The following is a 58,368-nucleotide window of genomic DNA, read 5'->3' on the forward strand; positions in this document are numbered from 1 at the left end:
GTGTTAAACCCCGGTCCAGTGGAGCCTCTTCCCCTCTCAGCAGGACCTGTGGCAGTCACCGTGACCCCAGGGGACGCTTTGCACCCCCCACCCCAGTGAGTTTTGCAGTGCCTCTCTCGCCTGCATGGCTCCGTGCTGTCACCACGGGTGGCGCCTCTCGGGCCCCTTTCTGTCAGGCGTGCGGGAAGGGCTGCGGTGGCCTGGGGTTTCCTGTGACACCGCTTTCCACCTCTCGGGCCCCTTTCCGTCAGGCGTGCGGGAAGGGCTGCGGTGGCCTGGGGTTTCCTGTGACACCGCTTTCTGTAGGAGAGGATGACGCCTAACCAGAGCCCAGAGGAAGCGGTGTCACAGGAGAACCCCCCGCCACCCCGCTGCCCGCCGCTGGGGGCAGGAAGCTCCGCCGCTCGCCTCTCCGGGAGGCAGGACGGATGTGCCCACGGGCCCGGCCCTTCCTGAGGGGCTGCCGGCGCCCCCCGCCCCGCCACCAACCGCCCCTGCCACGGCAACCGTCGCACGCGCGCTGGCCCGCGCCAGCAGAGAACAAAAGCCCGCGCAAACGTCTCTCGCTTCCCTCAGCCAATCAGAGCCAGCTCCTGCCGGCGGGCACGGCGCGGGGGCGGGGGGGCGCACACCTCCTTTCCTCAGCCTGCGCGGCCCCTGGCGGACGGGCATCCCGTGCGCCTGCGCGGACCGGCGGCGGCGGCCCCTCCCTGACTACATTTCCCAAGATGCAGTCGGCCGCGGTCCCCACGCCTCCTTCCGGCGTGCCATGCGCAGGCGCGGTGGGGTGTCCCGTATTGGTGGCGAGGGCCTCGTGCGATGATGACGCTCTAGGGCAAGGAGGAGGCGATAAGGCCGGGGAGGTGGCGGCGGCAGCGGTTGCCGCAGGAGGGGGGCGGCGCGGGGCGGCGGGCAGCACCTCGCGGGCGCCGGGGCGGGCGCCGGCCGTTGCCAGGTGAGTGCCCGGGGTGGGGGGGGGCCCGTCGCGTTCAGTTCCTCACCGGAGGGGCTGCGCGGCCTGGCCGCCGCCCGCGGGGCTGGGGGTCCCGGCCCGGGTGTCCGCCCGCTCGGTGGGGCGGCGAAGGGGGAGCCCCCGCAGCAGGAAGGGCGCCTCGTTCCCTCCCGCCGCTCCCCGGAGAGGGTTGCGGGGCGGTGGTCGGGGCCGCGGTTGACCTCGGCGCGGGTGGGTGGCCGGGGTGTTGGGGGAAGGCCGGCGGTGGGCGCTGCCCTCGGCCGGGGCCGGGTTTTGTCGGTGCGGCGGGGAGCGGGCCCTGCGGGCGGTTGGCCGGGGGCAGAAGCGAGGCGGGCTTGTGGTCAGGGTGTTTGCTGAGGGGCACGAAGGAGCAATTGCAGTGCTCGGCTGGAGGAGGCTTTAGTCTAGTGAAGCACTCGTAAGTGGGTCAAGAGCACTGTAAGTGGGTCTTGTTTGTAGCTTTCTGTACACTTGTTGCTTCTCGGGACAGGGAAATCTGCTGCTGCTCCTTAAATTTTTTTTTACGGAGGTGATAATAACTCCTCTGCTCGCACAGTATGGGAACCTTGCCTTGCCCACTGAATAGTCTGTATGTGTTTCTATGTATGTATCTGTAAACACTGGAGTTATCAACAGTAGATAATGTAAATATTCGTCACTAGTGTAACCACAGCTTGGATGTTCCCAAGTGACAGTTAAATAAACTTCTTAAATTTTTTTTTTCTGAGAGAACCGACTATTCATCTCCTGTTTGCTTAGGATGAGCAAGAGAGATGTTGAAACATATGTAATCGACTAGAAGACAAAGAAGATATGACAGCTGTTGTCCTTTCTGAGCTTTTCAGGCAGTGTTGGTTTCTTTTTGTGTCTGTCTTAGCCTTACAAATCAGTTGATTTAGTGGCTTTAGTAGGTGTGTGTGTTGGCATTTGTTTAATAATACCATTAACGTTAAATTATAACTTTTTTGACATATAGGCTTTGTCACTTTGTGTATGTAAACTATCATGTGCACCTGCCACATAGCAGAAAAGCTTTTAGATACTACTTCTTATTTAAAGATACATTTTGTTCTTAGTGCAACATTGAAGTTCTTCAGGCAGTTGAATTGTCTCCTGTATTGCAGCTGTGTTGTGTATTTTTAAAATGAACCAGATTTTATAAAATTGGTCAGATCGTGTGGGCAAACCCTTCTGGGCATAATCTGGTTTTCAAGAGTTGAAGTCTTAATGTGTAATTTAAACTCTTGTTTTCACTCACTTGCTGTAGTTGGTGCAAGGGAGTATTAAATTCCTGGTTCCGTCCTGGCTGTGGTCTTCACAGATCTGTTCTGGAAGTCAGTGAAGAGCTCTGTACTGCGCAGTCTTCCCTCTCGGTACTGTTGTAAAAATCCTCAGCTTTCAGAGGCCTTTTTGTAGTATTTCAGTAGCGAGGTGCTTGCTTTCTACAGAACCTTAATGAGACTACTTCAAATTTGGTGGTAGCTGCTTTAACAGAGGAAAATATGTTTATGAGTGACAGAAGTAGATGTTGTGTCATGGAATTATGGGCACAGTGCGGTCATAAAACACAGCCTGTTTTCCTTGTTATCCTCCGCTGTGAGCTAATATTGTTTATACAAGAAAGGAAGTGATTGTGTTTGGGATTTGTTTTTCCTTTTCGTGTAGGGGTACTGGCCAGTTCCAGTTATGAAGATTTTATGTTGTGGCTCTTCTGTTATAACTTGTTATATGTAAACTTCAGCTGTACTGGGACACTGATGTGTCTTAGTAGGCAACCTGAAAGAAGTTCACTGTTGTGTTGGAAGTGTAAGATTATTTGATAAAATATGGAAATGATTCCCTTGCCTGAGGTGACAACCAAATATGGTTAAATAAGCCTGTGGATAAGCTTGTTGGCAGCTTCATGGTGAAAGCTGTAGAGAATAGTTGCTAATGTGGAAAACTGAATCAGAATTAGTGATGGAGGAGTTTAAAAGCATCCTAACCCAATCTGGGTTTTCAAAATGATGCTTTCTGAGTGTAAATCTGATACACTCTTCCCATTCACACTAGATTATTTTTTTGTATTTTTGCCATACTACTTAAGCAAAACCTTTCATGGTGAAAATTTCTTCAACAGATTCTCTATTATATGTATGTTCTCAAACATAAATCTAAAATGTGATGAGTATAGGAGCTTAAATTGTATCAGGTCTTCAAGAGACCCAGACACAAACAAAGGGCTCCCTCTTCCCCCCGCCCTGTCTTTGCATTGATGGAGTTGTATCAGTGCTGTTGAACTGGTGGCGTTACTGCTAGTTTGCTCAAGTGTCTACGGAGCGTGCTTTTGGCAATTGTGGGTGAGATTCAGACTTGAAGCCTGACTCCTGGATACAGGATAAAAAGGCTGGAGTTTGAAAAGCCTGTGCTTGCTCTAGGCAAGAGTTTCTGTTGATTTTTCATGAAGAAAAATTAATGGGAATTGGCAGGGCATGTAATGCCAGTGATGTTAATGCTTGGATCTCTGCTGATACCTTATGTCTTCAGTTGTGCGTTCGAGGAGCTGTGTCAAGCATTCACATACAAAAGATCCTCAATATTAGGCACTAAATTCTTTGCAAGTTTTACAGGTTTCTGATTGTGTAACCGTATTGTCCAAGACACTCTGCAAAGAAGCAAGGCTTGCTTTTGTCAGTGGAGATGCTGTCTGTGCGTGAGGAAAATCTTGACAAGGAAACTTCAGGAGGTCGTTGGATTGTTATGCCATCAGCAATTTGAATGCTTAAATAGAAGTAGTTCTGAAATGGAAATAGCAGTGTTGAGTATTTATGATTTGAAAGTGTGTCTGAGTCATTCAGCAAATTTTCTGGCAGACGGTGTTGGTAGATTTGAAAAGATGTTGCACAAGATAATGGTAGTATGAAAAAGTATTTGGGACAATGTTTAAGGGGAAGACTATTACTTTAAACTGTATTGTTCTCTGATAAAACTTGTTTTAAATGCCTTATCCTTTCTACAAGACATTACATTTCAGCTGGTTGTGCTTAATGTAATGATCGGCTGCCTTTGCTTTTTAAAGCAATATGTTTGTCAAGACAAGTTCAAAAAGAAACTAGTTTTCAGAAATTAAGAATATGGAGACAAACAAGATACTAGTTCTGCTTCTTCAGAAAACAAATTTCTGAAAACATTTTTAACTTTCACTTATTTATTTGAATATGCTCCTACTGCCAGAACACTTTTCTTTTGAAGTAGGATGCTGCAGCTCAGTATGTAAACTAATAAGCAGGAGGTGAGTTGTTTCCACATAGTTTCCCCTTGCATTGCTTTGAAAAGAGCAACCTCCTGCCTTCTGTGTGGCAATAGCTAGGAGTGAGAGATTCAGACTTTTATCATCAGGTAACTGTAAAACTGAGCTGGACTTTAACTTGCCCAGTGATTACATATGTTTTCTGGAAAGTTTGTCTCAATGGTTTGACATAAAAATAAAATCCTTATCTTAGCTCAGTTTGAAGATGAACCTCAAGGTTTCCTTTCAGGACACAGTTGACAATCTTTTTGTATACAGAAGACTGCTCACCACATGGTCATGTGGCAGCTGGTGTGGTGATAAGCAACTCCTCTCAGGAAAGGAGATACTGCTGCTGTCTGATTTGAGAAGTTGCAAAGAACTTGAAGTGAGGAGGTGTTGGCAAAATTAAGGTGCTCAGAATTTTGAAGAGGAAATATTATATGTTTAATACCAATTTGCCTTCTAATTTAACATGATTTTCAATTATGACTTCTTTGGAATTTTCAGAACCTCACGGAAATATCTCTGTCCTTCCCTGTTTTTTGTTAAATGACATCTGTTTGAGTTATGATATGGCCAGAGTAGGAAGAAAATTATTTTAGTAGCTTAATGGTCTCTTGAGCAGATGAAATATGTTGTAGGGATGATGGATATAAAATAAAATTAGATGGCAGTTGTATTTGTTGTTGCATGTAGCCACGATTACTCTTGTATTCTAGAGCTACAGATCTCTGCTGCTCTGTTAGTGGAGGAGAGAGTCCCTGTTTCTGGCCATATAGAATTGTTTGGTTGTCTGGGAACTGTATGTGTGTTGACGAATGTTTTGGGACTTCTCAGGTTGCCTTGTGGTTAAATTGCTTGCAGAAAGGTGTCTTCAAATGTATAGATAGATATAAAGTTCACAGGCCATGTAGTTGTCAGTGTAGAAAAATTTGCATTTTGGTTCAGATGGATTTCAGTAGCTGTGAAAATGCAATGGAGTCTGCCGGGATGTGCCAGCTGCTGCAGCTCTCTGTGAACAGGACTAATTAAGCCCTTGTGAGAACAGAAAATAGTCAGGCACTATTTACAGGAAGAAAGTGTTTGGAACAGGCAGAGCTATAATCATTGGCTCTAAGGTACCTTTAGACAGCAGTATGCAAGAGAGTAGACAATTTACTTGCAGAATGGGTTGAAAGTCAAGTCTGAATACTTAAAATGGGTGTTGCAGTGTTCTGCCAGCATATCCAAGTACATTGCAAACTTCTGTTGGGACCTGCTCCTGGAAAGGCTACTTCCTTTTTTTAGCCCTGTCTTATTGTCTTCTTTCTGGCAATGTTTTATCTCAAACTGGTTAGCATTCATGTTTCTTCATCTAATGCTGAAAAACAAACTTATACTAGATATAGGTGTCATAATGTTACAACGTTGACAGCATTTGAATAGGTCAGGTAAAAGTCTAGCTGTCTTTGCCAACATGAATGATTGTTTTTCTAAACGTAGCTGTGATCATCTGCATATATTCAAAGATAAGGTGCGGCTAGGCTGACGTCATAAGTACACTAAAGCCATTTTTCATATCTGTTAATCCAATTTTCCTCCTTCTCAACCAATTTAAACGCTCTCTTCCCCAACCTGTTTGGTTCCATCTGCTTAGAGGATTGCAGAGACTGCCGTTCCTTGTTTGGGTCTAGAGGATGACAATTTCTATGTACAGATTTTGTTAGGGCATCACTGGGTGTGTTAAGCAGTTCTCCTACAGCTCTTAGGTAAGGGTTGTTTTGTTGGTAAGAACCTTTAGTGGGCTTCTCTCTGTTTTAATGACAGCATTCTTGTGAGGTTCCTGTTTTAACTCCTTACTGATGGATATGTTTATTGCTTGACTACTATGATTTTCTCAAAACGTTGTCATAAGTGTGTTTTACTAAATGGGATGCTTTTGGATATTTGAATAAATAGGCTGTTCTTCTGGAGGGAACATGCCACAGACCTTCTTGTTGTATGAAATATTTTCTTCACATAATTCTACAGACTTTATTAAAGGCACTTATTTGTGCTCTTTTGATTTCATGTGCAAACTACTTGGCGGGTGATACTAGGTTTTGGGACCTGTTACCATGATAAGGACTTCAAGCTAACATATGTCTATACGTTGTTTCTGAGTTTTTGTAAAATGCAGAACTTCTGATGAAAATGGAATCATTGAATTGAGGCAGTAAAAGCTGCTTTCTGAGAGCAAATACCACCTCTGGCTTCTTAGATTAAATCTGAAGGATAAAATTCCTTTAGCTAATCTTTAACTTCTGCTTGTACTAGAGATACTCCTCTCTGTCTCCCATTCTGCAGTGGGAGATGTTTTAAAAAGCCATGCAATGCAAAGATAAGTATAGCTAAGACTGGCTATACTCAGTCCTGAGAGTATTGGGAAGCTTTTACACACAGGGAAAGGGATTTTAACGTTTGGAACAAGGAAGTGGATGGCTAGTAGGACTTGAGATGAAGAGCCACTGAACATGCATTTCAGCTTCTCTCAGCTGGCAGTTTAGGTATGCTTTTGTTATGAAGAACACTGCACTGCATTTCCTAGTGGGTTGCTCCTGAGATTTAGTGTTTGCCATTCCCTGGTGTAAACTGAAGGACGTACTTTTTCTGTTTTCCTTCCTAATGCTTTAATTTATGTCTTGGTCCCTGTGGCTGGTGGAATTTGTGGGCATGTGTTACTTAGACAAACGCTAGTGCTGTGGAGATAAGTTAGCGGTGGTGGGATCTAGTACTTCCTGACGTTATGGGATGATGCAACCAATTTGTTTGTGAAGAACACTGTGCTTTGCAAATTGCGTTAGCTTGAGCAATTATTTGTGTGCCTATGTATTCCCTAGAACAGCATATAGTATTGCAAGGCTGATAACAGCGATGCTCTGCTGTTCTCAGTCTTTTAGGCAAATAGGTTTTTTGTTTTAATGGAACATGACTGTAGAAAAAAAAGGAAGAGCCTATTCATAATTCTTATTAAAGTAGCTATGTGACAAAGTGCCAGCTATTGGCTTTCTGCCTGCTGTACCTTCAGTGGGGAACAGAATGGATTATTTTCTGAGGTGGGTGTCCTGGGATTTGAGAAAAGCATAACAAAGTCAACAAAAGCTTTACTTAGTGGTTTTCTGACCTTTTTATAGTTCAAGTGAAGAGGAGGATGCTGAAGAAAGGCTGTGTCCTGATGATCTTAATGTCCATGGTTAAGTGCAACTGATCTTTGACTTCCTGCTCTGTGACTTTTTAATAATTGGCAACCACATGAATTCTGCAGCATTACAGAAATAGTTCAATAATGGATGTGTTACAAAAATCCTTTCCTTTTAGCAAGCTTCGTTAATGCAGTGAAGGAAGTTGCTAGGTAGCTTAGGCTTGTTTTGTAAGATATTTCTTAAGGGGCAATTTTAAAAAAAAAAAAGTTGATGAAGAAGAAGAATACTAAATTTGTCTGACCACCTGATAATTATGAATTACTCATTTCACCCCTATGAAGGATATAAAGGAATAGTTTTTGGTGGTGTGTTTTTGTTCTCTTTTTATGTCATCCTCCAGAAGCACAGAGCATAATTTGCCAAAACCTCCTTTTCTTTTTATTAGGATTTTTCATAGGTGTTCTGGCATTCTTGTGTCAACTAGGACTGTAGAGAAGGAAGATCAGTAATAAAATATTAAAATTTTCTGGGTTACAAAAACCCAATGTTTGATTCAGTAGAAGGTAACTTGCTGCTAAAATAATCGAGGAGATATGTATTGGTTTTAGCTACTGTATCTGTAAAGCTCTTCTAATTTGGCCTTGATCCTATACTCTGGAGTTTAATGGTAGGATATTTCCTGTCTTCCGCCATGAAGGCAAACTCAGAATTTCAAGTTAAGCTGGTCCTTGATAGAGAGTGGGAGAGGCTGACCAAATTTCTCAGCACTTGCATAAATATTTCTGTCCAAAACATCTAACTAGTGCATGATGCTGTTGAAAATGCCAGTTACGTCAACTGATTTGGAAGGACTCCAGTATACAGGTCAGTGTGGGGAAAAGGACACAAGACTGTCAGAGATGATACCAAAAAGTCTCAAATACACAGATAAGGTCAGGGTTGATATAACAGTACAGTTTTGCATGACTGCGGGTAGCCTGGGTCCGCTTTGGGTTTTGAGCAGCAGAGTCTTAAAATGCTATTGGAAAAGTGGTACAAGATGCTCTCAAAAGGACGTTAGTTTTTCATTCTTCCATGTAAGCCCTTTCCAGCTGACTTTTTCTGTATCAGTTAACTGGTTCAAATACCCCCTTGTTACACATCACAGTAAAGTCATTGTGAAAAACAAAGCGTGATCACAGAACCCATGACTGTTTTCCTCTGAAAACTCATGTCTTGGCTCTTTTTCAATAGTTCATTATTATGTAAGTGCCTGAGGGCTTATCTGCCTGCAAGACTCACATGAATGTTTTGTGCAGTCTAAGGTCATCCTTGAAAAGGTACAGTTCCACATTCCTGTTCTTTTAGCAGTAAGTGTGATGTGTCCAGCAGTTCTTGTAGTACCACTTGAAATCTTACTACCTTTTGAGAGGCTTTATCCTATGTAGAGATTATTATTATTATTATTATCATCCCTTAAAACATGGTGCTCCCTTCTTGGAGATCTTGTTCTGAGGTAACCGAATATTTGAACACTTTCTCAATTCAAGCCAAAGGGACTCCTGAATTGGGTGGTAATCTAAGTTATGTTTTTGTAATAAATGAACAGTTTATAAGCTTATTATTTGTTACAACATTCAAAGTCACAGTTAACAGTGGTGGTATTTGGGGTTGACCAAAGCATAGTTGCATAATTCCTATTGTAGAATGACATTTAGTCATACTAATGATGAAGTAATTGAGAATTACTGGCACTTAAAATTAATTACTAGGCAGACATAAAAAGGAAAGGTGTAGAACGTATGCATTACTGCTGCTTGCATCGGAGACTGCTTCTTCAGGGTATGTGACAGGTGATAGACCTGTATCAGCACATTGTGCTGATGGTGATCCAGTCGCTAATCAAACATGCAGGATGTGTACACTAAAACTGCTTCTCTTCAGTGATTGTCCAACTGTCTTTATTCGTTTTTGAACTTTTGATTGTGCTGAAAATCTTGGATCATCTGGTAAGTTGTCTAGAGAATTAGTTATACTAGGAGGCAAGTGGTCTGTTAGAGAAAACCAATTCTGCTTTCTGTTAGGAATAGTGAATAAGGAAGTCATACAACTGGAAGGCTTTAAACTGTTGGGTATGAGACTTCATATGGAAATATTACCAGCACTTATTGTACCTAATGTAATAAGTGTAATGTTTGAGCCAGCTTCTCTGTCTTGTGTGCTACTTGTGGTATGGATGAAGTAGGTTGTGTAACTTACAAACCTTCCCTCCTCTGCTGGAGTGCAATGAATGTCAGTTTGAAGCTGGCATGTGAGTGCTGTATGCTTTACAACTCCAGTGACACAAGATCCTAAGATAAACTCAGCCTTCAGTTAGTGAAATTTTTAGGCTCTAACAACATGCCATGAAGTAAAGCAGAGAAACTGGAAATGGATTACAGGAAAAGTCTTCTGCATTCCTTGCTGTTTTCATGCTGTAATATTTATGTCATAGAGGATATGGGATTTCAAACTCCCATGTGGACCAAAAGCAACATTGTATATGGCTTGACAAAAGTCCTTTCTGACTAACTTTAAGTGACCTGAGGCAGATTAACATGTGGATTAATGTATCTGACAGTAATAAAACAGTTTTAACAAGTACTGAGGCAAAGATTGTTTGGCAGAGAGTTTGAATAAAATATGGTAACTGGAGTTATACTGAACATTTTATGGAGAATGATGTTAAAAAATTCTTACTTTCCTGGGTTTTGTGCTGATGCATCTTTATACAATTTAGTTGTAACTATGTGGAGTTTTAAATCAAAGTTATCTTGGTGAGCAAGCCTGCAAAAATAGAAGGATTCTAATTTAAATGGATTGCGTGCATTTTGTCATCTACTGTAAATGTTTAATATCTGCTGTATAGCATGTGTATTCTAAGGATTTTTTTCCCCTATCTGTGTAAATTTATTATCTAATTTTAAGCTATCTTGGAGAAACAGCCTTCATGTTGATTTTACATCCTTCTTGTAGGAATCTTGGACTGTAACCTTCCCCAAGCTTGAATACAAACATCAAGAACCAGTGACAAGTTTGAGGTGAGAGAAATTGATCTAAGGTTCCTCATAGATAGTACAGCTATTTGTCAGAGGGCAGTAACAAATTAAGGATTAGGAATATTGGGTGGTTTTGGTAAATGTATTTTAGTGGTTAACTGCTGTGTGTTACTCCACAGGGAAGGTACAAGATCTGTTTCATTGTTCTAAGTTGTATTTCTCAGTCTTGAGGCATACAAGAAATGTGTACGTTTCTGAAACGAGGTGACACTAATGTGACAAGCTTAGCTTCCAAATTGGAGTTGATAGTTGAGGTGAGTGCTAGGTACATACATGAGAGTATAAACCAGTCAGAGACAGGACTTGAACTAGTCATTCTTTTCCCCTTCAGGAGGTAAACTGTAGCAGTGCGTCAGGTATTTGGTAGGGTTGGTTTTTTCTTTTTTCCCTTTTTCTTCAGATTTGTGTTATGGGTGGGTTTTTTTGTGGCTGGTTTTTTTATTTGTCTTTTGTTTTTCCTTTAAATTTATGCTCTTACTGTTCTGACTTTGGCAATGGAAATCAATGACATCAGATTGCTGTGTGACAGTTTAAACACTATTCATGGAAAAAGGTAAAAATCATAGTGGTTAACAGATTTTATCTAATCTGTATGTAAGAATCAAAATTGGGGCACACTGAGTGTTTTGATTTCCTTGAGTCTCTGGAAAAAGGCAAGTCATTCCATTGAAACTTGGAGTTCCAAAATAGCTATAACATAAACCAGGCTGGGTCAAACTAGAAATCCTTCTGGCTCAGGATCCTACTTTCATCATGGAGCTGCTGCTTAAGCTTCTGCCCCATGAGATTCTCAGACCACCCTCTTGTGTGTAACCCAAGTTGGCTGCATGATATCCACCCAGTCTGCCTCCAAGACATGCTACAGAAACATCTTTACATTCTCATGCTCCACTTACTCTGTTTTCTTGCTCTTGTATCCCACTCATGCACAAAGTGACACAGCCTCCTGCCTGAAATGGAGAGACCAAGAAGCTTTGAGCTGGCTTGTGCCTAGCAGTTTCTGTTTCATTGGGGAGAAGTTGATGGGTAGCGTGAGAGTGGTGCTATGGGCGTGTTCCTGGTACAGTTCACTTGATGTGTCCTCCTGCTGCAGTATGAAATCCTGACGTGCATATGCCAAATGTGCCAGGTTGCAGCACGTCTTACTGAGGCTTCGACTGTACTTTGTCCCTCACCTTTCTATTTATACCCTTTGAGTCTGAAGCCCAGCCAAGTTGCAGGACCACCTACCAGTCCCAGCCACACTGGCCATTCAGGGGAGAAGGAAGAAACTTGGCACATGAGACTCTGGCAGCTATGGGGTTTTTCTGTTCGCTTGTCCTCTTATATAAGTCTCTGGCCAGAACATCTCAGGGTAGTGCCTACTGGCTTCTTGCATGCCTTTGGGGAGTTATTGATATTGTTAGGGTGCTTTGCCTGGTGTCCCTGAGAAATTTTCTATTTAAACCCTCATCCTTTCTTCTGTGGGGTTTTTACTTTTTTATCTCATGGTTGTTTGACTTCTTCCCTGTTTTGTTTTGGTTCATTAGGCCCCTTGCTGTCCTTCTGTCCTGGTTCTGGCAAGGATAGAGTTAATTTCACAAGGAGCCCGGCCAGGGGGCTATTCCATACCGTGTGACGTCATGCTCACCATAAAAGGGGGGCTAGTTGGGCAGGAGCGGGGGGCGGCGAGGTTTCGGCCTGGTTCTGGGACAGGCTGAGTGTCCAGTTGGTTGTTGGATGGTAAATTGTTCTCTGTTGTCACCCATTGTGAATATCTGTTATCAGTGCTGCTGTTGATTGTTTTCCCTCTCCCTTGCTGTCCCAGTAACCTGCCCTTACCCCAGCCCTCGAGGCTTTGCCGTTGTTTTTCCGTTCTCCTCCCCATCCTGCCGGGGGAGGGGGGAGCGAGGGGCGCGTGGTGCTCAGCTGCCAGCTGGGGCTAAACCACGTCACCTTCCTCAGAGAGGACTCCAAGGTTTTAGTAAGGATGCCCATCCCGTAAGGAAGAAAATGGCTTCTAAGCATGAATATGCAAATGATACATGATAGGTATGCACTGGTATTTAGAGGCTTCTAGAGCTAGAGGTGGCTTCATGTCCTTAACACCCTTTGATGGATTTATCCCATGCGTTTGTCCAGTTTCCCTGTGAATCCTCATCCTGAAGCAAGGAGTTTGAAGTTTACCTATTTGCTGTGTCAAGAACAGCTTCTTTTTGTGTTTGAAGTTGCCATCTGCTAATTATGTGACCTTATCTTGGCTGACAGACAATGCTTGGTGTTTTCACTTTTCTTGTTGTTTTGGGTGGTGGTGCTGTTGTTATAGACATGAAGATTGGGAAACCTTGTGCTGTGTTGACATCTTACTGCAATTTTGAGTGGTCAGCTCTGGTTTTAAATAGGATTTGCTTTGCAATAGCAAAGAAAGTTTTTTCTCAAATAATTTAGTAAATGTGTAAAATGTGATGTAAAACATCTGAACCATTACTGATTAACTAGCACATGATAAAAATAGATATCAGGTTTTGTATTTCATAAACGCAAGGCTTGTGTCACTTCATACTCTGTTTCGTTAATTACAGCTGCTTGCTTGTCTACATAGGTCAGGGCTTACCTGGTTATCTGGGCAGGTAATTTGTCCTCCAGGATTTTACTTCTATTCTGACATACTAAAATCACAGCACTGATTATTGACTTTTCTTAGGACTTACAAATCTGTCAGTATCTACTTTCTGAAAGCATGCATGCCACTGCTGTGCCGTCAATACTGGAAGAACCTTTTATGCTTTTCATAATAGTGTACCTGGGGATTTTAGAAGTGTATAAAGCAGTGTTTATGCTCTGTTTACATCTGACCCCCCTCTATAGATTTATTGGCCAGGTTGCCAAGTACATCTTTGGCATACAGATTAGTGGTTGACTCCTACATGTAGCACTCGGTCTCTACTGAGAAACTTGGCCTGCATTTTTCTCAGTATTGATGGTAGCTGTCTGTGCACATCAGATGAATCTGAAGAGTTGTGTTGCCTCTGTCACAGCCACAAACACAGTAGTTAGTCTTTGCATCAAAATTATACTAGATAGCTTATTTTTCTTATAGAAAGAGAACAAGCTTATACTAGAATGAGATCACTTACTTGCTAATTCCATTGACAGTAGGTGTTGTGTTGGCATAAGGTATTTTTTCTTCTTTCCAGGATAGTTTATCTGAATAGTTCTATATATATTAATACCCGTTACAGATGCTGTTGGGGTAGGGTAAGAGTACCTTCAATGAGTATTTAAAAACTAGGACAAATAACTATTCAGTAGTTTGCTGACCCAATTCTTGCTGTCTGCTTGTGTTCCTCCTGTCTGGGCCCTTGTCCAGGAAACCAACCCAAATTCCTACCCTTCCTACTCTTAAGAGCATGGATGCTTATCAACTTGGCCAAGTTTCCTTCCTCCTCTTAGGGTTTCTTAAAGAAATTGAGTGTCTTGTATGACAAACAGAAAGTGCAGGCAATGACTGCTTAGCTCACTGGTTTTTGTGTTCGGGTGCTGTTGTAGGAGTGTATATACACATATGAAAGGCCCTTTGGTACAAAACAACATTGACCAGATCACCCTGGTGCGAAGAGTTCCCTCTAGGTAAAGAATGTATTACAGGTTCAGACCTTGCATTTGATTGCTTTTCCTGGGGCTGTTTCAGGCTTTGTTATTATGTTGTAATTTTCCTGTAACACTTTAAAGACTAACAATGCTCTTCAGAGTTGCAAAATGGGAGAAGGAGTGGAGGACTCCATGTTACTGCATTCTTGTTTATGGGCAAAGAGGAAGCACCCCTTGTGTGCATATATATATATGAAAAAAAAAATGTGTGTTTAAGTAAAGCCAAGAATTTATTGTTAGTATAATGGAAATCTTAACAGTCTGACTCAAAAATCATTAGCCTAGATTTAATTCTTAAAGAAAAATTAAGAAGAATATTGCATTAGAGTACTTACATGCAGGAAAGTGTTGCCAAATGCAGCTAAAATTGTAACACATGCTTTTTGATTTCTGTCCCTTCTTCTGGAGTTACTTACATCCTTCCCATTGCTCCTCTGGGTCAGCAGCTTTTGACTGCTGGAGAGGATAACAGGAGGTTGTCTGCCTTGGGAGTCATTTGTTGGGCGGAGTATGATGTTAGAATCATAGAATCATAGAATGGTTTGGGTTGGAAGGCACCTCAGAGATCATCTAGTTCCAACCCCCCTGCCTTGGGCAGGGACACCCTCCACCAGACCAGGTTGCCGAAAGCCCCATCCAACCTGGCCTTAAACACTTCCAGGGAGGGGGCATCCACAACCTCTCTGGGCAACCTGTTCCAGTGCCTCACCACCCTCACAGGGAAGAATTTCTTCCTAATATCTAATCTAAATCTAGCCTCATGCAGCTTAAGGCCATCACCCCTTGTCCTGTCACTACACTCCCTGATAAACAGTCCCTCACCATCTTTCCTGTAGGCCCCTTCAGGTACTGGTAAGCTGCAATTAGATCTCCCCGGAGCCGCCTTTTCTCCAGGCTGAACAATCCCAACTCTCTCAGCCTGTCCTCACAGGAGAGGTGCTCCAGACCTCTGATCAACTTCATGGCCCTCCTCTGGACTCTCTCCAACAGCTCCATGTCTCTCCTGTACTGGGGCCCGCACAGCTGGATGCAGTGCTCCAGGTGGGGTCTCACAAGAGCGGAGTAGAGGGGCAGGATCACCTCCCTTGACCTGCTGGTCCCACTTCTTTTGATGCAGCCCAGGACACGGTTGGCTTTCTGGGCTGCAAGCGCACACTGCCGGCTCATGTTGAGCTTCTCATCAATCAATACCCCCAAGTCCTTCTCCTCAGGGCTGCTTTCAATCCATTCCTCGCCCAGCCTGTAGCTGTGCTTGAAATTGTGCCGACCCATGTGCAGGACCTTGCACTTGGCCTTGTTGAACTTTATGCAGTTCACATGGGCCCACCTCTCCAGCCTGTCAAGGTCCCTCTGGATGGCATCCCTTCCCTCTAGTGTGTTGACCACACCACACAGCTTGGTGTTGTTGGCAAACTTGCTTGAGGGTGCACTCGATCCCACTGTCCATGTCGCTGACAACGATGTTAAACAGTGCCAGTCCCAGTACTGACCTCTGAGGAATGCCACTCGTCACCGTTCTCCACTTGGACATTGAGCCGCTGACCACAACTCTTTGAGTGTGACCATCCAGCCAATTCCTTATCCACCAAGTGGTTCATCCATTGAATCCATGTCTATCCAATTTAGAGACAAGGATGTTGTGCGGGACAGTGTCAAATGCCTTGCACAAGTCCAGGTGGATGACATCAGTTGCTCTTCCCTTATCCACCAACGCTGTAACCCTGTTGTAGAAGGCCACCAAATTTGTCAGGTGTGATTTGCCCTTAGTGAAGCCATATTGGCTGTCACCAATCACCTCTTAATTTTCCATGTGCCTGAGCACAGTCTCCAGGACGATCTGCTCCATGATCTTGCCAGGCACAGAGGTGAGACTGACCAGCCTGTAGTTCCTCAGGTCTTCCTTTTTACCCTTCTTAAAAATGGGGGTTATGTTTCTCCTTTTCCAGTTGGTGGGAACTTCACCGGACTGCCAGGACTTCTCAAATATAATGGAGAGTGGCCTGGTCAGTTCCCTCAGGACCCATGGATGCATGTCATCAGATCTCATGGACTTGTGCACCTTATGTTGATGTTGCATGTTTCTTCCTCCCTCTAGGATCCACTTGAGGTTTTTTGTATGTTTGCTGACATGCTTTTACACCTCTTTTCTTTCTTCCTTGATCTACAGCTCCAGATTATGTCTGAATTTACTATATCTGGTACCCTTTATGTATGTTAGTCACTATATCTTTGTTATCCCTAAAGCTAGATTTGTCCAGCTCCAGGTCTGCATTTTTTTTTGTAACTGACCATTAGTGAGTTTTTTCTAGCTGCGAGGTTCCTGGTGGCAAGCCTGTGCCCCATTTCTTATCCCACACCTGTACTCCTCTGCACCACATCCTGTCTTTCCACTTCTCAGGGCCTCTGTTGTCATATTAGGCCTGTATTTCTTGACATCATTGTAATTACCCCTTTCTGTGAAGGATAACTGGAGGTTATATCACACCAAGGTAAACAAAAGTAAAATAAATTAGCCATAGACATCTAGTCAATTAGAGAAGCTGCTGTCACTACTAAACAGAGTAAAAGGCAGGTCAAGAAAAGTTCAGCCAGAGCAAACCTGACAAGCCTTGGTCTTGAGACCTTGTGGCTCAATATGGAGCTTATGGCCTGCTGCTAGCAATGGTAGTGCCGTGTTACAGGACTGCACAGTTACGATTCCCTCCGTTTGATGTCTGCAAATTGCTGCCTATCACTCACAAGTCCAGGAAGGGTGTTGCAAACTCTCCTGTGACTCCAGGCTCCTGAGCAGGGCTGAGTAAAGGATCCTGGAGGCATCCTCTCTTTTCTACCTTCTCTTGCCTTGCAGTGACCCGTGTAGGTCTGAGGGCAGCCAGTAGCGTTTTATTGTGATATGTAGCCACTGTTATGTGAAGCATTTGCACTAAGTAAGTCTTGTGTTTTCTTCTATGAATTTTGTCATTACAGTGTTTTGGTTTAACCCCAGCTGGTAACTAAGCACCACACAGCCACTCGCTCATACCCATCCCCCCTACACCCCGAGTGGGATGGGGAGAGGAATGGAAAAAACCTCATGAGTTAAGATAGACAGTTTATTAGGATAATAACTATAAAACAAGTGATGCACAAATGCAATTGCTCGCCACATGCAGAAAATCCCCTGATGCCCAGTATGTTTCCGAGCAACGATCCCGGCTCGCTTTCCCAGTTACATGCGGAGCATGACATTCTGTAGCAGGGAATGTCCCTTTGGCCAGTCTGGGTCAGCTGTCCTGGCTGTGCTCTCCCAGCTTCTGGTGCACCTGGCAGGGCGTGGGAAGCTGAAAAATCCTTGACTTAGTGTAGACACTACAACTGCCTCCCAACAATTGAAAACATCAGTGTGTTATCAATGTTATTCTCATCCTAAATTCAAAACACAGCATTATTTCAGTTACTAGAAAGAAAATTAATTTTATCCTAGCCGAAACCAGGACATACAGTAAATGCTGTATTCTAGCTATGATAAAAGTGACCTGGATGTCTGACTCCAGCTTTTTCTGTTTTATGTGAAATTACAGCTTTATTCCTGTTTTGTAATAAGGTATTTTTATAAGTGTAAATATTGTGTCTATTTCCTTTGAGGAATTTTTTGCTTAATCTCCTGTTGTCAGGATCTTCTGTTGTGAGTTATCTACTGTAAATAGTTTGACTTACAAAATAATCTTTATTTTCCTTTAATGGTGGTGATTATCATTCTTCCAATGTTACAGCCAGTCCTCATTTTACTAAACAAGCAGTGTAGCCTTGTTAGCAAAGGGTGTATTGCAGATATGTGCTTCAAAGTAGGGACAGTATATTTTTCACTGGAAGTATATGTAAGTGAAGTGCTCCTCATTGCCACAGCTTGCACACAGCATTTTTTTTTAAGATTATTCCAATGTGTGGTTGGGGGGCTTTTTGGGGTTTGGGTTTTTTGGGGTTTTTTTTGGTGTTGGAAGAGGCATGTATCGCCACCTGTATGGCTATCTGAATGCATCAAGAAGTGATATTAAGTAATGCAAAACATCTAACGTGTGTATTCCTAAAATCCTTCCTGGTTACTTAAAAATTAACTTGAAGCATGTTTATGGTCTTAAACTGTTTCAAACTTAAAATTTATACTAGCATAGTTGTGCTGATTAGACTGTAGGCTGCAGCTATACTAGCAAGAACCTCTGTAGGGAACACAGTTGTACTAGCAAAAATTGTTATGCCAAGATGGTAAAACAAACCACAGCAAGATGACTCTTTGCGCGAGTGTCTTGGTCTAGGTCCTGTAGATGTGTTTTGAGTTTTAGCTACATCCCTACTTAAAGGGCTTGCATGTTTATGGATAACAACTTTGTTTCTTAGAATTTTAGCAGTAATCTCACAGAGTATCATAAGTAGACTGTGGGTGTTTTGCCTTCTCTCCTTAGTTTTAGGGCAGTAGAAAGTAAAAGATTAACTTAATGTTTCTGCTTTTGAATTATGTCAGTGATGTACTGTGATACCAGTGTCCTTGGTCTTGTTTCAGAATTTGAGATGATTTCGAACAATCTTACCAGGAAAGAAATTTATATCTGAAAGAGTGGCACTAAATGATAGAGGAGGCTAAAAGTTCATTTCAGCTTATTTCTTAACTCTCAACAATAATTATCTTAACCAAATTATTCTCTCGCTGTTGTGTTAAGGAAGTTAAGATACGTAATTAATAAGTAGCTTTACCTGGTCTTGTCTAGACCTGCAGCCATTTGACTAAATCTGCTTCTGACTGACATAAATTAGGTGCAATCTAGTTACAGTAGATCTGTCTTTTGCTTGAGTTTTGGTGGTTAAGTATCTGAAAAGGAGCCTGCACTGCTTTTTTTATCTTAGAGTGATAGAATGCTGTGGGTGTGGATGTTGGTTATTCCTACAATGCTCTTGTAACATTTTTGCTACAGAAAAGTAGCAAATTTTTAAAGTTGTTTGACTTGTGGCAAAACAACATTATGGTTTTCGAGGAGACGAATATATGCTGGTTTCACCTGAAAAATTGCCATTGTTGAACATAAGAAAAGGAGTATGTTTTCTTATTTTTTACAAATATGGGAATGCAAACATATTTTGTAGTCTAAACCTGCCACCCACAAAGTAAAACACAGCTGAGCAAGCTCACAACCTCATGAATAAAGCTTATTGAGATTATCAACAAAACTGGAGAGTAGGTTCTTCCAGAAACTGGGAAGAGTGTGATGGTCAGCTTTTTGCAACCAAGCTTCCGAGATCCTGACCGCTGTATTAAAATAGGTAATCTTGGTAAGGTATCTGGTTTGCTATGCCAGGTGTGGTCTGCAGCTGGTCAACAGGTCATAATGAAGGCTGTGGTATGTACATGTATGACAGTTAAAGATTTGGTACCTTTGGACATACAACTGTCAGTCCTTAACAGGTTAGGAAAATACTGCCTATAAAATACATAAAGAATTAAAATCTTGGGGGGGTGGTCCTACCCTTTCTGTCATGTTGTCCACACTGCATCTCTGACAGTGTATTGGGCCAATTGAGTTTGATAGAAAACAGTTACCTCCTTCTCCACCCTGGGTTAAAGTTTTTCCAGGCTGCCACCTGGAAGGAATAGGTTGTGACAAATGTCAGAGCGCCTCTGGGGGAAGCAGCAATGAGAAGTGGGGCTGTTTGATGCCCACCCAGGGAAGAGTGGGCCTGCCCCCTCTTGGCACCATCCAGTTCTTAAATCTGCACAGTGATGGCATCTAAGAAAAGAGATGTTCAAGCAACCCAGGAAGAAGCACTGAAGGCAACTGTCTTAAATGCTTTCTTGCTTGAAGTTTGCAGCCTAAAATGTGTATATTTCTCTTTGGTTTTAAAAGCAAAGTGATAGTATATGTCTTTGTACAGTTGCTCCAGGCATTGAAGCTTTTTCTTGAGTTGTAAAAGATCTTACTTCAGTTTCTAGAGAGATTCAAACCCACACTTCCTGGGAGGAGAGTGTTGTACCTGCCGGGGTAGAGGAATGTTTGCTCTCTGGGTTGCTGCTGTTGATCTTGGTGCCATTTACATTCTTGCGCAAAGATCCTCTGTGTAGAGGAGTTGAATGAATGTTACTTCAGTTTGTGTCTAGCTCTGGATTTTAGTGCCTGCTCCAAATACTTTAGTTTCTTTATCTTCACCCAACAATTCTGTGAATTGGATCTCTTTGAGGCAGTAGTTAAAAGGATGTCTTCTGAATTTTCACTTAAGAGGAAAGTAATGTCTAATTTCAGTCTTTCACTTTTAGACAGTCTGTGATCCAAAGTGTTACTAACAAAACCCAACTGCATCTTTTTGTTGTTGGCAACCATGTAGTAAGTTGGTGTGGGTTAGTAACATGCCATAGAAATAAAATTATAAAAGGGCACAAAGATGGAATGCTTCTCACTTGGAAAAACTGAGCCATTTAATGGAAAAAAAAAAAGGGGAAAAAAAAGAAAAGGAAAAAGAAAAAAGGAAAGAAGGAAAAGGAAAAGAAGAACCAAATGCAAGTTTCCAGGTCTGGGCTGTGGATTTTGTGAAACGCAATGTGAAATGAACTTGAACTTTTGTTCCTCATTTTGTACTGCTGTTGTGGCAATTCTCTTGGTTTTGGTTTATTGAAGAGTAAAACTAATTTACAGCAGTCATCCAGTCTGTAACAACCGGACATTGTGTGCTGGGGGTGGGCCAACCTCTGACATAACACTTAACCCAGTTACAAAACTGGGGTCCAATTTGCAGTACAAATTGGACAAATGTAACAATGTAATGGGATCCTCTGAAATGGAAGCATTTCGTTAATGTAGGCAAGCTGCTGGCTTGTTCCCTTTCTTTGGATCCAAATGCTTCAGAATGTGCCTCTTGTTTGCCTCTGCAGCATGCTGTGAAATAGCTTCGGCTGAAGTGTCCAGTGACAGTTTACAAGTTACAAAGACAGCTTTTTGGCCACTGACCCTCGGCAGGAGTCTAATCTTTGTTTTGTAGATGTCTCTTTATCTGGGGAAACTACATCTAAGAGAAGAGGGCCTGGATTGCTTCCTCATTGTTCCTCATTGTTAAAGATGACCTCCAAAGAATTTTTACAGCCTGATTCATACTTTTCCTTTAGGGTACATTGAAAAAACAAGGTTTTCTGTGATTTTCTTCCTTCCCCTGATCATACATATCCTTGTTTGCTTTGTTTTTGACTGTAGTTTTGGAGAATATTTGAAATGTGGCTGTGGATGTTTAACTCCTTAATTGAAAAAGACAGCTCAATCATTGAAAGACTTTAAGGGGGGGGGGGGAAGATGAAAATACCTTATTTCAACTTATACTCTTGAATCTTTCGTTATTACTGTTTTGTTAACTTTTTAGTTGTGGCCTTCTAACTTAGGGACAATTCACAAATCTGCTTAAAATGTATGGATTTCTCATCTCTTCTGCTTTGTTTTATGCATAATGAAAAAAGCAGCTGAGCAGTGGATATCCCATATAGTTAATAATTGACCCAACATGGGTTAGCTAGGCCACATGTATGTGCGATACTCAACAGCATTCTTAATTTGTGTGACACAGTGCTTGCTGTCCAACTTCCTCTTCCTCTTTCCCTTACGCAAACTATATACGCCTGCCTTGTATTGGTGCTGGTGCTTGCCTAATTTCCCTGGTAAATAGACCAGGGTGTCACATATGCAGTAAGTCAAAGATGACCACCTCCCCCCCTAAAAAAAATCCCAAAGCATAAAACCCAACATCTTGCCAACAGCTTGCTGTTGATGAACTCAACTGAGCATCAGTTCTGGTACTAGGGAATAAGGGAGCCAGATGGGTGATAGGATGATGCCAGTGTCATCTGAGAATAATTTAAGCTTTTGTGTGATGTTACTGAATATTGTTGGTGTTACTATATCATTTGGGAGGGACTACTTGTGACAGAACCTCCCTACTGGAAGATAGTAGTAGAAATACAACATGCCAAGAAAGCTACATTTTGGTTAATATACCTTATTTCAGTCAAGGTAGCCAGAATCAACTATTTTATAGGCAAAAAATCCCCTCCATCACTCTGTGTAAGCTGTGTTCTTATCACAATCAGTCTGCCCATGGGTTGTATCGGAAGTGCTTTGCCATTTGTACCTGTGCTAACAGCTCCGGAAATGGACTTGTGCCTATTTTGTCACTAAGGCCTAGTCTAAACAACTTTGGATTTGGTAAATTCATTCAACCCATAGGTGGTTGACTGTTCAATGAGCTTTGTCATTTTGCTGGCATGGATGTAGCTAGCCAGCTAGTGATGCTGTTGTAGCTGTGATGGTACACAGATGCTGGCAAGGCAAAGTTTGCAGATTGAGATAGTATCTCTTTCAAGACTTTTCAGGCACTCAAGCCCTTCGTTAAACAATAATGAATGTTCTGAGAAATGATGTAGCCTGAAATTTTCATGATGACCTTTTGTTCTTTTGATAACTAAGGTCTGTTAGGGAGAATGAGCTAATCTTATGAAGATTCATCCAGTGTGTATACATTGCTTATGCTAGTTTAATGGAGGCTTTGAAGAGGATTATCAAGGAAAGAGCATACAGTGGATACCATTGCCCTCCTTGAACAGGAAAGTTTCTATCAGAAAGGCTGTTGGATCAATGAGAGGGGATGGGAGGGTGATGTAATTTTCATTTTTCTTCCAAATACCAGCCACAGACAGAATGAAATACCTTTGAAGGGATCATTCTTGTGCTGCTTATAGGAGAACCATACTGAGAAGAGTTGAATGCTGGAGAGATTGCTTTGCTTAGGGGTAATGGGAGGTAGTCTGACTATCCAGGACTGTGTTTTATCCTAAAAAGGGAGTAACAGATCTCTGAAATTTAACTACTAACACTACCCTTAGGGTGCTTTCTTTGTTTTGCTACCATGTGGCATTGTTTAGCTTAGGGAGAAAATGCATCCTCATGGCAGGGGAATTCTGGGAGGTTAGAAGGGCTATATCACTTATCCTGGGGAATATCCAGGAAGGTTGTGCAAAGAATAGTAGCATCATCCTGTGGTGCTTACGTTTGTGTAACTACTCCTTCCTTGTCATCTTGAGCAGTGAAGCAGTATCCTAAATATGCTGTAATTGTGGATGTTGACTCCTCTGACATTGCACAATTGCAGTGAACTGCTGAAATAGTATTGCCTTCCTATTCTGTTTTTGGAAAGATGATGAGTGTCTGTCTACAGGCTGAAACTGGTACTGACTCTCCTTGCTGTGGGGTTGACTTCTGAACTGAGCTGGAGTGAGCAGCTGGGAGTGATGACCATGTAGATTGGGTGGTGGCAGCAGCGTATTAAGTTGACTAATGAAGTGCTATGTTTTGTGTTTATAGGCTGTTTAGAACTGTGATAATATTAAAAGTTTTCTGTATTAGAAGGTTTTTTGTATAAAAAAACCCAAAACAAACACTGTAGATGCTTCTCAGCTGATTCTAAACACAGCAGGAACTCACTGATTGATGTAGATGCTAATATTATGCTTATTATATATGCAATCATTAAGTAGATTTTTGTTATACATGGCAACTTCCTCTTTAAATGGAAGCTAATTTTAATGAAACCTTTTAGTTTGTATGCTACGAAAAAGTTAAAGGATTTTATATATGATGTATAATCTCAGTGAAACACAAAACAGTCTCTTCTAAGACTTCAAGTGTTCTATAGCTTTCCATTTTCTAGTTTTTTGTTTTCATGAACTGCCTAGTTTTAGAGACAGAGTGGGGCAGTAAGTCTCTTCACAATGTTTCAACCATCATCTTCTGGCTAGATGCTACTGACCATACTTAGACTTCCTATTTTCTTAGGAAAAGGTCACCCTAGTCATTCAAACCCTTCTCTGAACTGTGGAGTCATAGAAACTTTATAATAGAAAGGAAAGACCATCTATGCCTGTCCCGTTCATAATCTCAGACTGCTTTCTTTCACTTGCGAACAAATAGTTCTGGCTATTAGCACTTTGCCGTTGGCAACTCCATGTTGCATTTAGGCATGTTTTTGGCTTTTGCAGTAGATTTTTCAAAAGGGTTAAAAACCAGTAGCTATGCTTTTGGACTATCTTTTGGCTGCTTACCTTTGCAGGCTCAGTAGGGGCAAGCATATGTAGCACTGAAAGGATTCTGCATGAAGGGCAACATGGAAACATCTTAGTTCATTGAGTAATTCCACTGTAATTTCAAGAAACAATGACTTTATTTTTGCAGAGCTCTAAAGTTCAACTCCTCTGCTGAATGCTAATCTCACTCACTGGAGGTGAAATGTGTCTTTTATTTTTAACCGTAGTGATTGCTTGGCAGTGAGTGCTAGTGAAGTAAATCTTCAAGGACTGATTTAAGAAGTCTCTTGGCATTCTTGTATCTTCTTGTATTAGAAGAACCTTTTGCAAGCATCTTGGCCAAATGTGGTTAAGCCTGTTGCTGATTATTACTGTGTCTCTTTGAGTGTTACTCCCACAATGTCATAGAGGTGATGTAAGGACGTGCTCTTAGGCAATATGGCAGGTAATGCAGCACACAATGGCAATTCTATTGCTTACAGCTTGTAGAAAGAAAAACTAGTAAAACTTGCTGGTTAAATGTCTAATGCAAATTAAACAATCTGTGAAACTAACTGTGGCTGTTTCAACTAACTACCTGTTTGAAATGTGTGGAATATCAGGTAAGGGTGTGTGCGTGTGTATTTGTAACTGTTGTTTACAAACAGCTACTCTGCTTACTTGCAATTTTTTTGTTTTAGCTACAGCTTCAAATTGTTAGTGTACTGTACTGAAATTAGTCTCTCCTAAGTTGCCTTTTAAATTAAGACACCCAGTAAGTTTCATTTTAAACTGCAGTTCCTTGCATACTTCTTTCTTTCTTCCCTAGATCAGTTTTGCCAAATGGCAATGTGACAATGTCTTCATGTTTCTCTCACAAAAATAGAATTGTGATTTGATTGTTTGAAATACAACAAAACCAGTGAAGATTTCAGTTGTTCTGTGGCTTTCTAAATATTTGCTCTTGGTCTTAAAATCCACTTGCTCAACTTCTTCATTGGGCTTCATGTGTAATGTTGTTAAACCTTGGCTTAATTCTCATGGGACAACGATAGTCCTGTGGCTCTTGTGTTTACCAAGTAAACAGCTGTGGCTATTTTAAATGTTACTTCTCAGATGGAGGTTGCTGACCCTGTAGTGCAGTTAGCAGGAAGGTGGGCATGCCATCTGCTCTGCTGTCATATTGTAAACTTTCCTTCTTGGGTGATTAAAGCAGCGTGCCATCCTGAACTTGGACAACTGAGGTACAATTTAGTTCTGCAAAGTATGTTACCTGCTCATTAGCAGCTCGCTCCTCTGGGGATTGCCAGGCAGCTGAGGGGATATAATATTACAAACTGCTGCAGCAAAATTAACTATGGCACATTTGTCAGAGCTGAGAATTATCTTGCACTGACCATATATAAATGAGATTAGTCCCTGTAAGGAAGGAGTGCATTATTTATTGGCTTTTTGGAGGTGACATTTTATCAGAAGATTGCCAATATCAATCCCCCATTTTATATTTTTAATTTGCCATCCTACATTATGATGAAGTTCAGCATCTTTTATTGGGCACTAAAATTCCAATCTAATTATGCACCCTGGCAAGTTAAAACTTATTAGATGGGTTATCTTAATGTTATGTGTTAGTCACATCCAAGTACTTAGATGTTACAGTAATAGAATGACACCAAATGATTAGTACAAAACAAATAGATTCTCATTCAAAGTGATTCTGAAGCCTCAGCTGAGCGCTAATTCAGTCTGATGGCTTCTGGCACTCTGAAATCAAAGTGCTCTGGTTGTTGTGCTTCCCAAGGCAACCAGTGGCAAACAGGTATCTCTTCACCGGCTATTGAAGTGACCACCACACAGTGATGTATGACATAAATAGGTAACCAATCATCCTCTTGGTTGAGGGCTCAGATTAACAGGTTGTTGTTAGGTAATTTTCTGCAAATTTAATCTTTAGCATCTTGAGTTAAATTTACCCCAAATCTTTTTTGCAGTGTTATAAGTGTAAAATATAGTTGCTTTTCTGAGTAGAAAGGATGGGTTTATAGTTTCCTGGGGGGGATTATCTGATTCTGATTGCTGGGATGGAATGAACGGTGTTTAAATCTGTCTGGTCTAATTCCTTATACGAGTACAGGTACAGACCCATTGCAAGCAGTAATTGTGAACATGTTAATTGAAGCAAGGGAAGCACAGTCACTGTGTGTACTACTACCCTCCTTGTGGTCTGTCTAAAGTTAGTTGCTGCTTGAGCTCTGCTTGCTTGCTACTACCACCTGAGCAGCTGTACCAGTTCTTGGTGTCCTAGTTTTGGTGAAACCTAGCCCAGACGATTGAGCTTCATACCCACAAAAAGCTGATAATTACAGAGTGCCTGTGATAACTAGTTTATTTGTAAATAGTATTAACAGCCCAGTGTTACAAATAAAAATCTATAAAATCATCGCCGTGCTTTTGTGAATTTAGTTTTATGGAGCTCAATTTCTATAATTGTCAAAGTTGTGTTTAACTTGTGATAGGACACAAAAGTATTAGTGGTCACAAGATGAGAATTCATCGTCCAGCATGTAGAAGTCTATATAATTGATCCTGGGGGAGTTTGAGCACATACAAAAGCAGTTGTCATAGCTGTTTGGTAGTTTTTAAGCATGCTCTTCTTCCAACCAACTCTTACACTCATCTTTTTAACTTCAGTTTATGTAAACTGTTTGTCTTTCAGAGCCAACACATAATCAGCCAAACCGAACCAAGAGGAGGCAGAATATTTGAGAAGGCTCCCAGCATCTCATGAATGAACTAACGGAACTCGATAATGCTGGTTCTCCAGAGCCAGGTCTACGGCTCAGAAAAGGACACATGTCTGACACTGCAACAACACAGGCAGCCTTTGAAGAGGACAGCTCTGAGCAGAGGCTTCTTTTAGTGAAGCCACCTCTGTCTTCTGACCAGGAAAATGTAAGTTATATGATTATCTGTTAGGTTTGCTAGCAAAAATGAGTTTTCATTTAAGTGCTTCAGTGCTTGAAATAAGTTCCAGAAATGTGAACTGTGAGCCTGCAGCCTCTTTATGCCTGCTAAATAATTGTAATAAAACCAGAAAGTTGCCAGAAAATATTAAGTTGACTAGATGGGAACTTGGGTGACAAGATGGGGCATAAGTGTAAGTTTACCAGCTTTATATTTTTTATTCCCTCCTCCAAGAAATGGGATTTGTACTGGTTTGCTCTCTGGTGAGACTCTGCTCATATCAAAACATTTTTATTCTGTAAATTCCAGTTAATTATAAGTGAAAGGAAAAGATATATTGACTCTGGTTGAATGTAATCTGAACCTTGACTAATTGCTGTTGTCTTAGAGATTAGGACAGAAAAATCTGTTTGTGAGCATTCTTGTTGGAAGAATGGCTGTACTAGATTAGACCAAACTTCCACAGTGCATGATGTCCTATCTCAAACAGTAGTCAGTAACAGACTCATAAGGAAGAAGAGTACAAGGATGGGGAAGCATTCTCCCAGCCTTTAGAAATTGGTGGCTCACAGATTTCCTGAGCCAGTGGCAATGTTTTTGAATTTTTTGGTGCGTGAGCCTTTGTGAATTTTAGCAGCCACAACATCCTGTGGAAGGGTGTCCCACAGCTTAATTAGATGTTGTATGCAGGTAATATCTCCAAGCTTTGGACAAAATACCTTCTGGTTAGAGAGTTTCAGAATTGTAATTAATGCTTCTCCCAGGATATATACAGATGGGTATCAGCACAGTTAAGTGGAATAGGCATTCAGCTTAAGCTCATTATTAAATTTATCACGGCTTAATGATTTTACTATATCGGCTCAGTTACAGGAACTGTGTGGTTTTAGCCAGCAGCAAAAACATGCTGATGCTACTTACTGTAGCCTTCAATGCAGGAGAGTTGGGCTGTTGCTGTAATTGCATTTGCCACAGATTCTGGGTGTGTGCATGGACGGTTGTCATGGCTCAGCTGACATAAGAATCTGTATTAGGCTGTCTTGTCTTAATTAGTTTGAGCTGTTACTGAATTTAGTTTCAAGTGTCCTTGTTCTGATTTCTCATTACAGGTATTTGTAGCTAATAAGCCAAGCCAATGCACTGTAAGTTGTACACTGCTAAAACTTCTATAGGACATTCTCAGTATCATGGTAACAGAAAATACCCAGAGTCTTTTTGCTTAATATGGAAGCTCATAAAGCATGTGTATAAGGTGCAAAGTGTTAGCCAGTAGCTGAATTTGCTAAGGTTAGAAAAAAGAAAAGTTGAGGTTTACTAGCAGATATTTTGAACATACATGTATTTATCTGACAGTGTGTTTGGGATTATCTTTTCTGAAGGCTGTTTTCATTCTTGTCTCTGAATTTCCTGGTTGAATAATGTGAGTTACCTGCTCTCTGCAGATGGAATAGCCCAAAGTAAAAGCCCGTAACTGATTATGGCCTATAATTCTTTCTGTACGTTTGCTTAGCTAAATAGAAGTTATTTGGAGGAGTTAGTGTTTAATTTTAGAATTTTGGAAATAAAATAGTTAAAGTACTCTCATTCTCTCTTCTGTTTTTTCAGGCACTCTTAGCATGTGTTAGTTGTTCTTCTGTTTGTTTGTTTGCTTTCATTCTTATGACAAAAGTGTTTCTTTGCTTTGGCTCGATACAAATATTTAGACTTTTTGTATTTGATGCCTTTTCTCTTTCCCAGTCTCCTAAAATGCTGCCACAGAAATTTGTTTTTGCCATTTGGGCCTTGCTGTTCTGTCTTGAACTGTATCACTTTCTGTCTTATATGGCCTCCTGCTTTCTTGACTTTTTTCAGCCTAAACTTTTATTCCTGTCTTCTGTGATTTCTTGTTTTTAATACTGTGATAGCTTTACATTCTTTTTCTTCTTAAAAGGTTGAATAACTGATGCTTCAGATGGAGCATCCCAAAACACTCTGCTGTCAAAAGTACCAATATTAGCTTGTCAAATGGCCTTTATTATGTGACATACTGCAGTGTTCTAAATAATCTGGAAAAAACATTACACTGTATATCTTCTTCTGTCTTGTATAAGCCTCAGCACAGCTGTTACTCAAATGCCAGCTAGGATTCACTTTTTTGTTCTACTGTACATTCTAGCTGTGTGCAACTGCCTCAGTAGAGATGACTTACTATTCAAAAGCATGATTTTCCTCTGCTTTTGAAGAGACTCTTGTTTAGATAACAGTAATATAAGGTTATTGTTCTTCTGTAGATTGCAATAGTACTCAGGCACACAAGCTAAACATAGCCTTATGAAAGGACTCAAGTAGTGCCTGCTACGTTAGTGTTATAATGGCTAAATGCAACCATGTTGATGCTCACACTAACAATCAAGAAATTCTTATGTGGGAGAAGGAAAGTGGATGAGAACTATATAGTGTCTTAATGGTAGAACAACCATGGTCATTTAATGTGCTTTTAAATGCTTCTACTTGAATATCATAATTTAGATGTATTCTAATAGATATGATACTTCCCCAAAATTTATTGGGCCTAAGACTTGAGGTATTAGTGTAAAAATGTGTGTATCTTTATCCTGTGATAATATTGCATTGTTTACTTGTTGCCTCCTATTACACTATTTATATGATTGCAGCTCCTTTAATTATATAAAATCTGCCTCAAGCTCTCCTATACGAGATTCTTTTCCCTCTGCCTACTTGTATATCCACTTTCTGCTCTACTTGGAGGAGGAAGCAGTCTGAGATCTTAAGAGGTAGTAGTTATTTTTGATGAATTATTTTAATAGCCTTTTCTAAGGAGGTGTGTGGAAGCATACCATTATTCAGAATTATTTTCCATCTCCCTCACAGCTTTCGCTGTATACTATGTATTTCTAATTTTGATGGGCCAAAACATGTGCAGATAAGGCATTTTTCAGCAGGTGCTTCCCTTCTAGCCTTTGGGACAATCTTTTCTCATCTCCTAGTGTTTCTGTGTCTCAAGTACCTTTATTTCCAGAAGTGATAGTTCCTAAAGAAATCTCTTACTGTGACTTTAAGCTGACACAATCAAATGCATGTGACTTCTTATAACCTGATGAATGGGCTCCTTATGCAGCTTGACTCTTTCCTTTTTTACTTTAACCTGTCAGTGAAAGGAGGTAAACAAAAGAACCATTTTCTTTGCCTTTATTCCAATCATTGGGCTTTAATGGTCCTGAATGATGATTCCTTTCATGCAGTTGAGCTGTGTGGCACTGAAACCCATGAAGTGGAGACCTGTTGCTCTGAAGTGTTTGATAACATACAGTAAGGGTTTGGGAGGAGGTATGCGTAATTCTCAAGTCGTCTGAATGGACAGAAGAAATCTGGGCAAATACTCATCTGGATTGCTTCTCAGGGAGCGTGGGTTTTGACTTCAAGTGGAACTGGCTTGACCTCTAACAATTTTCATGATACCTGCATGTGGCTACAGGAATCTTTCTGGAGCATAAATACCGAAGTGACTTAAAGGGGGGAGACAGAAGGTTGTACCAGATTTTCAGGTACAAAAGAAAAGTTTTAGAATAATTGGAAGACAAGCAAATGACTCAAGGCTTTTAACTTGAATCATAGAACTTACTCAGAGCCTTTTCTGTTACAGAAGCGTGTATGTATTATCTACAAAACCAGACTACAAAGATAGTTTTGGTATTGACAGAAGGGTGTGTGTAAATTCATGGAATTGTAGACTTGTATTTATGGTGCATGCTGTCTGAGTGAAAAAGATTTATGTGAAGTCTTGAAGGCCAAAGGTAGACATTTGAGCCTTAAGAATAGTCTTTCTGGAGCTGATAATTGTAAATTTTGATTGTCTTAAATTTTTTCCTTTATATATCTACTTGCAAGTTTCTTGCTCAGTTTGAAACCATTTAGCTTTATTTTGAACCTAGCACTTTACTTTTGGTACTTGGAGTTATGCTTAAAAGCTCAGCATTTGCTTCTGTATTTGCCTTCTTCCTGCATTGCATTATAGGTTTTGTTGGTAGAGATTGTCTTCTGAGTGTATATGGGAGAGGCCTGGCATAACAGAATTTGAGGTCCCACCAAAACACATTTGCTTTAAAGCAGATTATGTTCAAAATTTGTTGTTCTGTAGACTTCTTCATCACCTCTTCCTTTCCTCCATTTTTGCAACTCTTGGGAAAGAATGTTATTTCCTTGAAAGCATGTGAATTGGCATTTTGCTTCACATCAAAATATCTTAATATCTGAATTTCTCCCTCACTTGCTGTTCTAAGCACTGGAAGTAATGCATATTTTACTCAGACTGCTAGTCACTGAAGTAAGTGCTTGAATCTAGTATCTTTCCCAACAGATATGTGGGGTTTTTTGTACAGCAGAGCATTGTTGGATACACAGAACAGAGTATCTCCAAGTATTCCCACTTAGACATATCACATCTTCGGACTTTTTAGGGAGATGGTTTCTGGGCTCCACAGGCTTGAGTTGGATGCTGATGCATCCTTCACTGACTGCTGTTGTGTCTGGTTTATTAACAGGCTTTTAGACCTTGAATGTCTGCAGAAAAGACAGAAACTGGTGACCTGGTCAACCAGAAGTAGGCAGTATTTCACCCAAAAAGCCGGTAACGTGGGAAATGGCCATGTCTGTGTCTGCCCTGTCTCCCAGAAAACTCTCATGTGATTAACACAAAAGTTGTAATAGGTTATGGCTTGTTGAACTGCAGCTGGGTTCAACTGTCTTCTATTAGTCTGGAGAGTCTTAGCTCTTTGAGAGGGGAAGCTGAATTTGCTGCCTGCCAGCTAGTTTTGTAACCATTGCTTGCTGTGCTGTGTGTTGAAAATAGGAGAGGGAGGGAGTGGTTTTGTTTATAATTCACTGGCAGAACTGTTTCCCTGGGCAAGGGTTAGATTCCACAGTTTTTGCCTTTGTTCTCCTGGAGATTGTATCTGCCTGATTTGGGCAGCAATGGGGGATGTGACAGCCTTTCACAGTGATAGAAGAGAAAATAGTGTTGTACTGGTGGGTTAACTTGCATCTTCCTCCACCTGTTTTAGATTGATTGACTCTGCTCTTAAGTTCTGCAGTACGCTTTCAGTCTATCTTTGTTTATTTTTTTAACAGAACATTTTTTCCCTAAGCCCAGCATGCTTGTTTTCTTTTTCTTCTGTCAGGATTAACAATGACAGAGGAGCAGAAAATGGCACATGAGAATCTTCTGTAGGATCATAGGATATCCTGAATTGGAAGGCACCCATGAGGATCATGGAGTCCAACTCCTGGCTCCACACAGGACCAGCCGAATTAGAGCATATGACTGAGAGCGTTATCCAGACGCTTCTTGAACTCACTCAAGCTTGGTGCTGTGACCACTTCCCTGGGGAGCCTGTTCCAGTGCCCAACCACCCTCTCAGTGAAGAACCTTTTCCTGATACCCAACCTAAACCTCCCCCATTGCAGCTTCATTCCGTTCCCTCGGGTTCTATCACTGGTTACCAGAGGGAGATCAGTGCCTGCCCCTTCACTCCCCCTCGTGAGGAAGCTGTAGGCCGCGATGAGGTCTCCCCTCAGTCTCCTCTTTTCTAGGCTGAACAAACCAAGGGACTTCAGCCTCTCTTCATATGTCTTCCCCTCTAGACCCTTCACCATCTTTGTTGCCCACCTTTGGACACTCTCCAATAGTTTTGTCCTTTTTGTACTGTGGTGCCCAAAACTGCACGCAGTACTCAAGGTGAGGCCGCACCAGCGCAGTGTAGAGTGGGACAATCACTTCCCTAGACTGGCTAGCAATGCCATGCTTGATGCACCCCAGGATATGGTTGGCATTTTGTAGTAGAAGCAATTTTGACAGATTTTTTTCCCTAAAGTGTACTGATGAGCACATATGGACATTGAGATTTTTGGTCCTTGTCAAGCACTGGACATTGACAGAAAATCGGTAGTTGCTACTGCTTAGGGACTCAACAAACCCTTTTCATCTGAAGATATTTTATAAGGGAGCTAGTTCTAATGAGGGTGCATTAGCAAGGTTGCTGAAGCCAAAATGTGACTTTGCCCTAGAACTGTTTGCTGAACGAATGTTAAATGTTAGTGCTTGTTTTTAATGAGTGCTAGCAAGCAGTCATCCATGACCAGTTGTATAAAACTATTTCCAAGTGCTATATTAAGTGGACTGTAGCTTTTATAAGAAGGTGACCTACAAAAGAAAAATACTAAACTCCAGGAACCTTCAAGTACTTAACATTTTGACCAATAGGCTGAAAGGGTCTTTGGCACAGCGCTAATGAAAGACTTTTTTTGGTCGTGTGACAGCACGAACAGCTTTGCACACCCTGTTTGGAGGATGAATGTAGTTCGCCTTTTGAAAACTGTGGCGTGTGTATGTTTACAAGCCTGTCAGATTAAGAGAGAATGTAAACTCTAAATGACAAAGCTGTTATTTTAAAATAACTTGGTATGTGCAAAAGTTAGGGGAGATCAGAGGAAGTTGTAAGGTGCTGTGCTTATCCAGTTAATTACTTACAATCCAAAGAACATAAGCTGATGAAATTCTGAAAAATGTGCAACAGGCTTTTAGGAGAAAGAGCATGGCACCACCTATCACTGCTTTCCCCTTATGAAAGATGGGTTGATAAAAGGTCAGTTGACAGAATGGGCACAGAGGAGTTGCTGAAAAAAGCAATCTGGCTAGCTGAAAAGGATGTTACAGGACTGCCATTAGAAAAATAGCATCTTTATAATATAGCCTTAAACATATCTTGGCCATTATGCTGAATGCTCTCGAGTTACTGAATCTGGCACACTGCCCCAAGAAACATTAAATGACTTGAATGTCATGTTAAACACTATTAATCATTCATCTGATGAGATCAAGATAAACGAGCAAAAGCTCTAAGTCATGTCTAGACTTTGTGACTTCAGTTTAATATTGGGGATAACAGCGGTATTGTAAACGCAGCAACATATGTTTTCTAACTTGTGTTTTAAGAAGAGAATTGTGTATAAGTACTGAGTCATATAATATCCTGCAGCTCGGTGTTAATCAAGACATTTGCTTTTTCAGAACTACCTTGCCTGTATTACAGTGATGTGTTCATACCGAGGCAGAGTTCTGTCAGGACACAGATCAAGACAAGAGTGGGGAAGCATCTGGCAGGACCTGAAGGAAGATACAAGAACATTAGAACAGATTCAGACTGCATCATGCTTTGGAAATTCCTGTGATGGTTGCTTTAGGGCACTGGTGGCATCTTGATAGTGAATTGGCATCACAAACAGTTGAGCTTTTGAAACATGAGACTTCATTAACTCCAGAGCTTAATGACATATAGGTATGTGCGTGGTCAGTTAGGCCCTCGAGTAACTGTCCAAAAAGGAACCCTAACACAGAAGAGTTTTGCCCTTTCTGGGGTTTAGGAGACTTGTATTGCAGTTACAGGTGTTACTGTGTACTGAAACAGGTGTACTGAAAACTGTCAAATTTCTGAAAGTCCAGTCCTGAAAACAGCTGGAAGAATACAGCAGCCTATTGAAGTGATCATTAGTTTAAATTCCCTTAATCGATGCCTAGCTAGGTTCTTAGGCTCCTTTCTAACTGATGAACACTACAAAAAGGGGGACTGGGAGTCATTTGGCATCTACTGATACATGTTGAAAAGAAACTTGGCCTTGCACATGATCCACAGAAAGTATTCTGTAGTGGATCTCAGTAAAATGGGAGCTGATGCTCCCTTTGTTTCTGTTGCACTAGCTTGAGCTCCTTAAATCCCTTGGTTACCTGAACCAAGTTTATTATCTAATGGGAAGCTCACCTAGCAAAACGGTAGTAATTTTTGCCAGATTAGTACTGGATCAGCTAATGAACCCAAGGATCAGAGGGGTGCCAGAAGCAGTGTAAAGGAAGATGAGGGTGAGGGAGAAGAGGGCTGCTTCTGACAGAGTAAGCTTCTTAGGTTGCTTCATTCAAGTCTGACTTATGTTTCAGTCTACACACTCTAATGAACACAGATTGATGATGTTTTGTAGCAAATTGCAGTCTGAAGTGATGAACAAGAGCTTGTTTGTCACCTGTGCAAGTAGTAGTCATGTGCAAACTCTCAAACTTTCTAGAAATCTTTGAACTGACATCAAGAAACTACAGACTTCTAAGAAACTACACTTTTATCACTCCAGAGAACACAACTTTCTCAAAAGCGGGAAAAGGGTTTATGGAATCTTTTTCTACTGTTGTGACTTGACTTCTGACAGGTTTTTCCATAGTAAGGGCACTAATAAACTGTATGTCTGTTAACAGATTTGAGAGTGATAGTATAAAAGCTGTTAATAGATGTGAGAAGGATAAGTTGTTGTAGTAGATGAGAGAAGTATATTGCATTTAGTAGAGCAGGTTTTACTGATGTAACAGGGTCTTTGCTATGAGATATGACTTTTTTGGACTGTATGCAGGCAACAAATTCTTGTACTAAATGTAAACTTTTTTAAAGTTTTGTGCCATTTCTATAAGAGAGTGAGATTTTAATATTAAAATTAACTTATTTAATGATGGACACTGTGCTCTGAGTCTTGCTTTTGGCATTAAAACCTTTTCTATCCCTACCAAAGCACACTCTGAAATTCTTTTTTAGAAGATGATCTGTCCCTGGAAGCGTGTTGCCTGGAGCTCTGTACAAAGTGGTATAATTAGGTCTGATTTCTACCTCTTTCTTTTACCTTGTCTATCACTTACCACAAAAGAATCTGGAAAACTTCCCAAAATAAAGTGAATACGGATAAACCAGTAAAACTATTTTCTTCTGGCCATTGTCACTTGTCCTTCAAGTTCAGTTTATTCTTTGGTACCATTATTCAACTCGGGATGCATTTATACTTCTGTTGTACAATTTCCATCTCGTCAGGTATCTGTACTATGTTTGTTGGTAGCTTTAACACTTTATGAATTTGCAAAGGGGGTAGGATTAAAATTGGAAGGATTGTTTGTATTTCGATAGAATTAAGTGTCCAGATGCTCCAGAGTATAAGTATACAGAAGCCGTGATTTCTGATTAGTATGAAAGACTGATTCTATGCATTGCTGCATATGTGCAGCAGAAGAATGACTGTGGCAGCTGATGATTGCCACAAGTTTGCTTGTTACAAGTGAATGAGGATTTTTATTTCAAGATACTCTAAAATGTTCTAAAGACTTCATAGAATTATTTAGTCAAAATTTGAGACTTCCTTTACAAGAAATTGAGTAAATTAGATGATGTAAAAGAACATCTGAAACAGCAGAGTGAAAATCCTTTTGGCCAATGATCTAGAAAGTACAAAGACAAAAATTATTCTGAAAGCACTTGGTTCAGGATATACTATACTGCATTAAAAGTGGGAGTATCAGAGTTTTGTTCTGCATTGTCATTTCTTGCATGGTCTTAGGCAAGTGAGATTATTTGCCTAATCTGTTCCCCATTTTAAAATGTGATTCTGTGGGCAGAACTTAGAAATAGTTGAAAACAGGTCCTAAAGCATATGCTTGCTTATGTTGTTATGTTCTAGAAGTATTCTTGAACTTCTGATATGAACAGCCAAAGACTAGAGAATATATGAATCCTAAGATATGAAAACTTGATGGGGTGGAGATTTTTACAACAATGTGTCTTCTGAACAGAAAAGTAGCATTTTTTTCCTTCAGTCGGTGTCTGAAGAATTGAAGATTGATAGACTCCTCCAAGTTTCCAAATGAAAAACTAGCGTTGGTGTTGCGCCCCAACTATAGCTTTCCAGCTTCCAAGAAGCACAGTTTACTGTTCTTTCTAATGGGACGTTACGGGAAGGAGTCGAGAGAGGACAGATGTTCCAGAACAGACCTAATTTTGCCTCCTTAGCAAGAAAAAGACTAAGAAGCTGGGCTTTAGTTTTTTTCCTTGAATGCTAATTTTGCAGTTTAATGGCAGGAAGGAGATAGTAAAATCAATTCCATTTTCTGGCAGTAATCTGGACTGTATATATGATATGAATTTTTTTATCGCTGAAAGAAGCTCAGTAATGATTTGTGTGTAGGCACATTGCCAAAATGCAAAGATTTTGGACTAGTTCGTAAATAGCTGTGCTCTTCGAGCTTTACAGTCTGCTCAAATTTAAACCTTCCCAGCATTCTAGAAATGGGAAGTATGTGGAGAGGGGGAAATGAATGTTTTTTGGCTTTGAGTCACTAGGCAGACTGCAATGAATACAGGCTTTGATTCTGTCAGGGACCTTTTTTCCTTCAGTCCACCCAGTTTGGTAAATTGAGGATTACTAACTTGTTCACCCCATTCCAGCTGGTCATTGTGTGGTGCTGGGGGAGGGAATTCTATGGTAGGTAAAAGGCATAGCAGTGCTTCTTGCATCAAGTACGTTGGAACTTAAATACCAGCCTTGCTTTTCTGTAGGGTGTGTTCTTGGAAACTGAATATTTCTTTGATTTGTAAGATTGTGCAGACTGTCATCTGTCATGAACATCTTATCCAGATCCCCATGGCAAGGGAATTGGACTTGATGACCTTTAAAGGTCCCTTCCAACCCAAACCATTCTATCTTTCTATGACCTTGAGTTAATTATTTATAATATTGAAAACTGAGAATCATAACCAGAGAGATCCATTAGTAGGAAAAGCAGTAAAATTGGCAGTGTGGGAAATAATGTCAGTGAATGTTGAGTCAGAATGAAACAAAATTTATTTTTTATTAACACACTTTCTGGTCCAACAGGACATGTGCCTATTTTAGAAGGATATTAAACCTATTTACGTCTCAATGTTGCCTGATGCCTTTCTCAATAGAATTAATGGGATAATCTAGTCAGTGAGAATGTATTTAATACTGTCTTATACTGCTGTAGGATCTGCCTAGAGCTGATCAATATTTATATCGATCATCTGCTATAAAATATGAAATCGTTGCCCAGACTTGCTCAGAGGGTGTTGACTGGAATAATAAATGAAGGCGAGTAGACAATATGAGGGACATAGATTATGTACAAATATTAATTTAGTAAAGCAAGTTGTCCTAGTGTGGACAAATGTGAGGTCATACATAAAATGTGAAGGATGTATGCAACGTAATACATAGCAGAGATCTGCAAAATTGGGTCAGGAGCTATGTGGTGGGGGGACCTCTTCAAAAGATGAAGTTTCAGTGGCTACTGCAAGCCTCAGGTACAAAAGTAAGTATTAACATGTCACTTCTCTCTCAAAAAACCCTCCAAAATATTGAAGAATCTAGATAGCTTGCTGTAGGTTGGAACAAGGCTCCTTTTATTTTTTTAAAAATGAAAGTTTTAAGCAGCTTGTTGATGGAAATAGTTAATAAGGCTTTACTCTAAGGAGAATAGCTGTAATGTGGGACAAATGCACAGCCAGATCTGATCTCTGACTTAAAGTTCAGGATGTGAACCTGAACATCACTGATGATGATTCATAGATAAAGTATGTGACATTACGTACTAAATTCTCAGTCACTTTGGATGGCATTATAGATAAGTAATCTTCATTTTTAAAGTTGTTAACCTTTATATGGGAATAGGAGGGAGAAAGCGTTGTGGCTTGTAATATGGAGGACACTAGTCCTCATACAGACTGTGGAGCTTTCTTGGCTCGGTCACGAGGTGCGTGGCAGCTTTCTGCTTCTGCATCAAGCCTGAAGGGTACAAAAGGCTCATTCTCTCTTTTCTAGCTTTCTCAAACTTGTTTACCTTGGAAGCTGAAGTGTTGAATGGAGTCCCTGATGGGTCATGAGTATTGTAGTAAGCAAACAGGAATTTTTGTGCCACACACACACCCCCACCCCCCGGCTCTTTTCCTAAATGGAAAGCTAGAGTGTATCATTATATGTAGTCAATGTGATAAGTCAACATAGGGTAGAAAACTACCGAACGTTGTTCCTGTAAAGTTATTAGTGATGTGTGTCAGCTGAATATCCAGGCTCAGTGGTACTTTTTGGTTTTGTTTTCATAATTCCCTTGGTAAACCTTGGTGATATGGATGTTTTCTCTTTATTTGAATTTTACTTAAAACTCTGATGGCTGTTACTGCTTTTCTTCGATAACTTGCCTTTGTCTAACTGGCAAAAGTTTCATATTAGTTTCTGAAATACCTCGAAAGTCAAACAAATGAGTAAATGTCCATTACTGCATAACAAGCTGAACAGAAGTGTCAGTTAAACAGAGTAGATCTTCAGATTTGAACTACAAATGGAGGTAAAGCATTTATAACAAAGTAAAAGGATTATTCTTCTTGGCTTGCCTTTTTATTAACCTAAACTACTAGATATGTTATAGAGGCATTAAGACAGTCATAGTGACTTTGAAACATAAAATAGGAAGTAATCCTTCCCTAGAGGTGAGTAGGCTGCAAGCCTCAGACTCCATACCTGGACTTTAATGATGCGTAACTTACAGAAGAGCACTGTTTTCTTCCAAACCTGGTGAAAACGTGCAAAATGGATTAGACATGTGAATTGTTCTCAGATACCTAAGAACTTAATAATTTTTTTGATGGTTCTTTTGAATTCCTTCTTCAGTGCCATACAAGGAAGGAAGACTTTTTTTATTTGCCATGGCCTCAAATCATAGTTTTGTATGGAAAACAATGTCACCTTTCTCTGTGCATCTTTTTACAAAGTATTTTCTCTGGTTTTTTCTTTTTTTTCCCCAGTGTTCTGAGGAATATAAACACAATGATGAGTCACCTCAAGAAGAAGAAGGGTTTATGGGCATGTCACCTCTTCTACAAGCCCACCATGCTATGGAGAGAATGGAAGAATTCGTGTGTAAGGTAAGGGCATGTGGAAACTGCTGGAGTAGTTTCCTCTTTTAAGAAGCTCCAGTTGGCAACAGACTATACCTGCATGAACTGTGCCACTACTGTGAGGGAGAGCAGGTACACACCATCCCTGAATGGGCATCTCTTGTTACAACTAATAACTCTACAGCTTCTTAGGACCTCAGTCTGTCATAAATGAATAAACTGTAAAGCATGGAACAATAGGGATTACAAATAAGACTCTAAAGCTGATCATGCAACTAAAGAGTCTCCCTTGAGAAACACCTGTGAGTACAAAGCAGAATAAAAGCCTTCTGGTTCAAGGCACTTTCATTTACAAAGTCATTTTTTTCCAGGCTTCTTCAGACTTGCAAATATTTTGTTTTTTCAGCATCATTTGCATCCATTGTAGAATAAGCTTTGTCCCTTACTTGAAAACAAAACAAGTCTGTATTAAAACTATATCTAAGTAAATCCATTGTAAATTTTGTAATTGCTGACCTTGGCTCAATTTTTACTACTTTTTAGAGCCATGGGGCTGTATCAGTCTCTGGCCCTCCTTTCTTGGTGAGGAACACTTGTTCCTGCTGTTTTTATGAACTTGTCTTTATTTTTACAGAGGGACCCTAGTTACTTGGTGGTCTTTTGTGTGGGGTTGTTTTGTTGTTTGGGTTTTCTTACTAGGCATCTTTTCCCTTTTTTAGATGTTCTATAGGGTGGATTGTATAAAATGAATTCCCTCCTGCTGTTCCTACCTCAATTCAAATTTTTGGTTCTTGAAGTAAATGAGTTATTTTCTTGTTTAATGTTTTTATGAACCTGGTCTTTAATTGGGTTTGTTATTCTGATTAGTTTTATTTTGCTTCCATGAAGGAGTGTGGAGAATTGATTTAAAAACTCTGGGCTCTTGTTGTTAAAACTGAAATAAGAATGTAGCTTTTTAAACTTAGTGTTTCAGGATTCTTCAGGCTTGCTCCTGTATTACTAGCGAGACGACAAATCCAAGGAACACTACAGAAATAACCCCGGTACATAAAGCAATTCCCTGATACCCCTCTGCTTGGCAGTGCTGCTTCTGAAGCCAAACTGAAGACTACATATATCTTGTGTTACTGAAGCAGCGCTGAGAACACCTGTGCACACTTCATGTGGAAACAGCTGCAAGAATAGATGTGTGCACATATGCTCTCTCTCCCTTTAAAGAAGAAATCTGATGGAATCAAGAGTCATGAATTTGTTGCCTTAACTGATTTGTCACCGTTTGTTTTGGGAGTGTGGGAGCATTTCTTTTCCAACCTGGATAAGGGATTGGACACTTCTCACTGGACTCTTGCCACTTCATGCTTTCTGGCCCATATTAGTGCTGATGGGTAGCTTTTTTGCTAGACTGCCCCAAATGCTAGCAGATATATATACGCAGATTAGCTTGTGGTTGGAAAAACAGGCTTTTACTTATTTATTTCTGGGAGAGAACTAGGTGTAGGCTTCTTCAATTAAATGGATAGGATGATCTGTGCAAATAACAGAACACGGAAATGAATTAAATGCTTTCCCTTCATTAGCAGTAAAAAAGCCCAATAGCTGTCTTGTTCAGTGAAATGCTGAAGTATTCCTTTCTCTGGTGGTGCAGCTCAACTTCATAATGATACTGTTTGCAGTAGGGAGCAGTGACTTAAGCATTATATTTCAAGTGTAAAGCCTTTTCCCCAGAGATATCTATCTCATCAACCCTTTTCTGTTTACTGTACTCATAGATAAACACTTTTGCTAATACAGGTATTCTGACTTTTGCCATACATCAGTGGAACTCAATTCCCTGCATTTAACCAAAATCATCTAACTTCTAGGTATGGGAGGGTCGATGGAGAGTCATTCCCCATGATGTTCTGCCTGACTGGCTAAAGGACAATGACTACCTGTTGCATGGACACAGACCACCCATGCCTTCCTTCCGGGCTTGTTTTAAGAGTATCTTCAGAATACACACAGAGACTGGTAACATCTGGACACATCTTCTAGGTATGTTCAGCTTGCTCTAATGCTAATTGGCTTCATTGCTGTCTTTGAGAGCAAGAATAGAAAGTTGTGTGGGGTGGTCAGCATTATCATTCCACTAGTAACCTGTTAAATTAACAGGTTGATATTCCTCTCCTAATTTTGTCCCACCAAGGTTCAATGGAACTTCCTTAATTATGGCATTCAATGCAAATGAATGAATTAAAAGTTTCCTGATTGTTGATAAATTACTGGTAGATATTTTTTTTCCCCAAGCGTGTAGGTGTTGAGATCACATTTCTTGCCACAGGAACACAAATTGCAGCTTATATGAGTGGTTTTCAACTTGCAAGAAGCCTTGAAAGGAAAAGTTTTCTTTGAACTGTGCCCCTCTCTTTTTTACATTGAAACAGATTTTTTTTTAAATTGTTCTAGAATGTCCAACTAGTTGTCAGGCATCTTGCACAACAAGTAAAAATACAAAGTACATGCAAGTCTGTGTTGCATCAGTCTGAAACAGAAATGTGGTTGGAATGCATATCTGAAGCAGGGCAGTACTTTATTCTGCGTGTGTGCTGCTGGTTGTCATGCAGCTCCTATGTTTAGCGCTCCTGTACACTACAGTCATGCTTTTAGAAAGAAAAGCTTTCAATATGCATGAACTTGACACCTTTCTGCCTTACTGTTTTTCAGGTTGCGTGTTCTTCCTTTGTCTGGGAATCTTCTACATGTTCCGGCCAAACATGTCCTTTGTAGCACCTGTGCAGGAGAAAGTGGTTGTTGGATTGTTCTTCTTGGGAGCCATACTCTGCCTCTCCTTCTCATGGCTCTTCCACACAGTTTATTGCCACTCAGAAGGTGTTTCCCGGCTCTTCTCCAAGTAAGTGCCTAGAGGACAGGGTAGGTGAAATAGGAAACAGGTAGGAAAACAAGATTGGGATTTATGTCTGGAGCCCCAGTGTAGGAGTTCATTGCATGACTGCGTATACTTTGGAACAGAATTGAGGAGAGATTCATTGCAGCTTCTTCTAATTATTGTTTCAGCGTGAGTTTTTGTGCTGTTGTTTTAGTCTTAAAACTCCTTCATCTTCTGCTGTTTGGCAGGCGTCTGCATGTATCTTGCTGCTGTAAGTAATATACCTAAAGCTTAGTTGCAGGACTTTGAATTTTTAATGCAACTGTCACTTCTTGTCATTTCAACTATTCTGAGTAACTTTGAATCTTAAACTTATGTAAGACAGCTCCACAAGCTGTATCAAGATTTCTTGGTCTTTTGGTTTTACTATGCATTCTTTTTTCGCTGTCTGCTAAATATCTTGTCTTTCCTAAGGTTACTCAACCTAGGATTGTGTAATCTGCAAGACCACCTCTAAAGTAACCCAGCAATTAAAATCCCCTACTGAAAAATTAACTCCATCTTCTGTAGGAGCATTTTGACAGGGTGTGGTAAAAACCAATGGCTGTAAGAATTCCTTTTCTTTACTGCTGCATAGAAAAACAGCATGATTGAAAAATTGCGACATTATTCCCCAGTGGTCACTTAAACTGATGCCTAACTAACTCGTGCTTGTCAGATACTAAAGTGTTTGTGTTGGCTGTGCTCTCACAACAAGCTGTGTGCCGTTTTTTGTGTTCAGAGGACTCTTGTGCTGCTTTTTTTCTCAACTGAAGCTTAAATCTGAGTTTCCTTCAAAAAGCTTTGGTCTAAAGGCTGCTGTATGTATTGTTGATGACTGTCCAAAAATGGCCTTACTAGCTTACTAGTCTATCCAGGTAATCTATTACTGTAGGACGGCGTTGGTGGAAGAGCTGCTATCAGGAAGTAAGCTGCAATAGTGAGAATAACTTCATTTTGCAGTGAGAAGTAGATGGTCTGCTAAAGAAGAGAGCATTGGTGTGAGGACTTCCCAAGGTTCGCATTTCTTATCAAACTGATTTTTTGTTTCCTTCTAGGCTGGATTATTCTGGCATTGCACTTCTTATAATGGGCAGCTTTGTACCGTGGCTGTACTACTCCTTCTATTGCAACCCTCAGCCTTGCTTCATCTACTTGATTGTGATTTGTGTCCTGGGCATCGCAGCCATAATTGTCTCACAATGGGACATGTTTGCAACCCCTGAATACCGGGGAGTAAGGGCAGGTAAGACATGAAGTTAACTGTTTTGCTTCTTGACTGCCTTTCTTCCTTCGTACTTGCCACTTGGAAAAACCATCTTGGGAAGACTTAAGAGAGCTTAATCTTATAGAGAGCTAATATTCTTGGATTGGGAGCTTGATGGGTTTTCTTTCAGCATTTATTACAGCCAACTGGATGCACAGATAAGGGCTGGTGCAAGTCCTGGCAGTGCATTCCTGAAATGGACAGTAACACATGCAGTAGGAAAGGTAGTGCAAAGTGCTTCTAGCTATATCTAGCAACTTTGCGCTCTCAAAAAATGACTGACTGCTTGGTGTGTGTACGTGTACTTCTGTTTGTCTTGGTTTTGTAATACTGGGCTCAGACACTAGCAAGTCATTGAATGAGATCAAATTAATCTGGATGATTTGCCTAGATAAAATACATATCTAAGACAAAGAGACTAGTTTTTCTCTTCACATCATCAAAAGAACAAAACCAGATTTGGTTTCACATTCTAAGGTAGGAAGACAGAAAGCTTTAGAGGGCAGCTATGGGATGTGCACATGGCTGGGTTGAATGGTAATGTTTCTTGTTACTTAACCTGTACATGCTGTCTACAGTAAATCTAGATTTCCTGGACAAGCTATGGGTGTACCTTCAGAGAGTTCAGCCTTCCAAACTTAAAATATGTGGATGGGACGTGATTATTCCCTCCCACGCATACTTTTTTTTAAACAAGATTCCTGTACTTGCTGCTAAATTAGAAATGAATAAACCATGTTCTTGTATATGGCAGATCAGATGAGCCACAGATGCTATTTTTCTGTTTCCTAGGACTATTTGTGCAGTATGTCACAAATAATCTCTTTGTTGTCTCTCCTTGTTGTCTTGCTCTTGAGAGATCATGGTAAAGTGAGACATAGTTCATGTAGTCTCAGTGCCCTCTACAGTCCAAGATGTGTAACTGGCTTAATGTACATTAAAGCTGGCAGATGCAATCAGTAAATGCAAAATTTCAGTATCTGCTGGAACATACAACTAAGTAGCTTCTGGCATATGAGGGAAGTCTGTCCATTCTTTAACTTCCTTTCCAATAAAGCTCTTCTGGGGACCTCCAGCTTCAAGAGTTGTCACCTTTCTGCTGCTTTGGCCAATACTGAGTTTTCCTTCCATACTTTTTGTGTTTTCATTGTTTCCGTTTACCACCACTGTGATCAAACCTGACTCTCCCACATTTTCTTTACCTCCCAGGAGTATTTCTAGGTCTGGGTCTTAGTGGGGTTATTCCCACCCTGCACTTTGTCATCTCTGAGGGGCTCCTGAAAGCAGCCACAATGGGGCAGATAGGCTGGCTGGCACTCATGGCATGCCTGTACATCACTGGTGCTGCACTATATGCTGCCCGCATCCCGGAGAGATTCTTCCCTGGCAAGTGTGACATCTGGGTGAGTCTACAGAATGACTGGATGAGGAGACCAACATGAAAGCTGGTTCCACTTGAGGCTGGAGGATGTTTTGTCAGTGCTTTCTTATTGCCAGTATCAAACTGCTGCACCAGAAGCATAGGTCTTAAGGAGCCAAACAACTGTGGGCTCTCTGAGCCTGGCTTACCTGGTGCCTCTCTCGCTGTCTGGTCTGAGGTAACTGCTGGTGTGCAAATTCACCCCAGCATGTGTACTAGGTAGCTTTAACAGTTGGGTAAGCAACTTTGCAAACCTTTTTGTGCATATGTGTGTTGAGGATCTGCAAACACAGATCTTTACTTCTGTGTAGAATAGTGCACAGAAGGTTATTTCTCTGATGTTCAGTGTGTTCTCTGGGATCTTCACCATGTCTGGCTCCATCTTGCACAGCCAGTGGAAACACTGGATAGAGATGGTAGGCTTTGGAGGGATCTCTGGCCCAGAAGAAGGGAAAGTAGGGTGAGCAAGTGGGTGGGTGGGGGAAACTTGGGATGAGGGAAAGGATCACGAAGACTGTGGAGGGGAAGTATGTGGGGAAGATGTAAAGAAAGAAATCGAGTGGAGCAAAAGTAGAGGTGAGAGGGAGGCAGACCTTTGGAAGGCAACTGTACTTCCACTAGGATAGTTTAAGGCTCCTGAAGATGACTGGAAGTGAGAATGAGGCCTGGGTTGTTTGAGTGGGCTTGCACAGCACTGGTTTGCTAGGTTTGTTTAAATGGCCAAAGCCTTGTTATGATAATGAGCTAGGCTCCAAAAGCACTGCTGTACCACCAACTCTTTTCCAAGCTTCCTGTGGAGCCTGCAAATACACATTCGTAGAAATTTTTCAAGAGCGTTATTCATATTGGTATGGCTTCCCTCAGACAAGGGCATGCTTTGTCATTTAGCTCCCTCATGGTTTCTGTTCTGATGTACTATAATCAATAGTGTCCAGGGCATTCATTCAGAACATCTGGTTATTTCTAGGTTTTAATATAATACCTTTTTTCCTGTTCTGTTTCTCTGTGACAGAGAAATAAAATAACAACGTTCTGAAAGTCCACTTGGTAAAACTTATGCCTGTGACCAGAGCAGAGCTTATACCTGTTAGCTGTATGAGAGCGCCCTTTTTATCAATAAGCCACCAGTGTGTGTTGTGGACGAACTAATTTTAAGTGTCCTGTTTAAATCTTTTGCCCAAAGCTCTGAAATTATCCTTGTCCTTTCACAAAGATGCGCTGTAGCATTTACGTAGCGTATTTGTTGATGGGCCAGCTGGTTAAGATGACTGAAGGAAGGGGTGGGGCATATGTGTGGAGAATTTGATTATTTTCCTAATGATAGGAGAGGGATGGGCTTTTAATACACAACTTAACTTTGCAGCTTGTGGTTTGAGGTACTGCTACATGTTACTGTGTACTTCAGCTGAATGTGTGGCTTTTTTGGAGACAGGGTATCGCTAGAACCCAAAGTACCCTGGCTGAACAGAAGTGTTTTCTTTTCCGCAGTTCCACTCCCATCAGCTGTTTCACGTCTTTGTAGTGGCTGGTGCTTTTGTGCACTTCCACGGGGTTTCAAACCTCCAGGAGTTCCGTTTCACGGTTGGAGGAGGCTGCACAGAGGAAGATGGGATGCAGTAAAACCAGCCTTCAGCCCAAGATCATAACCAAAACAGTACCGCAAGTGCGGTTGAAGCATACAGGCTAGCGAAATGAATACCTAAGAAGAATCCAAGTTTCAGCTGATGGGGCATGGAGCTTCATGGGGATTCTGACTAACCAAGATAAATTCTATACCTCAAGCAATGGAATGAATCAATTTGAAGACCAGGAAATTCTGAAACCCTAATTTATTCTTGGGATCTACAGATTGAGCTACAGAGGACCCTTTCCAAATCGGCTTCTGTTCAATGCCATATTTATTTGTAGAATTGGGGAGGGATAGCTTAGCAGTTTCCTTTTTTTTTTTTTTTAAAGAAAAAAAAATCAAGGTTAAATTTATATCCTCTTGGAGGGTTTGGGAGTTGATTTTAGATGCTCTTTTGGGAGAAAAACAAATTGTAAATAAGATTTCTAACTTTCTGTTTAAATAAAATTTATATAAATGTTTTAAACAATGGGTGGGGGGAAAAGGGTTTTTGTAAAGAATGCAACATGCAAGTACCACACACTGTTTCAATTTTGCACAAAATAAATGATTGCAGGAGGACCAGGTAAAATTCCCAGGAGTGAAGCACGTTGGCCCTGCAGATTTTCCTGGTGGCCAGCATGCCCTGGGCAATGTGGGGTCCTGGCCAGCACTTGGAGTAGATTCAGTAGGCGTACACAAGGGTTGTGAAGGCTGGATTAATCACGTTGTCATCCAGGTCACAGTGTTAGCAAGTTCATTTACTCGAGTAACTTGAAAGATACATCCGCGCCTGCCTAGGCGTGTGGGACGGCTGCCTTCCCAGCTTGCGTGGCCTGTATAGTTCTGGATAGTGGATCTTACAGTTGGTTGTTTTGGGTCTCATCCTATGAATTGGAGCATGATGGGATAACTGCACATGAAATGGCAAACGGTCCAACTCCATCAGTGCCTGCCTATACCCAAAGGCCCCCATTGAGTAGATGGTTGCCATTTGCAGGCCTGCTCTGGTCTGAAGAAATGATGGTAATGCACTTGTCAAAAGACAGTTGAGCATGTGAGGGGAGACAGAGGTGGGGTTAAGATGGACTGGAAAGAGGAAGCTGTATGCTCCAGGACTTGGGAGTTAACAGTTACTGCAGACCTCAAGCACATTACCTTCTCATGTGTCAGGCTCCATATGCCAAGGAGTTTGCAGGTTTTTCTTTTTAAGAGGAAAAATCCACAATCGGCCCAATGCAGTTCCATTTTTTTCTCTTTTTTTCCTTAGGTCTGCTTCCCATCTGTGCTTTAGCAATGGGACTGCTGGTATTTCTTAAACCTAAGAGTTCAGTTGGATTGCTGTGGAGCAGACGCACCTCCTATATAAGGGGAGGCGTATACCCTTCTCTTGTGTAATTGATGTAGCTTGATCTTTGGAGCCCAGTCAGAAGCCAGACTGAAGGAGAATCTTTGGAGTCGTAAGATGAAACTTGAACGTTTTGTTTGTTATGGCACAGGTATTGCTTGGAGTGTTTAGTTGGAAATTCAGAGCAATTACCTCTCTCAGATGAGTTAAACAGCTTATAAAATGCTGTGTTTCACAAGGAAGGAAGGTGAAGGATGGCTTTTTGTTGTGTGGGGTTTTTTTTTTTAAGACTCCTGCAAGTTTGAATTTTCATCCTTCAAGAGAAAAATGTGGATTACAAAGATTTTCCCATACCCTGGATATCACGGAGTGTGTTTTGGGGAGTTACTTTGCCTCATGGAGTCAAGTAGAAGCAGAATGCCTTCCTAAAGTTGACTGGATGTTAAGGCTTCACCCCTCGAATGGAGTCTTTGTAAAGCCTCTGAGAGCAAGGTGAGGTGCTGCAGCAGAGTCTGCAAGCTTAGGGGGATGTGTTCTCGGTAGGATCACTACACTGGATGCCTGTAGGGCCAGAAGTAGCTTATCACAGGTCTGTGTGGTACTAAAATGAAGTAAAGAGCAGTATTAACTTGGATGTAAGGGTTAATAGCCCTGGCATCCTGGTGAAAGATGTAGAGTTCCCTGGCAGGAAGTATACCGGTGTCTGAGGAAAGCATGGTACATATCAGAATCCGAGTTGTCTGTAAGGCGCTTTGGGATACCTCTGTAACAGTACCAGCAGGAGTGGCAGTCTCCATCCTGGATCATCCCACGTTCACTCCTTGAAGGGTGATTGTAACCTGGTCCTACACAGCACAGAACTATTACAAAAACATAGTACTCCACCTGCTATTCTTAACCCAGTCAGTCTCTCTGTTCAAGAAGTTTGTGTGTTCCAATAAAAACAACCTAGCTGTGCACTTTTCTGTAGCTCTTGCTGAGAACTCTTCCCAGGTTGGCACCTGAATGCCTTACTCTCAGCAGTCAGAGGCTTGCTTGCTCTGTGTGCAGGTTATTGCCATAGAATAGTTAGGACCTACAGCTTCTTTCCTTCCCCATTAAATAGTGGCCTTGTTCAGTATATTTCTTTTTAAAAATTGCTTACTGTTGGAAGCAATGAAGCACATTCTGGGGTTTTGATGGTTGGGGACTCTGGTGATGGTTCCATATAAGATGGGATCTTATTACTTGCTGTATTCTTAACTTCTGCTAATAAAAGAACCAAATCGATTATTGTCTAGTTTGGGTCTTTCTGTGCTGTGTGTGAAGCTTGAAAGAGTCGCTCTTCTTTCTTCCTTCCCAGTGCTTGCAGGCAACGCTTTGTAGGTAAAAGACTTCTGCTGGCGCAGAAACCAAACTGTGATCCCTAAATGCTTGTTTACGTATGGTTGAACCAATGCTTGCTGTATACCTCCTTGAGCAAAAGCCAGTGGGTAGGTGAGTTTGCGCGACTGAAACATTAGTTCTGCTACATGGTGTCTTCTTGATGGCTATAATTCCCATCAAGTATGCACCTGGTCTTGCTGTAAGATTTCAATACTTGTCTAGTGCATATACACATCACAGCAGACAAAGGTGTCTGTGGACCATGCTGCCTCTTAGTTACGGTGCTAATCTCGAGGGAAATTTTGTTTTTCCAAAGTCTAGACTTTGATTTGATGCCCAACGGAGTTGCTGGTTGTAGTACGGAGCAGATAGTGTGTGGGGGAAGGAGGTGGGTGGTAGGTGTGTCTGGTGCCACCACTTCATGAAGCTGCTTGTGATAAGAATTCCCCTGACATACAGGTATTCTGAATTTGCAGAGAATGAACAGCCTGGGACAACGCATATCCTGTCCCATGTCTGCATGGTTTTGACCTCTGCCATATTTTTAAAGTAACTTGATGACAAAGTGAGATTGGTATTAATGCAAAGTTTCATCTTTGTTTTGGAAAGTGTAGATGAACCTGTGCTGTAGAGCGAGGGTATAAAGCTACAGGGTGGTCTTGGGGCTGGCTAGCCTTTGTCAGGTCTCTCTGTCCATCCCCAGGTCTCCATCCAAACCTAGGCTAGCTATAAATTCAACGGTTATCTATTTTTGTGCATTCAGAGACACTGTTTTTCAGTGGCTCAGTTTTCCAGTTGGTCTTGCAGATTTTAGAGCAGACTGTGTGTGTACTGTCCCCTTCCTGGCTCCAAGGTTTAAAAGGGCTTTCTCCTGCCGGTGCAGGCTGGGTGCCGGGGGTAACAGGGAGACAAGGGAAGGCAACAAGCTTTGACAGGGAGTCAAACTGGGTGGAGCATGGTGGAACGAACAGAAACGGACATTTATAGACAGTATTGGAAAGCCAAAGGTGAAGCACTGGGGGTGAGAGCTTGCAAACAGAAAAATGGGCAGGCGGGACTGAGGGTGCAAAGAACAAGAGCTGGGGGGGAAAGAGGTTGGGTGCTGGAGACCTTGCTTCTTGTGGGTAAATTTTTAGGTGAGTTGAGATTAAGAGACATTCAGGAGGCCTGGACTCAAATTCCTGGTGTAGAGGAGATGCTTCCCAGCCTGTACCCATGTAAGGGATTGATGGTCTCCTGGTATGCAGGCTTGGGGGCTGGCAGGGGTGGGAAGGAGTGGGGTTTGGCTGAGGAGGGAGTGGGGCTGCTGCTGACCAGAACAGCCCTGTGCCTGCAGTGGAGCCTTCTGCTCCTTCATCGCTGTCCCTCGGCTGTCAGCAAACATCTGTGAACTGCCTGGGCAAGATTTGCCTAATCTTCCTCTTGTGTTGGCTCACCCTGAGTCTGGGCACCTACAGCTGTGCTGTTTATCAGTTACTTGACTCAAGATACATGTTTTGCAGTGACTTGTAAGAGAGCCAGCTCCAGTAAATGACCTGTGACAGCTTGAGGTCTCCGGATGGAATTTTTTATTAATTTTTTTTAAGTGCAAAGCAAATTCAAGGAGCGTGGAGAACATCGGCATCAGATTACACACAAATTACACTAAAAGAAGCTGCCACATTTGAATATGAATTTGGTTTATTCGGTTTTCAGAAAGCAGAATGATACTTCACAGTTGTCTGAGCAGGCTAAAATTGTGTCCCCTACCTGTTCTGCATGTAGCTGTGGCCGTGCTTTGCCCTTTCCCAAGAATCGCTTGCTTCATTCATTGCAAAGGCTGAACTTACCCTGAGTATGGATTAAAGTGCTGCAATAAGGGTGAATGTCTAAAGCCATTGCATAACTTTTTAAGGAGCTGGAAATAAATGAAGCATATGATTAGAATGGAGGAACTGAGGTTGGTTTAGTTGAAGCTATTAGAGGCTTCCCTGCAAAACTGAGGTTTTTTCCCCCTTTTTTTTCCCTCCTGCCTCCTGTGTGGCATCAAGCAATCTGTTTGAACCACACTCTCCTGCTGGTCAGTGCTTCTGTATCTGACGTGCCCAAGCTGAAATTCTCCAGGCTGGTTTCTAGGAACACTGAGCACTGATGTGCTCTGAATGAAGTTCCCTAAAAAGATCAGCTCCTTGGAGAGGATATATGTTAATTCCTAGGTCTGTATTGCTCTTTACGAAGAAGGAATACCGGCCTTGAGCTCATGGCAACATTGAATGTGTCACACCTGGTCAGCTATTTTAACAAAGAGCACTGTAGGAAAAGTGCCTGAGGAAACTCTGCCCAGCATCACCTGGGCAGCGCTGCAGTTCAGCTGCTGCGAGAGGACTGTGGTGTCACTGGTCCCTTGTTCACCATCGTGTTCACTGTCAGGTCATCGTGCTCATCATTGCGCTCATGAGCCTGGCACTGCTGCCTGTGTGCAAGGGGCTGGTTTGCTGGCTTGGTCTTATTTCCAGCATTTCCAGGAGCTTCACCTTTGCTCTTCTCTCCTCTAGTAAAATTCATGGTTGGACAATACAGCTATTACTGTTTCTGAGCTGGGAGATGTTTGCACTGGAGATTCACGATGATCTCTCTTATTAGCGGCTTCATCTCTGTAGTGGTACAACTGGGCACAGAGGCTCAAATGCACAGCTGGCATAAAAACCAAACTGGTCTAGCTGCAAATGAGATGGGAAAATCAGGGGCCTGGCTGGGCTCCAGAGCAGTGATGTTTTTCCCTAACAGAGGCGAATGACGCCCAAACCGGCTCCAGTAGCTATCTCTTGTTTTCATCTCTAACCACACTGACCTGTGTGTACGGTGTGAGGTTTGCCTTAGTGCTGCCTGGAGCTGAGCTCCCCTAAACTGAAGAAGTTTTCCTCTGCAGGTGACGCTGGGCTGCGGGCCCGGCCGGCAGCCAGAGCTGCTCGCTGTGCCAGAGGCAGGCTGGGGCAGCTCCCCGCTGGCTTGCAGCAGGAGCAGCCATGGCTGTGCCATGGGGCGGCAGCTGCTGCTGGGAAGGAGAAATGGGAAGCCGTCCCTCTCAGAAGGTGGCAGCCACTGCCACCACCTCCCTGCCTGCTTCTGGCCACGGCAGCTAGCCCAGGGCTCTGCCCTGGCTCTGGCCCAGCTCCCCGGTCCCGCTGCCCGCAGGGGCGGCCAGGCTGGGTTCGCTGCCTTTGCCAGGGAGCCTCCTGCCAGATTTGAAAGCGATGCTGCATCCCTCGGAGCAGGGCAGGAGCAGGGTCACAGCAGGCTCTAGCCTTTGCTGCCTGGGGGGCGGGCTTCCTGGCACTGAAGAAAGCTACTGCTGCCTGAAATGTAGACAAGCAAGCGCAGCTTGGGTTTTTGGGTAGTGTGTAACCTATGGCATCAGTGCGCTCGCTCTCCCCAGTGTGGGGGCTGCCTTGGCAGCTCCCTCTCCCATTCCCTGCTGCCCGCAAAAGGCCAGCCCCCAGCATGATGGCCAAGGGACAGCAGGGCCTCCAGGAAGGCTGGTGGCCTCCTGCCACTGTCCCCACAGCCTTTCCTCCAGGAGGGCTGAGGAAGCATCTGTGTGCATCCCTGTGCAATGCACACACTGCTCCTCATAACGCCGGTGGGAAGGACGGCAGCAATTGCCTGGCCCCAGGGGAGCCAAATGGGCAGGGGCTCGGTGCGCAGCTCTCTCCCACTGCTGTTGGTCTGCTTGGGGAAAGGCGGGGTGCTGGGGCTCCCAAAACACGAGGCAGCAACAGGAAGCAAAGCAGGAAGAACTGATGAAATTTTCTACTTGGCCCACAAGGTATTTACTGAAGAAACGTGCTCAGTGGCATTCAAGTGGGGCTATTACAGTTTGCGTCATGTGCTGATGATGAGCTGCATTGCTGCGGCTGATGTCATGGAAGGTAATGACAGCGGTGCTCACTGGCTAAGTGACTGAAGGTGTGAAGACTCTTTTCAAGTGCAGGCAGAGGTGGCGTAAGGGGCCCTGCAGCTGGGGCAGGGCAGAGGCCCTGGCGAACAGCCCATGCTCAGGGTTGGTGCAGCTCCCCAATGTCCAGGGGGGACAGGAGCAGCAACCCCCTCCAGCGAGGGTCCAGCCAGCAACGGAGTCACACAGCACATGGGACTTTGATGTTCCTTCCCCACTTGCTTTCAAAAAACTGCTTTGTGTGAAAGCAAGCGCTGCATTTGGCTGCCCTCACCCCCCTCCCCTGCAAGCAGAGCCTGTGAGAGCACAGCATTTCTGTGCAGAAAATACCAGTGGGCTTTGTCAGCAGAAAAAGCATCCTGCAAAATACTCTGAGGAGCTCGAGTTTGAGAGGTATGTGTAAAACCAAGCAAGACTGCGGTACAGGTCCTTTGTTGTGGCAGAGGAGGGCAGCCCCTTAACCCACTTGGGGGCACACGGCTCCTCACTGCAACCACTGCCGTCCGCAGCCTGGGATGTGCCAAGCTCTTGCTAAATACCAGCCAACTCAGGCCAGCCTGCTGAAAAGCTGCTGCTTTTGTGCCTGCTCCCAATTGCAAACAGCTGCTGTAAATCCAGAGCTGATTTTCCTGCTATTTTATAGGATGAAGTCATCCCCGTCTGGTCATACTTAAAGGTGGTGTCATCTGTCTGCTCAGTCCCAAGGCATGAGTGAAGGGAGGGTATGTGTCTGTGACGCTGTACGAGGTGTGTGTCCCTGCCTGCGGCTTCCACGCCCTCAGTGCCCACCACAGCATTCGAGGGTCAGACAGGATTACCTCAGCCTGCAGCGGGGCTGTTCTGAACCCTGTAGGATTGTACCGGAGAGATTTCAGGTCCCTTCCCAGCTCCCTCTCCACCTGCCTGGGAAGAAACCGGCTGCAGGTTTAGGGCTTGTGAAGCCCCTGATTTGTGTGGCAGGCAGACATGGCCGGGTGGGTCTGACGGACAGCCCTCACTGCAGAGCACTGCTTGTGACTTTTCTCCCATCGCGTTTTGCCTTAATAGAATAAACCCGGACGCCTACAGTTTGCATGCTTACGAGGGTGGACAGGATCTTGCAGGAGCTACAGCTGTGATTTATAGTGCCACATCTGGAAGTGAGAGCTGGCTCTCTCACAGCTGCTCCGCTGCTGGTTGGATCCTCTGGCCTCAGATCTCTGCTTTTGCTGACCTATTTTTGTCTGCTGTGCCCAGCACATGGATGAAGAAGTTGGGAGCTGGAGCAGCTGCTCTTCCTGGGGATTTGTCTCGCTGTAGGGTCGTGAGCTGCTCTCTCTGCCGGGCGAGCAGAGCAGGCAGTGGAATTTGCTTAACCCCATGCTGGAGACCAGAAATGGGTAGGTGTGCTTGGGGTATGCCTAGCTGGCAAAAAAACAAGCAAGCCCTTTGCCTTCCAAAGCTAAAACCATACGTAGGTGCAGCTTATCCCCCTGTGGATCAGCAGCAGTGTGGGAAGAAAAGGGCTGTGTTTGCTGCCTAATAAATGGCTTAAGGCAAACCTCGTGTCCAGAAGCAGGAGCAAAACTGGGTGCTGCAGTGTGCATGTGCTGCCTCCCCCAGGGAGCAACGGCGTGGGCCTCCAGGAGCCGCTGTGGCCAAGTGCACCCACCACGGTTTTGAGGGCAGCTGGTGGGGGGGGCAGCGAAGGTCCCCTCTTTCTCCCTCCCTGCAGTGAGCCTGGGAATGGTTCTATAAATCTATAAATCACACTGCCAGCAGCAAGGAGTGTCCCCAGAGGGTGCCTGGCACTGCCCAAAGGTGCTGCTGGAGCTTCCCAGGGACCCTGGTGTCTCCTCCATCCTCCTGCAGAAGACCTGGATGAGGAGGGGTGTCTAGGACATCCCTATGAAGCACTGAGTGCAAGTGTGGGGGCACAATGGGAGCAGGCAGTGCAGCCCGGTGAGGGGCACAAGGAGATGCCTCCCCCCATGCTCCTGCAGCCAGAGGCTGGGGAGCTGTGCCGCAGGAGCAGGGCACCCCCAGAGCTGCCCCGCTCAGGTGGTGGGGGCTGTGGGGCCATGCTTTGCCCTCACCCCCTCGCAGGGACCACTCTCCTGTACAGATGCCCCAGAGCATCTCCCGACTACTAGTTGCCATCCGGTTTCACCCCCCATCCCCAGCTCAGGCCACGCAGCGTGGGTGGGAGGGAAGCTGTTTGCTGCGGCGCGCGGGGGCACCGGGGGGCAGCTGGTGAGCTCTGGAGGAGGCAACGTGGGCTGGCGGAGCAGGATGCGACCTGTGGGACTGGGGCGGTGCAGGTTAAGGTGAGTGCTGGGCATCCGCTGCCAGCCCCGGCAGGGCCCAGCCAGCCATGCCCACAGCCCAGCTCGCGCTGCCCAGCAGCTGCCTGGGGAAGCCCCGGCACAGCAGCACCAGCAGCTCTGGGCACGGCTCCTTTTGCTTTAGCCGGGTGCACCCCAGCGCCAGCTGCAAGGAGGGAGACGTCCATCCTCCTGCTGCTCGCTGCAGCAGCTTGACGCTGTGGCGTGCAAACAGCGTGCATGACTCTGCAGCCCAGTTCCCAGTGTGTGCTCAGGTTTTAAGTCAGGGCAAACCTTATTTTTTGCTTTAAGAAATAATCTAGTTACCCCTGTCCTATTCCCTCCAGTTACAACCTATGCACAAACTCGCCGCAGCAGCTGAGGTGGGTACATCTTCACTCTCTCACTGCCAGGCTCTTCACAGACCCATGTTTATTGCGGATTAATGCACCTGAAATAAAACATGGCTTGTATGCGGCAGGGCAATGTGTATTTGTGTATCTGTTTTAAGCAGAGTGGAGAAGGGATGGCTAATCCTTTCTGACAGGGAGGTCACCCTTGAGAGCACTGCCCCAGGAGGGCAGGCGCAGGGAGCTGGGGGAGCTGTGCTAGCTGGTGGGGGATGCCCTGAGCTGGTGGCTCCTCCATCTGCGAGTGGCTCCTGACTCCTCGGCCTTGACAGCGGCCTCTTTTCCCTCCATGCTGCCTTCATCTTCCTTGGCTGCTTCTTGCTCTGATAAGGTCACTGCATCTGAAGCCTGGAAACCATCTCCACCTCCAGATTTACTTCTAGTACTGCAGTTGTTCCTCTCCTCTTTGCTGTAACACCGCCTCCAGCAAGGCAGAACCCACCACAGCAGGAGCTGTAACATCCTGAAAGGTCTCCATGAGGACACGGTTGTGACTGGTATGGTCCCCTTGGTGTTGGGTGACATCGGTGGCAAGGGGGGGCAGCAGCCGTACTGACCCTAGCACGCCTGGGGTGCATTTGTGGGCTCCTGCTCGTGTGGGGAAGGGGACAGCCCTGGTGTGAGGATAAAGCTCTTTCCCATAAAACTGCCCTGTGCAGCAGCTGCTTATGGGTCTAACCCCAGCGGCTGCAGGAGTGGGTGGCTTGGGGGGGCTCAGTGAGGAGCCCTGCAGCTCCACGTGGCCAGCACTGGCTGAGGGCAGCATCGCGGGCAGCATCGCAGGCAGCACTGCTCGTCAGGCAGTGAGCGAGGAGGGTGCGGGCGCTTGTCCTGCAGGAGGTGGCAGATTTCAGGGGGCCCAGAGAGGCACAGGGGGCTCCTGAACTGGCCCACCCGGCAGAGGAGGCCAAGGCAAGGTGCTGCCTTGCTGGCCTGCTAGCCTGCTCCCTCGGTGCCACCATGGTGTACCCACGGGTGCTGGTGTGGATACAGATGGGGACTGTGCAGAGCTCAAGGTGAGACCCTGTTTCCATCTGTAGCCATTGGCTGTAGCATCCCCACCCCAACATGTACCCCGCTGATGCCAGGACCCCCACCCTGCCTCAGAGGTGACAGAGAGCCATGGGCTGTGTGGTGCAGCCGGCTGGTTCATAGCGTGCGCTGCACGGCTGGAGGCTCATCTTCCCATAGCTCCGGTAAAAACAGCGGCGCAGTGACCAGGAGCGCTTGTTGGCATCCCCAGGAGCTGCAGGCAGATCCCTGATGGCCAGGCCACCACAGCTGCATTCACAGTCCTTCCACCTGCACCCTGTCCCCATGGGTTCAGTGGGGAGAGGATTTTCTGGGATGTAGCGTAAGGCTGCGACTAGCACCAAGCATGACATGATGAAGCCTAAGTATCTATTTAAAATATGCCATATATTTGTTTTTAACGAGATGGTATGGAGCAGTTCATACAAAAAAAAAAAAAAAAGGAAAATAGGTGCTCTCCACCCATTGTCTGTAAAGCTCTGTGAGAAATGGCCCATGCCCACCAGGTGGGGAGGCCAGGCTCAGGGCAGGGGACTGCTCGCCCCAGGACATCCAAGGGCAGCTTCAACCAACAGGGCAGTGCTGCTCCGAGGTGAAAAGTGCCCATTTCTTAGCTGCTTCTGCAGTGAAAGCAGCAGGGAACACCCCTCCCACCTCTTTTGGTGGGTCATACATGACCCCTTCCCAGAGGTAAGTCCACATCTAGACAAGAATCTGGATGGTGTGCTAGCAGTGTTAGGAGAGGTCTCCTTGGCAGAGCTGGTGTAGCTGCAGCTAACTAGTCAAGCCGTGCTACTTCCCATCGTCCGGTTGCATGTTACAGTAGTGCAGTTCAGGTTAGGCGCCATGTCCTGCCCCTGAGAGCCCGGTCGAAG

At 43.1% G+C, this 58,368-nt stretch overlaps 1 protein-coding gene across 4 annotated transcripts; it reads left to right on the forward strand.

Annotated features, from left to right (window-relative positions):
• The first annotated feature begins 812 nt into the window (after positions 1 to 812).
• Positions 813 to 49,718, forward strand: ADIPOR2 (adiponectin receptor 2). 4 transcript variants are annotated; one of them, XM_054824530.1, is made up of 9 exons: positions 838 to 955; positions 10,400 to 10,464; positions 26,889 to 27,124; positions 39,811 to 39,930; positions 41,766 to 41,937; positions 42,607 to 42,793; positions 43,867 to 44,054; positions 45,285 to 45,478; positions 46,984 to 49,718. In XM_054824530.1, the coding sequence occupies exons 3-9, from the start codon at positions 26,957 to 26,959 to the stop codon at positions 47,113 to 47,115; spliced, it is 1,161 nt and encodes a 386-aa protein (XP_054680505.1). In that variant the 5' UTR covers positions 838 to 955; positions 10,400 to 10,464; positions 26,889 to 26,956; the 3' UTR covers positions 47,116 to 49,718. The 4 variants fall into 4 exon arrangements, with proteins under 4 accessions (XP_054680481.1, XP_054680505.1, XP_054680498.1 ...); XM_054824515.1 differs by lacking the exon at positions 838 to 955 and adding an exon at positions 1,163 to 1,183; XM_054824506.1 differs by lacking the exon at positions 10,400 to 10,464 and having other exon boundaries at positions 813 to 955.
• The last annotated feature ends 8,650 nt before the right edge of the window (positions 49,719 to 58,368 follow it).

This window comes from Grus americana, chromosome 1 (genome assembly GCF_028858705.1).
Source record: "Grus americana isolate bGruAme1 chromosome 1, bGruAme1.mat, whole genome shotgun sequence".
Taxonomy (NCBI): Eukaryota; Metazoa; Chordata; class Aves; order Gruiformes; family Gruidae; genus Grus; species Grus americana.

Bases quoted from the DNA above. Each gene is read 5' to 3' on its own strand.
- ADIPOR2 (XM_054824506.1), top strand. From the start codon at position 26,957: ATGAATGAACTAACGGAACTCGATAATGCTGGTTCTCCAGAGCCAGGT. The intron at 27,125-39,810 runs GTAAGTTATATG...TTTTTTCCCCAG, and splicing joins TGTCTTCTGACCAGGAAAAT to TGTTCTGAGGAATATAAACA. The intron at 42,794-43,866 runs GTAAGTGCCTAG...GTTTCCTTCTAG, and splicing joins GTTTCCCGGCTCTTCTCCAA to GCTGGATTATTCTGGCATTG.